Genomic DNA, 70,362 nt, shown 5'->3' on the forward strand with positions numbered 1-70,362 from the left:
TAAAGTAACGATAGAAAAAGAGAGAAATACGAAAAAGGGAATATGAACGAAAGTGGCTTCTAGAAAATTAAAGAGACTCTAGGATTCATTGAGGTTACATTTACATGCATACAATACAAGATATAGTTCAACCCAATAAAGAAATCAGTAAATTACTAATTAGTACTCCCCATTCTTATTATAGGAGACATATTAATAAATTTCTTTTCCATCAATAGTAACCTTAACTAAAATCAATTACTCCCTCCGTCCGCCAAGATTATGTAAAATTACTTGGACACATGATTTAATAAAATTGGTGATAATTTTGATGTAGTAGAGAAATTGTCCCACCACTTTATAAGATGTGTGATTGAGATTGAATTTGGGGTGAGTTTTTTGTAAATAAAGAGTGTTAGTAAGGATAAAATATTAAAGAAGATGGTGGGATCATTGTCTTAAAAAAAAAGTGACATAATCTTGACGAACGCCCTATATAATAATTTTTACATAATCTTGGCTGACCGATGGAATAATTTTTAATAAAGTTCGGTGGGAAACGGAAAGTTAAAGAAAGTATTGATGAGGAGACGAAACCACCTATATACATCATCATCATCATTGTGATCGAAACGGAAGAATTTTAATATATTTAATGATGTGAGTTAGATAAGGATAGTTTTGACATTCTAATTAAAAACTTCATATATATCATACAGGTTTGAGGTTCACTGCCAAAAAAAAGTTTCCACCAACTACATGAGATTTGGAAAATATGACGTGTGTCATAAAAATTAATGATATTTGATGATGTAACTAATTACTAATAGTTACACTTTCAAATGACACTAATTTTTATAATACGAATATTAGTTACCAAACCTCATATCACTAATATATTTTTTTTGTAGTGGTTATTTGCACGTAAATAGATGAATATTTTAGCATTTTTAAATTTTTCCTCACGAAATTTACTAGCATTTTACCATATAAATTTTGATGTTTATTAAATTAAAAATAACTTTACCATAATAAAAATAGGACAGAGTAGTTCGTACGTATGAAAATAAATCATTATATATATATAGAAACTAGGAATCAATATGATTCAGTGATTTTTATAAATATACAAATAGTTATCATGAAAAAAGTTTAGTATTGTTATACATAAACATTATTATAGAAAGAATATTATTATAAAAAAATTATATAATTTTTAAGGTAAATTAAAGGTTTATATACGTGTAAATACATAAATTTGCAGCATTTTTAAATTTTTTTTATGAATTTTATTTATTGAATTTAAATACAAAAAGTTTGTGCACATTTGATCTTTCCATGAAACTTATTTTTTTCCCATATTGATGCTGATGTGTCTGCTGTAGCTGGCAATGTGGAATGACCGACTGATCGACTTAATTATTAGTATTTTTTTTTGAATAATTTACGTATAAATGCATGAACTTTAATTTCAGCATTTTCTAGTTCCCGCGAACTTTATGTTTTTTTTTCCCCACTAAATTCATTTTTTCGCATGAAATGCATTTCCACCATATTTCTTACTCAATTATACAATTTTTGAATCCAAAGATCATATTAAAGCTTTTAAGTTTCTTAATACAATAAAAAAAAATGAATTAATTTTAACCATAACTAAGGACAAACTCGTTGACAAATATCATGATAGGATTTTTTTGATTCAAATAATATCATATAAAAAGTTTCTAATTTCTCGAAACAAAAATTGAATTAACATTTTAATCATAAGCAACAACACAAACTAATGGAGAAATATGAGGGAAATGAATTTTATGGGAAAAATTAGAAAAGTATTAAGTTCATGGGAAAAAACTAGAAAAATGTTGAAAGTTCGTGTATTTATACGCAAATAACTTAAATAAAAAATTGACACGTGTGCTCCAACTGTCGCCATGTAGACAACAATACGTCATATATAAGCCAAGTCAATTACAATTTGATCGGAATTGCTCGCCGTGAAAAAAATCATTTAAAATTTTTTTAATGAAAAAAACAAGAAAATGCTGAAAGTTGTATATTTTCTGACAAATAACCCTAAATTAAAATTAAAATTAAATATAAGAAATGCCAACGTCTTCTCCGGATTAATACTTAGACATCCATCATCCTCTGCCGCTGTCGATGGTTGCAACCATCACGGGAAAAGATCTGGCGGCGGTGCAGAAGGCTGCTGTAAGTGCATATGATATTTCTTCAATTAACAAAAACAAAAAACATAAATGGCCCTCGAAAATCAAACAACAAGAAAATACGTCAGTTTCATAATTATTAACCCTTTTCTTTAAAACCATAATCATTTTTGATTCAAAAAACGCAACGCGATTATCTCAGTTTGTATGTGTCTAAGTTTTGCTTATTTTGTTTCAATAGATGCTCTCTTTGAGTTCATCGCTTTATCTTTTTCAATTGAGTGAATTCAAAAAATCAATTCAGCCTCAAGTAAATTATTGAACTAAAAAGCATTTTCGCTCGAAATATATTGTCATCATAATATATGCTTTGTATATTACGAATATATACAAATAATTATCAGATCAATACACGGTGTTAGTTTTTTAAATTCCTTCAGCGTCGAATGAACATTTAAGTAATTGAAGTTATTAAATAGTTCAACTCATTAACCCAAAATAAAATTTGAATTCTTACCACAATGACATAAATCAGTTATTGATACTGTTCGAGAGGCGTGATCCAAGCTGGGACTATTGCAACAATCCGTATTAAAATAAAATAAAAAAAGTTATACTTACTATTGTCATACACTATAACAAAATAATTATCAAGAGTGATCTCTTTTTTTTAAAAAAAAAAAAAGAATTTTGACATCTATGTCTCTAAGATAACATATATATATATATAGTTGCAAAATTTAGGGTTCAATTCTTATTGATATCCCCTTATTCAAATTAGAGGTGGCAAATGGCCCAGATTAGGCTAGCCCGATCTAGCCCACAAAAATTTATAATTGTATTATAGATTGAGCCGGATTGGCCCAAAATTTGATCGAACTGCAAATTAGCAAACTCAACTCAGCCCCCCTCGGGTTACTGGACGGTCAGGCCAAGTCCGTCCAATATATTTTCTTTTCTTAAATCCTATTCTTTTTCTACTTTTGTTTCCTATTACTATTTTTATTTCAAATGGCTTCCGAAACTCGTCGTAATGACAATGACAAGACTATCGACTTTGACATGTAGATCATAGCTCCAAACTCATAGGGAAAAAAATAGTTCATAGGATTTAGAACTGTGAACCATCAATTCAGAACCGACTCAAAATTATTGGTTCACGGTTCGTGAACTATGAAACCTTTTACACGGGCCGATTTCAATTCCATCTCCATCAAACCGTGAACCAGTAGTTCCATGCCTATTCAAACCTGGACTAAGGCCCTAAAATAGTATTTGGTTCCCAACTAGATAAGTATTTCTCCTGGAGTACTTTTTTATCTTCAATTATTGATTGATTATCTTAACATACATAGTGTGTAGACTGCAGAGTATGTAGTTTTTAACCACGTGGTTGTGTTCGATCCTTACGACAAACAGTTTTGCTATATTTTGTTGGGGGCAATATAGGAGCACATAATTAAATGAAATCAAATATAAGCCCAATCTTTGTAATACTTTGCTACGTTGGGTTCAGTTTTGTCTCAGATTTAATGGCCCAAAATATACGGGCTCAGAACAAAAAAAAAAAAAAAAATCAAATATATGATCTAGTAAACTTAGCACATGGCCCACATTATGTACGGCTTCATCCCATCATTAAAAAAATATTTATTGTCATTTTTGTCCCCAACTGTAAACAATCCCAGTCCCACTATTTTGTGTGTACCACCGTGTATCACTTGTAATTTATTATAATTTTTAATTATATTTTTTTCAATTTTAATTTATTATGCTTTAATATTATAAAAAGATAATTAACAAGGGTTCACTCATCCCATTAGGGTTTATAATTATTTTTTTATATTTATTTGAATTAATAATTGATTATTTGGGTTCATTAATTCAAAGTTAGGGTATATAATTTTTTAGAATTTCAATTTTTAGTTATAAATATTAATTAGAGTTCATAATATAATACTCCCTCCGTCCCACTCCAATAGGCTCATTTTCCTTTTTGGGTAAAAAAGTTGTACTTAATTGGTGTGGATCACATCACTTTATTACCACTTTCCTACTAAAAAGTAAATTTTCTTAATCTCCGAAGTGAGTCTATTGGAGTGGGACGGATGGAGTAATATTTTTTATTTCTATAAAAAACAATTATAAAATAGATAAATTAAGAGTGGTACACACAAAATAGTGGAACAGAGGATCTCATCTGGATAAACAATATACTCATTCCATATTTTCATTTTCATAATATTATCCCTTATACATTTACCAATATTATCATTATTAGATCGACCACTTAACCAAATTAATCAATTTAAACTACACTAAAATAAGACACTTATTCTACTCACAAAACCCAACAAATTTATCATAAATATCTATAGATAAATGTGCTCGAAAGTTGAAACAAAGGTTTGAGCATGTATATATAATGAGCAGCAAGGATGAGTTGGTTTGGCGAAAAACAGGAATGATAGTTTTTGATATGTACAAGAATGAAGCATGCTACAAGCAACTTGTGGGGAAAACCGATCCACTAGTGGATCCACCCGCATGCTCACAGTAAGCAAGCGTCGGCCTCCTCAAAGTGTTGACGTATGTGAGCTTGATGTCTTGCAATTTGATGCCATAGCACGGCTTGCTCGAGCTGCATCGGAACGTCATCGCCGCCTGCGTTGACGATGTCCCCTTTATGTTCTTGTACACAACCTGGCTCACTCTCACCCCAGAACTCTGCACCAATTAACTCACCATCAACATCAATATCAATATCAATATTATTTCATATATAGGGTGAATTACCTCATGGGGGCAGCTGTTGTCTGGGCAGTATTTTTGATCAATGATGATGGGATTGCCCACATTCCTCATTATGAGATTCCTGAAGACGAGATTCCTGGCGTAGCTGCCGTGAGGCCTCGCCCACGACTTCACCCTCACGCCGTTCTGTGTCTTGGTGAACACAGAATTCGTCACCGTCACATTCTGCACTCCTTCTTCGATCGCAAAGTTTCCTAGACTTCCAATACTGCCATTTCAAAAACATTAGATCCACACAAACTACAAAGGTGCTTAAACCGAAAGCTCCCCCCTACCTGATTCCATGTCCAGGGCCGCATCCGATTTGCTCGATCCACAAGTTCATGGATCCGGGGCCAATGGAGATGCAATCGTCGCCCGTCCTAATGGTGCTGCCGGTGACGGTGACGCCCCTCGAGGATTGGATGTGGATGCCGTCGGTGTTGGGGCTGCCGCTCGGCGCCGTGATCTTCACATTTTGTATCTTGATGTTGTTGCTGTGGTTGATTGCAATGTGGATCGTCTGGCTGTTCAGCGAACTCAGACCACGCACCACCACATTGCTGCACCACTGGAACGTTATCGACTGCCAACACACAATCAACTTTTTTAATTTACAAACAAATAATTTACACGGGAGTACATATTATACCATATCCAAATAAAATTGAATGGCAATCCATGTTTAGATGGAATCGAACCAAATAACTTTTAAGAGTTCATCATAAGTATTAAGTAATTAATTAATTAGCGCATTGATTTTAATTGAGCTTACTCTTGCGCCGGCAGGGCAGCGGCCGTTGCGCAGCCGGCACGACCAGAAAGCGTGGCCTTTAGCATCAACTGTGCCTCCGACGACCGTGAGTCGGCTGACTTTGTAAAACAAGATCCAAAACTCGGAGTTTCCGATGATGTTGTAGTTGTCCGGAGCGACAATGGTCCCGCTCATTTCGAAGTTGATTCTGCTTCTGCAAGGCCCAGTGAACCAGATAGATTTGAGCAAGTACTTGCCCCTCGGCACCGACACGGAAGCCGGCGTGGCGGAGCTGCACGCGGCCTTCCACGTGCGGAGGAAGGCCGCGGTCGAGTCGGTTCGGCCGTCGCCTCTAGCGCCGAAGGAGACCACGTTGTAGGCTAGGGAAGGGAAGAGTTGTATGGTGAGGAGGGCAAGTAACAGTGTACATGCTTCCGACTTAGGCATGCTGGGAAATTTAATTTTTTGGAACAGTTAGCTAGGGAAGTGAATTAAGTCGGATTATGTGAAAATATGAGGTGACAAGGCTGGTTTTATAATGGGATTTGTTTGGTGAATTAATTTAATCTCAGCGATGAATGTGGAGAATCCAAGTGACTTAGATCTCGAATTCATGTGGCGTACTGGAACATGTACGGTGACATGGCGATGAATCCTTGGGATCGGAGCTTCATATTAGCTTTAATTGTGCTATAATTATCGATCACAGAATTTAATTCTATCATGGTCAACACCATGTGTAAAAATCTTGACGGACTAATAGCTTTCTTAGTTTTATTATGGATATCTTAAATGATTTCAATTTAGTTGGAAAAGGTGGCAAGTCCAAATAGACAGAGAAAAAAAAATAAGAAAAAAAATTAAAGGAGAGATGTGGCCGAAAAATTCAGAGTGTAATAGATTCAAATTGAAAATTGCCTGAAAATATTAATCGAAATTTTCCGTATGACCTGATTGTCAAGCTTCATTATGTTGTTTTTCAATTTGATAATGCTTATGAACTCTGTTTTCATTTTGTCGAACTCTTACGGGTGTATTCGTTTAGGATTTTAATATATTTCTGCATACTTTTAAAATTTGGGTGTATTCGTTCAAGATTTTTAAAAGTCTATGAAAATTTAGAGGTATTCGTTCAAGACTTTTAAAATTCTATAAAAATTCAGAGGTATTCGTTTCAGACTTTTAAAAATCTATGAAAATCTATAGTTATTTAAAAATTATGGATTTTAAAATTGGATTGATTTTCATTAATTGATTTCATTCAAAAAATACACATGAACAAATCCGACCTCAGACCACGAGATTTCGGAAATCTTCAAATTTCAGCGCCGGTTGGGTTCCTGTGACCGCGGCTCGAAGAAGCCAGCGATCGCTGGCACTCGGTCGTTGAGCCTGGTAGTGAAGAACTGGTTGTGGTGCGATGGAGGATTTTTGGGGAAGAACTGGTTGCGGTGTAATTAGGGCTCTGTGCGTCTACTGGGCTTTATATTGCACGAGGCCAGCGATCGCTGGGAGCTGTCCCAACGCTCAATTAATTCCAACGAGCGCCGGGATGATAGATTTCAAGTCCATAAAAATCACGTCAAATTCTTGTTAAAATCCCTACAAAATCCGTTCAAAATCTATTTAGAATTCCAAAATACATGAATAATCTGTGTGAAATCTGTAGATTTTTAAAATCTCTGGATTTTAAAGATCTATTAAAATCCTGAACGAATACACCTCCCTTAATAAAAAAAAACTTTTGGACGTTAAAATTAATGAAAGATGATTATATATATTAAATGCGTGTCCATTACTCTTATCTCTCACAAAATTAATTACTATTAATTAGTTATATATTATATAAGTTGATATTGAAATAATACTTTGATTAGAGAAATGCAACTTATTTAAAAAAATCATACATATTTATATTTTTTATAATTTTTTTTTGACTCAATAAACTAGCCCGAAAGCAGAAGATTTAGGATTATAGACAAAAAATTTGTAGCATGAAAACAATTCATCCCAAGTTAACCTAAATTGAGAATAGCTCGAATATGAATGAATTGGCCTGAATCCGAGTTGGCTAACCCGACTTACTTCCCTAGGGGCCCGTTTGATATGCTATATAGGATTAATTAGGATTAAAGTTATCCAGAGAAATTAGTGTGGATTATTATGGATTTCTACTATTTGATGGGTGTTTGATATCCTAGTTAATTAATCCTAATTTGTGTTTGATATCCATATGTTTAAGTTGGATTATATTTTCTAGTACCCAAATTATCCTCATATATTTTATAAAATTCCATTGGTATCCTTCATCAAAGCCCATAGAATACAAACAGTCAGGCCTTTCTTCACTCTCATCTACGCAAGGAATACAAAGGGATACTCTCGGCAGCCATATCTCCAAAACCTAAACTCCATTGCTGCAGCCATTTCTCCAGAACCGCTCATCAGTTCCCGGCACCGTTGCAATCGACGAGCAAGGCGAACCAGGCAGCCTCCGTTCCACAGCTTCAACGTCGGTTTCTGTAGCTCGAAGATGAGTCAAGCAACAACAGGTATTCGCACCAATCCATTCCGACGTTTATGTGTTTTTCTTAAAGATTGGCTTCGAAACGAAATCGCTGAAGTTGACTTTTGTTTGAGATAATATTGTTTGCTGTATGTGTTTTTCTTAAAGATTGGCTTCGAAAAGAAATCGCTAAAGTTGGCTTTTGTTTGAGATAATATTGTTTGTTGTATTTCTCGAAATTTTATTGTTCATGCTCAATTTTATTGTTGTATAACAGATGGATATCTCGCGCTAAATAATATGTTTCGAAATTGTAGTGCCTAAATAATATGTTTGGAAATTTTTTTTGGTTCGTTCTCTTATTATGCGACTGCTTTTACGTTATTTGCATAATGAAAACGATCGAGTCAGTGACTATTCATGCTTGTATAATGATATTTTAGGCAGCAACGGCGCAGCCCGTTCCGGCAAGACCAACAAGACGGACCAAAAGCGTCGTTCTTGGTCCATTCACGAAGAACAAGTGTTGCTCGCATCCTTGAAAGAACTTGTTGCAAACGGTTGGAAATCCGACAACGGATTTCGGGGCGGGTATTTGAACAAGCTTGAGGATGCCATGAGGAAGGAGTACCCCAACACTGACTTGAAGGGAATGCCCCACATCAACTCCAAGGTGACAACATGGAAGAAAACATACTATTCACTTTGGAACATTCTCAAAGTTAGCGGGGTTGGCTTCAATGTCAACGGGAAGCATATGATTGACTGCGATGACGAGCAGTGGCAAAACTTTGTGGCTGTAAGAACTGTTTTCCCAATTACATTGAACTCAATATTTTAATTTTTTTGTGCTTGTTTGATCACTATATTTTGCTTGTTACCCAGGCCGATAAGAATGTTACCAATTTTCGTTACAAGAGTTGGCCGTATCTCGAGGATTGGAAGGTTATCTTCGGCAAGGATAGAGCAACGGGCGAAGAGGCGGAGGACCTAATGGAGGCGGCGCATGAGATGTACCGGAAGTTGAGTGGCAGCCCGCTCAATGATGGTGGTGATTACCATGTCTCCCTCGACGACATATTTGAAAATGACATGACGGGGGACAATGTAAGCCAAACCCTCCCTCAAGAAGAAACCATACCGATTGAACGGGAGACTCCAACAACAAGCAAGAAAAGGCGCCGTAGTGGAGGTTTCGAAGAGAAGTTTTTCGAGGCATTGCACGAGGTTGGGCGGGGCGCGGAATCACGACTAGATACTATTTCATGTCGAATGGGGTACGACTTTGATGTATCCAAGGCGCGCAAAGAAGTGAATGCCAAGTTGAGTGGAATACCCGGTCTCTCACAACACGACAAGTTTGTTGTATGCAATATGCTTGCGGAGAAAACGGAGTACCTCGACATCTTTTCAAGCCTCTCCGAGGATGAGAAGGGAGCATATGTCATGTTCCTTCTTGGTACGAAGAATGACAATTGATTCTACTTCGTCTTCTTACATGGAGGCGTCTCTTTTTTGAATGCGGGTACACGCACATTAGTAGCATCATTTGGATCTTATTTCTCAACACCATCGTTTTATCCCGGATATTTGTGTTTTTTATAGACTTGAATGTCATTTTGTTAAATTATGGTTTGCAATATGTTGTCGAATTATGGATTGCCTCTTTTTTATTATTACTCTTCATGCAAACTGTTGTCAATATCATATGCTTTCATGTATTGTTGTTGGGTATATTTTTGTTGGAATATGGTTGGATATATTTTTGTTCGTATTGTCGATAATGTCATGCAGATTATGCATCAAGAAGTTCAACAAGTTCTACATTCTTAAATCAGTTTTTGTTCCACAGTTACAGCTTTGAGAAAATATTGCTAGATAGAATTCATTCCATTTCAAATTTCTCAAAGTACAGTCATCCACCACTATCTTTACAGCTATTGACTTGGTTTGCATCCCATGTTTTAGTTGTCCAGTAATTCATATATGGTTGCAGATGAAACTAGATGGCATCAACTCCTGTAACATGTGCGCCCATGCGAGCTAAAAGCTGAAATATGATAAAATAAAATTGAAGGCCAGAAACGAGTCATCCATTGATAACCAATTCAACAACAATAAATAATAGAAGAACAATAGTCAATAAGCTCCTACTATCCCAGAGATACGATCTCCAAATACCATGATAAACACAATTCAAATCCAAAATATCGCGATGTCTAACACGACTTGCAAAAACGACATACCAATTTGCAAACCTTACATAAGCTTGCCTATTAAAATACCAAGTACGAGAACTAGAAAAGTGAAATAAAGCGCAGCCCTCAAGAACTCGAATATGCCCCGATGCGGGCCAATTCCTAAGAACACTCCCGGCATCTCTAATCCGTTGACCTCGTTGTGTTGAACATGTGGTTGGAAATCACCTTGGTTAAAGAGGTGGCTTTGTGACGAATCGGGCGGGCGATGCGCTTCTTGTGCCCCTAAGCGATGATATTCGTCGTACCAATGGAATCCTCTCCAATGGTTTTTGCCCGTGGGACACTTGTAGTATAAACGGCCCGGGTTCCTTGAGCCATAGCCGGCACACTTGAGATTCATCGTTCCTTTGCCACAACTACATTGAGGAGCGTCGTCCATCCTACATGTAACAACACAAACAAAATCAACAAAATATAGCTCCCAACAAGATTATGTGCTGCCTTGAAAGTCAATTTTTTGATACTGCAGTTTAGGCAAATAATGATAGTCTAAATATTTATAATCCTATACTCGTTCATTTGCAAAAAAACAAGCCAAATGTAGCTGTCAAACTGCCAATACAGCCTATAGTTTCCAAACATACACAGCCACCAAACATAATAACAAAATCAAATCACGAGTTTAGTTTCCAAACATACACAGCCACCAAACATAATAACAAAATCAAATCACGAGTTTAGTTTCCAAACATACACAGCCAACAAACATAATAACAGCCAACTAAAAAGTGAGATGTTCCAACACAATAAAAAGTGAGATGTTTGTTGATACAATATTGAAATAAAGTCAACACTTGTTTGCTTATACATGGTTATTCACGTATTGCAACCACATTGCATCGGCTAAGGCATTCCTCGCCGCGTTCCATTGTGGGGAACTTTCGACTTGTTCAACGAATTCATCGGGTGCCTCTTCTAGTATTTCACCATTCCCTTGGGGCATAGCATCTAATTGTTCTTCAACGGGGTCTATAGGCATTTCCATCCGAATGAAATTGTTGAGTAGAAAGCATGCCATTATAAGTCGATTTTGCACTCGAATCGGATAAAAAGAAGGTGATCTAAGGATACCCCATCTCATCTTCAATATCCCAAAAGCTCTCTCTATGGCATTCCTTGCTTTACTATGTCTCAAGTTAAAAAGTTCTTCTTTATTTTGAGGTCGTGCATTGTTCGGTCCCCATTCTTTTAAATGGTACCTAACGCCTTTGAAGGGCGTTAGGAAACCTTCGCTATTCGCGTATCCATTATCACACAAATAGTACTTCCCTATCAAGCAAATAATGGAATACAAATTTGAAATTAATTATCATGTTATCAAATAAGCATGTCTAATTAGTAAAAAGCTTTATTTACCCTTTGGGACCTTAAGGCCATGAGGTCTACTAATTGCATCCCGCAAGATCCTAGAGTCCGCAGCAGAACCTTCCCAACCGGCCAAAACATAACTGAAATTAAGATACCGATCACAAACACCTAATACATTCGTTGATATTTGTCCCTTCCTTGTTCTATAACGGGGTTTGTCCTCGTTTCCTACCATGACACTCACGTACGTGCCGTCTAATGCACCTAAACAGCCCTATTCACAAGTCACACATCAAATTAGTACACAAGGCTAAGAAAGTATTGATTAAAATAAAATATAGTCACAATATTAATACCTTAAACCAACGCCACCGTGAATCATTGCAATCCGCGGGAACAGCCACTGGCTTGGACAAAAACATGTCATGTAACCTTATAATAGCCCCTAAAACGGTGTGCACGTAGTGCGAAATTGTTTGGCCTGATCGCCAAAAATCGAACCTAACAACACGGTTTTTTTTATGGTGGGCTAAAACTGAAAGAAACATTGCTACTTGTTCATCCACAGTAACGAATCGACCGTCAACCAAACCCCCCCGGTCCCGTAAAATAACACAAAGGCGTGCAAACGTCCTACGATCCATTCGAAGATTGGATATACAGTCAACATCGCTAATACCATATAAACGGGTTAAGTGTCTGGCTTGGTCAGGCATTTTGCGGATTATCTCCCATTTTAGGGATCCTGACTCACGCCGTCTCTTGCCTAACCTAGTCTTATAATAATATGCGAATAACAATGCCACTTGTATGACATGTACACGCAAACTTTCTTGGATCAAAACAAATTGCATATCACGCAACCGAATATCTTCCCTTCCAGGCATTTTGTAAATTCAATGGCAAAAGAGGAATATATTTAAAGTCCCTAGTAGCAAAGAAATATTTGGGAATTAAGATAACATAATAGAAAAAAGTGATATAAACATACTAATGCAGCCAACAAACAGCAACAAATCACCATAAATCCCCAAAATCCAGTTAGTCCTAAATCAATCTTTTCAATAAGATCCTATTAAAACAGTCATAAAGGAATCCTAATGTAATTCAACATTTATATTTTGATACCTATTTACTGTAATTCTGAAAACTCAATATTCTGCATATTGATTAAAATAAAACTCAATATTCTGAAAACTCAATATTCTGCATACTTTGCCACAACAATATTCTCCAAATGATTTCTACTCGTTTGCTATAAAATGAGTATCAAATCTGTTAAGAAGTTCTACTCGTTTGCTATAAAACTCAATATTCTGCATACTTTTCCGATATTCTACTCGTTAAGCTAAAATTCGGAGTAACTCACCTTTGCTGTTCAGCGGGTTGTGAAGAAGTTCTTGGTTTGGTTTCCCCTACGAAACAAGTAATGGAGCAATGAAGATAATATCAGTTAACAATAATGGAATCAAAATGACAGATCATCAATTTCTCTATTTCATAGTAGAAGATGTGTGAACCCAAGGTTAAAGTTCAATTTCGTCAAAAGGTAGATCGAGACGCAGATGAATATCATCCCAGACTGTAATTTCTCAATTTCACATTTCGTCAATTTCTCAATTTCGTCAAAAGGTAATTTCTCAATTTCTCAATATCAATTTCTCCATTTTACATTTACAAAATAACAAAATCAAAATGATAGATCATCAATTTCTCAATTTCATCGTAATTTCCATTGTAATTTCCATTTTACAGTAGAAGATGTGTGAACCCAGACTGTAATTTATGAAATTGCAAACCTAAAATTTTCAAATGGTAGATCGAAATCGAAGATAGTAGACGATTGAAAATGTTTCTGACCTGAAAATAGAAGACGATTCACGAGCCCCCAACGACGAGCCCCCAAAGCACCTTCAAATATCTGACCTCGACGCCGGCGTTGAGCGAAGCCTGCCGCTGTCACCTCAACAAAATGGAAGCGATGGAAATCGGAAAAGGATGTGGAATGGGCTTCACCCAATTTGCAAATAGGACTCGTGGGCGGCAGAGACGAAAATCGCAGGAGGGAGAAAATGGTGTGAGGAACTAGGGTTTGGGCAATTGCATCGATAGTGATGAAGGGTAGCAAAAATTTAATCCAGATTCGCGGTACTATTTTTATCGGAGGGGGGGGGGGTCGGTTTATTAGTGTGGATTATTCCTACAAAATAACACAGACAAGTGGGATTAAGTGGGGTTTGACCATACTAATATCACATGATATCAAACACCACACAAAGCTGTATTAATTTAATTTATCCTGCATATACACCCATATCAAACGGGCCCTAGATATAACATCCCTTAGAAAAAAAGTTAACTTCCCAAAAACTCAGTTTGATTCATATATATACTTAATATTGTGTGTGATGATTAAAAAAAATCAAGTTGCAAGGAGGAAATGGCAAGAATTAAAACTCAAATTTTAATGAAACTAGGACGACCATCCGTGCGATGCACGACGAAATCGAAATTAAATGATATATTTAAATAAATAAATAAATATAAATATTAAACAGAAACAAAATATAATAAATGCAAAATATGGTTTAAAAATAAAATACTAATTACTCAATATAATTCTGAAATTAAAAACGTAATTTTCAATTATGTATAAAGTGTAATGATAATTATAGTCATTAAATAATAATAAATAAATAAATAAATATTTTCATACACAAACATAAATAAAAAGTTGTAAAATTTTAACAAAGAGAAAGAAAATAAAATATTTTAAATTTTTAATAACCTATTCGTTTTAAATTCATTTTAATAATTTTTATATCATATTAAAGATCTTCTGATGAACTTAAACTTAAGATGCACATTGAATATTTTTTTTATAAACTAAATTTGACAATGTTTAGAAAAAAAAATTCTAAAAAGAAGGAGAAAAAATAGTAAAAAAATTGATGGGAGGTGAGAGAGAGAAAATGGAGGGAAAAAATGGTGGGAGAAAACTCCTCTTTTATATATTATATAGATTAAAGAAATGTAATTGAGGCAGTAGGCATGTGCAGAAACCTGCAATTAAAGAAAATGCAGAATAAATACGATATGCGTATTGGCTTATAACGTGAGGAGTACTGCTGCTGCCGAGAACACTGGCGGAGTTGCGCCGTGTTGTACCTCATTTAATATACTTATACAATAATCATATATATATCTAATGATATTTAAATACTAAAGTATCTCTTTTCATTCCGCGGAAAATGAGTATGGAGAGCCAATTAGGTAACAGCTATAGCTAAAATTTCTCTTTTAAATGCTTCGGCGGTTGTAATGATATTCGGACTATAATTATTGGATATTTAAGCAAGTTTTTGCATCTACTCGCCCCAGATGCCTACATGTTATAAACAACTGATGTACTAAATGACGTAATTGAATATTTATTTCACTTTAACTAGTCATAATGATATCAAATTTATCACTTTAGTGAATTACGATGATATTAATTTGTCGAAAACTGACAATCGTGTGAAAAACTAGAATTAATGAAAGTTCATATATTTGAAAACAGAATCTTTAGTTCATATGCACAATTATAATTTGATGAAAAATTCTTATGTTTAAGAGCCATTATTCATTTAATATAATTATATTTTAAGGATACATATATAACGTTATAATGCCCCTGGAATCTCGACAGCCCAAATTAAACTCATTTTATGCACGCTTCTTAAGTGATACCCCAAATTGATTAGCACCAAGATGAATAATTGGTGTGATATAAGGCCTTACCTTGTGCTAGAAGGCCGGGGGATGTGGGCAACATGTATTTTCCGTATCATCTATACCTTGCCTAACTTCATGTACAATATTTCTTTTATATTGAGATATATATGGCGTGTTATTTTATTTTTTGGGAGATACTCTCTTCGTCCCACGAATTTTGACACGTTTGATTTCGACACGAGAATTAAGGAGTTGTAGATTAGTGTTTTAAGTGCGTAGTTAATAAAATATAAAAGTGATAAAGTAAGAGAGAGAAGGTAATAATTATTACCTTATTTGAAAATGTATCAAGATTCGTGGAACGGCCCAAAAAGGAATACGTGTCAAGATTCGTGGGACGAAATGAGTACAAGATATAAATTGAATAAATATTACAATGAAATAATTAAGCTATTCAAATTAACAATCAAATTAGGAGTATAAATTAACTAGACTACATAATTAAACAAATGAAAATACAATTCATAAAATGTTGGTGTGTTATTGAATTGGTTATATTACGGAATATATTCATTTAGGTCAGGTGTATAATATATTTACTAGCATTTGCATCATTGCACAGGAAAATATTTTTTATTTTTATATTTATATAAAATTAATACTAATTCAATTATTACACTTATAAATATAATAAAATACATTAATTCTAATTAAATATATTTGAATTGAATATTGAAAAAATAAAAAAAAATGTAATTAAAGTTTTATACTAATTTGCATCCACTGCAAAAAAAATTCCACTAGTGACGTAAGATCTTGGTAGATATTATGTGTGTCATAAAAATTAGTGACATTTGATGATGTAGTTAATCACTAATAGTTAATGCCATTAATTTTTATGACACGAATATTAACTACCAAATCTCGTGTCTCCAATAGAAACTTTTTTTTGTAGTGGTACCTATAAAAAAACCATTCAAATTATCAACCTATCCAATGTCCCAATCCCAAATATATGTGATTTTAATTTCCGAACTTGTATCAAACAAAACTTAAAATGTTGGTAGGTATTATATACGTGCAATTAAGGCCAGTTGAACATAGCTGAACCAACCGATCAGTACAAACAGCTGGACGGTTCGATCCGACCGGCGGCCGTGCCGGCAGCGTTGGAGCACAACGCTCGAGCCCGTTGGTCTCTGTAACTCAAATTGACGTTTTTGAGCTTGATTCTCCGGCACGGATTAGCCTTACTACAATCAAATTTCACCGCAACTTCAGTTGCTGATGTGCCTCGAATGTCTTGGTAAATGACATCACTAATTTTCACCCCGGATACCTGTGCCACAAGCAAAACAAATATAGATGGAATAGTATAAAAAAAAATATTAGAGTGATGATTGAAAAACATATAGGATATTGTTAATTAAGAAATTTGGACCTGTCCGGGGCAATTTTGGTTATTTGGGCAGTAATTTTGGTCAATGATAATGGGATTTTGGACATTGTTCATGAGGACATGTCCAAACAAAACATTTCTCACAAACCCTTTGCTTGGTCTTCCCCACGTCTTTATTCTCACACCATTTTGTGTGTTCTCAAACTTTACACTTCTAACCGTCACATTTTGTACACCGGCTTCTTCTAGTCCCTTGCCCAAGCTTCCGATACTGTGTCGCAAAATAAAATATACAATTGAAATATGATTAAAAAAATATACAAATAAAGAAATAAAAATAGACCTGATGCCGTGGCCGGGGCCGCAGGCGACATTTTGGATCCACAAATTGGCGGTGCCCGGCCCGATGGAGATGCAGTCATCTCCGGTGCGGATTACCGAATTGAGAATGGTGACGGCCGTCGAGAGCTGAACGTGGATTCCGTCGGTGTTGGGGCTATTTTCCGGCGCCCTTACTTTGGCTCCTTGTAATTTCACATTTTGGCATCCGTTTATCACAATGTGGAACATTTGGCTATTTAGGGATGTCAATCCACTTATTTCGATGTTCTTGGATTTGGTAATGCCTAATGTCTGCACATCATCACATCGGATCCGATCAACTTACAAAATTTTCAATTTAATCGTATCAAGATTTCATATTAAATCAATCTAAATTACTTTCGTGTCTGTACATACATGATCAGCTTGGAAGTTGAAAGTAGCTAGTTTAGAGAGAGAGAGAGAGTTCCAATAACCGTGACCCTCCACTACCTCACTAACCTGGCATTAGTTATCAACAATTACTATGGCAGTTAATTTCTACTATTCTTATCAGACCTTTAAGCTACTTTAATCGTAATTCGAAATAAATTCAAGAAAAATAAAATAAAAAATAGATTTTTTTTGAACAAATAATTTAAAAGATGACGTACCGTAGCACCACGAGGGCAGTTTCTGCCGGATTTCTTGCAGGCCCACAAGCTGCCTCCCTGGGCGTCGAGGGTGCCGCCGCGGATGGAAACGCCGTCGACGCCCTCGAAGAGCAGCCAGTTGGCGGCGGCAATGTAGGCGGACGGGGCGAGGAGGGTGCCGGCGATGGTGATGGCGATGTCTGGGTTGTTGCATGGACCCCTAAAGTGTAGAGTCCTGAGCAAGAATGTGCCTTGTGGAATGTAGATGGTGGAGGGTTTTGTAGAGGCACAAGCTTGGTTCCATGCTTTGGACATGGCGGATGTGGAGTCGGTTTTGCCATCACCCTTTGCTCCTAAATCCACTACATTGTACGAGGTCGGGGAAGCCCATGATTGGTGGAGAAGCACCAACTGAATTAATAGAATGGGGCTTGCCATTTGCATACTTGAGTTGAGACCAATCTTTGTGGATGTGGATGGAGTTGAAGAATTTTTGCCTTTGAGGCCCTTTGAGGTCTGGTTTTTATACTACTAAGAATCGATTGCTAAAAGTGGAAGTGAGATTTTAGGAACAGAAATGGATCGAAAAAAATAAGGCAAACTTTTTGAGAATAAAATAAGGCAAACTTTTAAAACTGAAATGTCTCCATTTAAAAAAAACTGAAATGTCTCAAGATACTCCCTCTCCCATTACAAATGTCTCACTACTAAAAAAAGAAATAGGGATAACGGTTCATACATAACGGTTTTGGTCAAAAACCGTTATGTATGAGCGCACTTTTAATGATACATAACAGTTTTACAAAATTCTGTTATGTATGTGGTGTTGTCTTAATGTATTTATAACAGTAGTAAGTTAAGTGTTACGTATTAGCGTTATCTATTAGTGATATATATAACGGTATTATTGAACCGTTAAGCCGTACGTTATCTATAAACGTCTATTTTATAACGGTTGTTTCCGTGTTAAGAAAACCGTTATATATAAGCGTCATTTATAACGGTAGTTCCAATCGTTATTCCTACTGTTATGTATGAGTGTAATTTTTTTTTTTTTTTTTTAACTTTTCAAAGTGTTTTTATTAATTAATTTTTAGTTTTTAAATGTAATCTAATCTAATTTCCCCAAACCACCAATCCCTAGCTCTCTCTCCCGTCTGATTTCCCCCAAATCCCATTCCGCTGCTCCTTCTCCAATCACCAAACCCTATCGAAGCCGCTGCTATGGTAGACGGTGGCGGCAGGCGGATGAGTGAGAGGAAGAGGCAGAGGGTAGTTTTCTAATTGGGGTCTTGAGAGAGAGATTTTGGGTTTCTATCTGGGGGTTTGATCAATTGGGGGATGGGGATGGAGAAAGAGTCGGCGAAGAGGTGGAGAAGGGGGCGGCGACGCGGCAGCCGTGGAAGAGCGGCTGCGGCTGCAGCTGTTCATGGCGAGAGAGGAGATGGAGACAGAGAGAGTCGGGCGAGATGTTGAGAGGGAGAGTCGGCAGATGCAGATGATGGTGGGGGTGAAGAACCGCTGGCGAAGCGCCGCCGGTCATGCTGGAGGTGGTCGGCGGCTTGGGAGAGAGAAGAGAGATTTCTGAGAGAGAGAGAGAGAGAGAGAGACGCTGGATGTGGTCAGCCCTAGCTCGAGTTCGATTCAGTTCCTCTTAGCACTCATGCTCCTTCGGATTCAGCATGCTGCTCCACTCTGACTTCAGCTCGTCGTCTCTCCGCAATTCTAATTATTCACTTCCGAGGTATTATTTCATCCTACTCAATTTGTAATTGTTGTTGATTCCTGTTGTTTTTCGTGATTCATTAATTCATTGCTCATCCTTGTTTTGATTTAGCTTGAAGAAGAAAGATTTTGCTTTTTGTTTGGAATTTATATTCAGTGGATGGTTGAATGACTTCCTCCTTTGGTATCTGATGTTTGTTGTTTCAGGTTTTTGCATTTTAAATTGTGCAAAAAACTTCATGTTAAAAATTGAATCATTTTGCCATTCCGTATATTATTTTTCGGTTTTCTCCTTAATTGATTTTCTGCCATTTAACGATTTATCAAAGACTAGGATGCGTAACGTAGTTAACCAAATACTCATTAGTGTGGTTGTGAATATTGAAATTGTGAGCATTGATGGGTTAAGATTATCTGGTAATAGTAAGAGATTATCTTGAACATACTTATGTCAGATAAGCCATCATTTATTCTTTTGTTTTGTGGTTTAAGTTGGCCTTAGAGGTGTTATATCGATTGACTAAGACTCGAAAACCTTTTGATTTTATGCAGATTTAACTATAATTATTGGAGCAGGTTTGGGACTTGGAGATTTGATAATTTATAATTGTTTTTTGCTTATTAATGTTTCATATCCAACTGGCACTAGAAACCCAGTAACACCATATCTGAATATGCAGAGAAAGTTGCCAAGAATGTTCTTGGAGAGTTACTTTATTGCTACTTTAACTTAGTTATGAATGAAGAGACATGTTTCATATGGCCCAATGAAGATTTTGTGTTCGTATATTTAGGCTTCACCTCTTCAGATACGCTTTCTTATTAGCGTCCTATATACTATATGTTCTTCGCTTTTCCTATACTCTTCTGTTGCAGTGTGCTAGACAAGGGTTTGCACTTGGTCTTACAATGTTAGTTGGCATGATTCATAGCATTAAATTAGAGTCCTTGTTAAAGCTAATTACAACTTTGCTGGAGGTCTCTTCTTCCATGAAGGGGGTCAGGTGAGTATTGGTCCCTTCTCATGAAGTCAATAATTGAGATTTATATTTTATTTATGTGGAGCCTTTTATTTATAGGAGGTAAAATAATGCTTACTGGGCCGTTTATTTGCATATGGAGCTCTTGCAAGATCGGGAATGCTTACTGAAGAATGGTTCTCAGATAATAGTAGTGCACTCATCAAAGAATTTAACAAATGTCTTATTGATCTTGCAGCTAAGAAACAGTACTTACAAGAGCCTGCTGTTGCTGTTTTATTGGAGATAGTGGGAAAGGTAATCCGTCGTATTACTTACAGCACACAGTTAATGTTATCAAGATGAACTACATGATTTGAGCTGTTTGATCGTCTGCGTAAAATTGGTGTGATTGGGAGTTGCCTATCCCGGAAAAAACCGGTATCAAACCAATTGGCTTTGCTTGTTAGAAAATGAATGGATTATTCATCTTGTCGAAGGTGTTCAATGAGTTGCATCTTTTGGATCTGAAGAGAAGGGCACCCTTTAGTTGACTTGGTTTTATGTGACTTTGATTTTCTGGTGGTTTGTTAATGATTCACAGCTGAAATAGCTTAATAATTTTTTTTTCTGTGACAGATAAGCTCAATTGCAACACAAGAGTAGCTCTATACAAATCATGTTTTTCCGCAAGAGCAATTCCTCTCATGATGGTGAGAGTGTCGAGCAGCAGCATGAGCGCAAGGTAATAATAATAAGTTGTTTGCCTTTTCAAATTCAAATAATGCTTGTGAATCTAGTGAATATAATTTTTCTGTTGAAGTAAGTAAAGGTAGCTTTGGTTATTATATGCAGTTTGAAGTCTCCTGCTAGCTAGCTCTATTTCTTTTATTTTTTTTAATCATTTGTTATTTTGTAATTTGAGAACATAGTAGCAGTGAATATGCGGTATATTTTACACCTTAATTGAGTATGAAAACCCATCGCAAAATGGATTGCTCATTCCTGCTTATGCACTGATGAAATGCTTGAAGATTATCTGACTGATTTTTCTTTTATTTTATCATCATCCTGTGGAGTGGAATATTTTTAGCATACAGTTAACTTGATATGCATTGGATATGCATTCTGGTGATCATGAGGATTAAGCCAAAGACTTTCAGGTCTTTTTTTTTTTCTTTTTTTTCTTTTTTCCCTTTTTAAGTTATCCTTAAGATTTATTCTTCTGTAATTACTCTATTAGTCTATTAGATCATGCTGGGACATAACTCGCATATTCTTCACAAATTTACATGTAACCAGTTTATGTATTAGTTATAAGCTTTCCTGTGTATCATATCTCCGTATGATTGTTCAATTATTGGTTTCCTACCTTGACTAGATATTGCCCTATATTTTTGTCATGGTTTAGTTGCCTGAAGGTACTACTCGTATTTGTTCTCTTATTATTTTTTTTTTATCACTGATTAAGTGATATTATTTCAAGTCTTTGCTGATCTGCATGTCTTGAATATTGCAGGAGTCTACCTTCTGTCAGCCACGAGTACATAGTGTATGACCTGTTTTGGTTAGCCATGCAAGATGTTGATTCAGCATCAAGTCTAATTTCGAGCAAGAAGCACAAAAGAAGCCGTAAGAGTACCCATTCAAGTCAAAGTATCACGAGGTAGCTCAGCTTTACAAGGACAAAGACTTGAGTTTTTTTTGGTTTGTGGTAGTTTTTTTGTCATTTTTATTTTCTTTTGACTTTATATAGAACTATTGTACTTAGCATTTTGATTATCTTCGGATGATAATTTTAATACAATGTTTGGATGATTAATTATTTATATAATATATGTTTCGAATTGTAGTATTTGAGGATATTGTATAATTTATATTTGGAAAATTACAAAAATAGGGGAAAAAAGCAATTGCTATGTTTCATAACAAAAGATAACAGAAATTACTGTTGTGTAAAATTTAGAAAAACGTTATGTATAACAAGTGCACAATATGTAACAAATACATTTTATAACGGAAAAAATAAGTTTTATAACGGTGAAAAACTGTTATGTTTGTCATCATAAGAAAACGGTAATTAATCGTTATGTATAATATAAAAACCGTTATGTATAGTTATAATACATAACGGAAAAAATAAATTTTATAACAGATTTTACTGTTATGTATTACATTAATACAAAACGGTAATCAATGTGTTATGTATACCTCATTTACCGTTATGTATACATAGTATATATAACGGTATATTACCGTTATGTATGAGCGCCCTCATACATAACACCACTATATACAACGCTTTTTTTTTTACATAGATAACGGAAATTTACCGTTATGGAAATTTTCCATAATGGGATATTCCATTACAAACGTCACATTCTTTTTTTGACAATATCCTTAATATTTAAATAATTTTCATCAACCCACTTTATCTACTTTCTACATATTTCTTAATCTCTGTATCCAAAAATAATGAAATATTTGTAATGAGACGAATGGAGTATATAACTAGAATTAAAAATATTGATATTTTAACTAAATTAAAGTATTTCGAGTTATACATAATTATGATTAATACTTGAATGATCACAAAACTACAAAACATGTGCCATAATTCAGTTTTGTGGTCATAAATAGTTAGGCGTGGCTCGTTAGAACTTATATTTTTAAAATCTCAGGCAGCGAATGACGTTACTTTGATGCCATCTTTTTTATGTTAAATTCTTATATATTATATTAATGTCTTTTTTTTATGATAATTGTTAATCATACAAAGATGAAAGAGTAGTAGGATCCACTGTTGATCATACCATTTCCTTTTTTGTCTGTCCAACAAAAGAAAATGCCATGCCCATTTTTAGTGGTAGAGTCCACTCTTGACCATATTGATTTTTAACACATCAAAAAAATAATAATTTGATAACTCCCATGTATGTATATATGATATACTGTATAAAACAAATTGATGTTTTCCTAGTGGATGCGCATGCTCAAAAATCCCGATGACGTATATCTTCAGCATTTATAGGCCACTTTTGGGGGTCAAAATGTGGCCCAAAATAGTCTGATTGGGTACACATGTGGCCTAAAAATACCAAAAACTAAAATAATTGGTCTATTTTTGCAAGTCTGAAAAATAGTGGTCTATTTTTGCAAATAGCCCTAAGATAATGGCCATAAATAATTTTAAACTCTAATAAATTTGTTCATCATCAATATTCATCAACCAGAAAAAAGGAAAAATAAGAGATGCGTTCAATGAATGAGGTGATTAACTTGTGTGAGCAATTAGATTATGGTTTAATTTGTTTAATTAATCTGAGAGCGAAGAATGAGCAATCATCCATTCATTCTTGATGTTCCCCCAAAGGGCAAGCAAAGAAGGTAATTTAATCCTATAGCCCATAAAATTTGTTGATCTTGTTTAAAATAGTTTTGATTCACTTTGACAATCAATCGTGTTGTGTCAGTTTCATTTTTTGTTTAAGAAAGGAAATTCTTATACAATATTGTAGTTGACCCTGCAGAAAATTCGAAATTAGTTTATTAGAAGACTGTCACGTTCTGAGTTTACTTGTTCTTGGGCCTTTAAGCTTAAATAATTTTATTAGTCCTCTAATTATGTCAGGATCTGCTTTCTGGTTGCTCTCATGGGTTTAGTCACCTCTCTTCTTTTATCTATTGGTTTGGGATTGGGACTACCATCACAGATCTAGCTAGAATTAATTAAATCTCCAAAAACAAAAATGGAAATTTTGAGAAGGAATGTCAATTGAGGCAAATCATAAATTCGATTTTGGGCTAGCTAGTCTTATTGAACTTTTGGATTATTAGGTTTAATTAATACAACTAGACTAGATTTTCTTTCGTCGGATTGAATTTCTTTGGCTCTAAGCCTAGACCTTACGTTGTCGGGCTATAGCTTGTGGGCTAACAAATTTATAGTTCTAATGTATACATGACTATACATTATCTATTGATGATCCGGTAAATGGCGCCCTTGTTGTAATTTATTCCTTAATTAAACAAATACAGAAATAACATTTTGTATGCTAAGAAATATCAACTTTAGGACACAATTATAGCAACACTAATACACCAGATCCCATCAAAAGAATCACAATTTTCGTTAAGAATTACTATTAGAAAATGCGGCTTTAACGATTAAATATGAAAAACGGTCGTTAAAACGATTAACGATTAAATGATCAATTTGATCGATCGTTATTTGCATAATCATTATAAATACCGATATATATTAGTCATAAATTTTTACCTTTTTTATTATTAATGATCAAATTATTTTTAACGACTGAAAATTCGATAGTTTTATTGAAAAACTTTTTAAAAAATCATTTTCAATTGTATCAACTTAGCTTTTTGCTCCAGTGGTACTAATAACCTATCTTGAATACAATCGCATATGATTTGATAAACTTTACAGTGGGTCACCCATCCTAAAATTAATTGCCTGATTTGGAAAGCCAACAAACTATATTATTATTATCATTATTAATTATTATTATTATTATTATTATTATTATTATTATTATTATTATTATTATTAAAGTGTGTTTCACATCCTTTATTATTGCTAATTTTGATATAGGATAAGAATCTCTTATATTTAAAGTTTATTAAAATCATGATATTGATATGTTTTGAAATATAACTTAGAAATCATTTTCAAATCTTAAATCATGAAGATCAATGATGGATTCATGACTTAGTTGATGATCAAGAGTTGGAATCTCATGAAATTAGGTGAAAATTCAACCTTTTTTTAATCTTTCATAGATAATTCATTATATTTTTATAATTCGTAGTTACTCCCTTCGTCCCACGAATCTTGATGCATATTCCTTTTTGGGTCGTCCCACAAATCTTGATGCATTTATAAATATAGTAACAATTAGCTAAAAAATAAGGGTTCTTAATTATACTTAATTATCATTTTTCTACTTTATTACTTACACACTTCTACTTTATCACTTTTATACTTTATTACATATACACTTAAAACAATAATCTACAACTCCTTAATTCACGTACCAAAAATAAATGCATCAAGATTCGTGGGACGGAGGGAGTACTATTTTAAATGAATTTGTAACCTAATACTTCATCCGTCCACGAATTAAAGTCCTACTTGCACTTAAATTTTTGTCCACCAATTAAAGTCTTATTGTGCTTTTTGTATTTTTTTTACTCTTCTTCTTTTCCTATATTTTCTACCATTTGCCACTAATGGACCCACCTTACAACAACTTTATTATTTTTATATTCTATATTTACTATATTTTACCACTAGTGGACCCACCACACAACAGCTTTAACACTTTAGTCAGCTACCTTTATTACTTTAGTCAATCACTCTTATATTTCACTCACAACACATTTTTCAGCTTTTTTAATCTCCGTGCCGAACATGAAATGAGACTTTAATTTGTGGACGGAGGGAGTACTAGCTACCCAGTGATAATTCATCCATGTAAATGAATTCACCATGGATGAAAGGTGAACTTGAAAATTTTTAATTTTTTTTATAATAACACGTACGTGGTCAACATAAAATCTCACAGAGATTAATATTACCGGCCGATTTACTTGCCATAGATGAAAGGAATTGCAGTTGCGGAATTATATGTGACATGATCTTCCCGATCACAATTGACCTTCTATTTTTATTGTAGAAGTTCAGCATAGTTTAAAAGTTGTATAAGAATTAGAAATAATTCGATCTAAATATTATGTTCTTAATTACATCATATCTTTCCTAAAATTCCAATATATGAGTCCATAGAGTGGGGTAATTTGGCGATGATTTTATAGTTGATTTTGCATGTTACATTTTTTAAGTCACTCACTAACAGCGATTGCAGATTCCCTTTGATAGGACGAAAGAAAAAAAAATAAAACTTATGCCAGTATAATATTTGCATTTTGTAATACTGAAATATGATATTTACTAAAAAAAATAAATAAATTGAAATACGATATATATGAACAAAGTTGAAAAATGTGGTTGAGATTCAAGTATATATTAGCAATCCAGTGAGACATAAAAAGCTCTCTCCAAAAATGATAAAAATAGGGGTTGGGTAATTAAGATAAGAAGACGATTACAAAGTATGGCGAGAAATGAGTCGTATGATATATTCACGCACGTGAGCAGTTCAAGGGCTTGACTACCCCAGCCACGTTTTCAACGACGTTATCACAGGAAGCCGTAGATGACTCATCCTTATACCGCAGCACAACTTCATCTAACGTTATTCCCCTGCATGCCTGCGTTTTACTGCACTCCAACTTCACTCCAACTTCCGTCGCTGACGTTCCGTGTATATCTTCATACGTCACATCGCTAATTTTCACGCCCGATGACTGTAAACATCACCCAAAAAATAATTGATTAATTTATATCCAAAAATTTGAAAATAGCCACTGCGAATAAATATACCTGATTGGGGCATGAATTTCCGTCGTGGGGGCAGTAATTTTGGTCGATAATTATGGGGTTTTCCGCATTAAGCATAGTTAGATGCTGATAATGAATATTTCTAACAAATCCATGGCTAGGCCTCGCCCATGTCTTTACTCTAACACCATTTTGGGTTCCGGTGAACATACACGATTTTACCGTCACATTTTCCACTCCTGCCTCATTCAATTCCCACCCTAGACTTCCAATACTGCGTAAAATATAAAATACTTTACATTAATTCTTGGTAATTCAAGAGTTAATGGGTTTATTGTTGCGTACCTTATACCGTGGCCGGGGCCGCAGGTGATGTTTTCGACCCACAAGTCGAAGGTCCCGGGGCCAACGGAGACGCAGTCGTCGCCAGTGGCAATGCGGGAGTTGGTGATGGAAACTCGCGACGACTCCTCCACGTGGATTCCGTCGGTGTTGGGGCTGTTTTCCGGCGCAGATATTTTTATGTTTTGGAGGCTAACATCGCGGCACCCATCAATGCCGATGTGGAACATTTGACTGTTTAGGGAAGCCATTCCATTGATCTTCACGTTGTTCGAATTGAGAAATGCCACTGACTGCTCATTAAAAAAATCGTCTCTTTCAATCAAATGAAGCCCAAAATTATATTATACTATACTATATGCATAAAGAAAAGCACGCAAGATAGTAACGGACTCGACACATATTCGTAAACCCGTCGCCATTTATAAATACAGACGAATTTCGCTTATTCATTCATGCACATGAAAGGAATCGGTGACGGGCATTCAAAATTCCGTCACTAATTCGTCGCTATATTATATACGTAGCAATGAATTTCTTATGTCATGCATGGAGATTTACCGTTGCTCCAGTTGGACAATTCTTGCCGGAATTTTTGCATTCCCACAAATTGGCGCCTTGACCATCTAAGGTTCCGCCGCGGATAGAAACTCCGGTGACCTTTTCGAATTTGAGCCAATGCCCAGTATTACCAATGGCATTGTAATTGGATGGGGCTACAAGAGTCCCATCAATCTGTATGGTTATGTCAGTATTTTTGCAGGAGCTGCCGTCAAAATATGCATTTCCCAAAAGGTACCTCCCCGATGGCACGTACACGGTGGCCGGGGAAGCATAGGCGCAGGCGGCACCCCAAGCAGTTAGAAATGCCTTGGTGCAGTCGGATTTTCCGTCGGATTTTGCCCCGTAGGAAAGCACATTGTAGGTGGAATTGGCTGCAAGAATTGATGCTGATGAAGAGTAGTGTAAAAATGTGAGAATGAGAATTTGGAACATTCTTGAGGTGGCCATTTTTTTATTGTGGTACGTAGTGTGTGTTTTGGGTTGTGATTTGAACTGGATCAGTAGCTGGTATTTATAGGACTTCGACCTTCGAGTTAACGATAATTTACTAAAACATCTTATTATCGTAGTCAATTAACTAAAATATATTTTGACATTTGCCTTGACCGAATTTTATGGAAAGAAATTTAAATATTAAATTTCAAAATAAATCTTGTTCCTTAATAGTCAAAGATTATTTCCTTATATAGATTAAATTAATTATACTATATATTTGACTAATTAACTATACTAATATGCATTGATTTATTTTTGAATATATATATTGACTTTATTTTATTTAAATAGTGAAATGTATTGACTTGATTACCTACTACTACTACTAATAATAATAATAATAATAATAATAATAATAATAATAATAATAATAATAATAATAATAATAATAATAATAATAATAATAATAATAATAATAATAATAATAATAATTAATCTAAGGTGGGGAATGAACGATAGGGGAGTATCATATACCTTTGGTCAAGATAAGGTGACCGAATTTCTTCAAAAGTACGATCTCTGACCTTAAAATAAATGCATTAAAATGTCCGTAAAATCTATACTATATTAAAAAGGAAATTCTCAATTTCAAATTAATTTCAAATCAATTTCAAATTGATTTTCAATGGCAATTTTGAAAATATTTTTAATATGAAGGTTAGAAATTAAATGATCCATTCACAACCCCATTATCTCTCACTCACAATCTCACATATCTAATTAAAGTATTTAAGTCCACTAATTTACGAAAGGTTAATTTATTTACAATTCTATAATCTATAAAAAGGTTTATTTTCTTTTTCTTTAACTTTTTATTTCTTTCTAAAATTATGGAATTCACTTAATTATAATATATTTAATATGCATATCAAATTAAAGATCACGATAAGAGCTTTAATTTGATATAATTTATGTAACTATTTTATTTGAAATATAAAAGTTATATTTATTTTAAGATTAAAATTTTAAAAAATCTCTCTTCTCTCTCATCTTTTCTTGAATAAATCTATTTTTTAATTATTTTTTATTTTTAACGTATTTTTTTGTCTTTACATAATATCAATTTTTATTACTATGAATTCTTTTTTATTTTTTCACTTTTCAGTATTCAAATAAAATATATCTAATTAATTAAAGTTAATTTTTTATTATATTTATAAATATGATATTGAGTTGATATCAATTTTATATAAATTTAAAAATATAAAATAGTATGTGTGAATAGCTAGCACTACTCTAATAATTAATACTAGTAACAAATTATCCGGATTATTTTCTTATATATGGGATATATGCAGCAATAACTGAATTTGCGGGAGTCAAATTTTATGTTACTGCAATGGAAATGAAATAAATAAAACATCCTATATATATGCAATGGAAATGAAAAGAAATAAATAATCTTTAATGAAAGAGGACAATGATAGTTTTCCCTTGATTTCGAATTCGGGACTCAGGAGTCGAGAGTCCGCATGCAAAACACATAATGTATACTTGCCATAGAATGAAAGGCAATGCTAAAATTCCCTATTATTTTACGTGTTATTTTAATTTCGTTCAGATTTTATTAGTTACAAAAACTATTTAATTCCAAATGAATAAATTAATTTGGGTGTTAGAAAGGTTTCTATTTCCTTTTAACTGTATTACATAGTAGTAGTTTTTATTAACCATCGGTGTACAATTGGAAATGATACTTCAAATTTAGGACGGACGGAGTAGAGTAAAATCCAAATTCGAGCCAGATTCGTATTTCCATTGATATCATAGCAAAGCTTGTTAACGCCTTAACCATGCATCGTCTAGAACAAAATAAGGTTCGAATTATGACTTTTGAAATTTGGGAAAACCTTAAACAAACGTGTATGATTTGATTTCATTCATTCACTCACCTAAATACATCAAATTAATTAATGAAAAGGAATATATAGAATTGACCTCAAAAAAAGAAAGAAAGGGCATAAAATTCTTGAATTGCCAAATGGCGGCTGTTACTTGTATTTCAGTAAAAAATATATATATATATAGAGTAGACCCATTACTCTTGAAGAAATAAATTACTGCGAAAGTTTAGAGAAATAGGGCAAAGTTCATTTATATAAAGATAGGAATCCAAGCAATTTAGGATTTTATGATCGCTCCCTAAAATTTGGGCTTGGCCCAATTATTGGGTTTAGATATGTAACGGATTTATATTAAAGATCGCACAGTTTCAGCCTTGATTGATCTCAATTAAATTAGTGTAATTGGTTCCTAATCTAATTAACTCAACTCACATGTTTTTGTTTTTTGTTTTTTTTTTATTAAGAACTCACATGCTTATAAGAATTGTAGGTGTGCATACTATACTATTCCTCTAAAACAATTTTGTAAGCAATTAGGATTGGATTCGTTCATCATGAGACAATTAAATTAAGGCCGTAAAGTTAATTGGTTTAAAATTAAAGGCAATTAGGATTTAGTTTTGCAAATGACTTTTAAATCTTATTTTCAAATACACGGACTTTATATTATTAGTAATTTTCTCCTAAATTCACATTTTGGCAAAATTGAAGTGACTTGGAAAATTATTGCGCAGTTTGAAAAACGTAAAACGACATAGAAAATTATTGCGCAATTTGAAAAACGTAAAACGACATAGTTGCACATATAAAACAAAGATGGGTCGAGATAAATAAAAATGGAACTGATTAAAAGTGTCTAAGAGTGATACAGAAATTGTCTAACTAAATAGTACACGTTAAAAAAAGTTAACACATTGCAAAGCAAAACCACTAAATATATATAGTACATAAATGCGAACATTTCACAACACTCCAAATCCAATGATTAAATCGAACAACAGCAGCCGGGCTACGTATCATCAGCCACATGCATAAAATTCTTTCTATATTATTACGTACTTTGAGACAGTAAAAGTATATATGCCTATAATCTAAGCCACGTGCAAATAAAACATAACCCTAGATTTTCTCCGACGCCCCTCTTATAAGCAGCTGCTCGGCTTGACAACTCCGTCGGCCGTGCCTCCGGCGTTGGCGCACGACGCCGTGGCCGGCTTGTCTCTGAAGGTCAGGTTCACTTCATCCAACATAATGCCACTGCACGGCCTCGTTTTACTGCAGTCGAATTTTACTGCAACTTGTGTTGCCGATGTTCCGTGTATATCTTCATATCTCACGTTGCTAATTTTTACACCTGAACCCTACAAATTGCCAAAAACATATTTAATTTTGAATTTCAAATTCCAAAAGTTTCTTTATTGATCATAGGGAATTAATTAGTCGTACCTGATGGGGGCAATTTTCGTGGTCGGGGCAGTAATTTTGGTCAATGATAACAGGATTTTGGACATTAACCATTACTAGATGCTGGAAAAGAACATCTTTCACAAATCCGTTGCTAGGCCTTGCCCATGTCTTCACTCTCACACCGTTTTCGGTTCCACTAAATGTAGCAGTTTTAACTGTCACGTTTTGAACGCCGGCTTCGTTCATATCCCAACCTAGACTCCCAATGCTGCATAAATTAAAAGGTTTTTAATTCTTTATATATTATTAAATTAATTGAGGAAAATGAGGCAATGATGCAGGAGATCACCCACGTGACTAGCTTGAACCATGCATGTGCCCTTTTGAATTTAATATATCATCAAAAGTCAATATGTAACCAATTCTGTTTTCGTCCCTAATCGAATCAAACCAAATCTTGATGATTGGAATCAGAACGGCTTTCTAAAGTTTTTTCTCATGTATAATTAAATTTTAATATGGATTAGTGAACCCTAATTTTGGATTACTTAAATTAAGAAATTTAATTAATTGATTAATGAAAGATGATTTGCAGACATGACAAGCTTTGTTGTATTTGTACGTACCTAATGCCGTGGCCGGGGCCGCAGGCGAGGTTCTCAATCCACAAGTTGGAGGCGCCGGGGCCGATGGAGACGCAGTCGTCGCCGGTGGCCACGTGTGAATTCATGATGGTAACGCCGGACGACTGCTGCACGTGAATGCCGTCGGTGTTGGGGCTGTTCCCCGGTGCCGACACTCTCACGTTCACCAGATTCGCATTCCGACATCCATCAATCAGAATGTGAAACATTTGACTGTTTACGGACACTAATCCGTTGATCCGTATGTTGTTCGAATTATAGAAGGCTAGTGACTGCAACCAACAAAGTTTAAATTTGAAGAAAATTAATTAGTTACAAATACAAACTAAATATTACGGCGATTGAAAATAGTTACTCACGGTAGCTCCTTTAGGGCAGCTCTTGCCGGAGTTCTTGCAAGCCCACAAATTGGCGCCTTGGCCGTCGAGGGTTCCGCCGTAGATAGAAACTCCGGTGATCCTTTCGAACTTCAACCAGTTCCCACTATTCCCAATCGCATTGTAATCCGAGGGAGCTACAAGGGTCCCATCAATGCGTATAGTTATGGCAGTGTTTTTACACAAACTGCCACTAAAATATGCGTTTCGCAAGAGGTACCTCCCCGGCGGGACATATATGGTGGCCGGGGCCGTGGTGGCGCACGCCGCCCCCCAAGCGCTCAGAAATGCCTTGGTGCAATCGGATTTTCCATCGGATTTCGCGCCGTAGGACTGCACATTGTAGGTGGGATTATTGGCTGCAAGTACGGATATTGATGAAGAGTGGTAGTAATAAAGTGACAAAATGAGAATTTGGATCATTCTTGAGGTGGCCATTTGTTGTGGTAGTGTGTGTGTTTTTGTGGGTGATTTGAAACTCTGATAAGGAACTGGTATTTATAGGCTTCAACTTTGAGTAATGATCAGAAAAAGGAGCTCTATACCTAAATTGGTCAAATCTACAGTTAATGCCCTATAACTAACAAAAACTGTTTTGTGTTGGGCTAGAATTTTTAGTTGGTATTAAACAACTATTAGAAAAATTCTGTTACGGGATTTACGCAGGAAATTACTGGATTAGTGAGTCAAACAAGAATAATCGCACAGAAGAGTGTGAAACCAAGAATGGATTAGTGTACTCGGAAATGCAAATACGTCCAAATTTCACAGTTAGGGGGTTTTATGGCTAAGTTTACTGGAAAGAGCTTATAAGTTTCAATAGGTTACAATATGTTTCAAGAGCTTATAAAATATAGTACTATTATCTAAAAAACTTATAAGTTGTCAAAGTGATTGGATAATTGAGCATATAAGCTACATAGAGAATTTTGAGTTAGCTAGAGAGAGAATCCTAGTTAGAGCAAAAAAATTGAAGAGATGAAATTAGAAGAATATATAATGAAAATAACAAATCACAATAGAGTTATTTTTGGGCGCTTATAAACCGTTGGGGCTTCTTTTACATCTTATTAGCTATTTTATGAGAGCCTAACACTTTTCAAAAGCTTATAAGTACCTAAACAAATTATAAACTATTTTAAGGAGTGTATAAGCTCATCCGAGTCAAGGGATTTTTTAGGACAATAACTTATGTTGATTTGAAAATTAGGACAAAAACTTTTGGACTTGTAAAAATAGGACACTAGTTTTTTTTTTCAGAGTAAAATAGGACACTAATTAATAAGCGTCGTAAAAATAGGACATTTCTCGGCCGATAATTGGCCAAAAAATGTCCTGCGGATGCAACACTTATTAATTAGTGTCCTATTTTACTCTAAAAAAAAATTAGTGTCCTATTTTTACAAGTTCGAAAGTTATTGTCCTAATTTCCAAATCAATCTAAGTTACTGTCCTAAAAAACTCTCGAACTCAAGCTCATCCTAATGCCCTCTTAGTCATTTGATAGTTAGTCACCAATCTATCACATGATTGATTAATTAATAATATGTACACAAAATTCTCCCTAGCTATCGTACTTAGTTTTATAATTTTAATTAACATATTTTGTGATACAAATATTATTTAGTAATAAGCCAAGAATTAATCTACGTTGCTTGTAAAGGAAATCATGGCATGAATTTAGGTTGTCCATGCTCTTGCTTTTGGAAAAGTAAGCAAAGTTGGAATGGGCTAAAAGATTGAGGTTTTCCTTGAATCTACTCTTCATTTGGAGGCCAAACACAAATATGGTTGCAACAGTTGTAAAATTTTCAAAGTTGTAAAATTTTCATTTATGGTGCTGCTTGTACGTTTCCTCAATGCCTAGTCTGTACCTTATTCAAAGTTGTAAAATTTTCATTTACGTACATAAAGTTAATTTGGACATAATTCCTATTGTTGTATCAATCGGCCGAATTCTTTCTTACTATTAATTTGTATTTTCCGTATATTATATATGTATGCTACGATAAATATGTTACTATTATTATAAAAGATTGCTTACGTATCTTTGTGTGTGTATATATATTTGTGTGAACGGATATATACGATAAGATTTGCATGAATGGAAATGACTTCTAACAAAATCCTGATTATCATTCATTGAATCGCAAAAGTACACGTGTTAATGAATGAATGGTACGATGAATAACAATTTATACATTAAGCCCATGTTTGGTTTGGGTTATCCTTAATTGAGGGTAATCCAATCACCCAATTTGTTACCCCTTAAAATAGAGGGGAATCAAAAGAAAGAGAATTTCTTACTGATTATTTTTTTACATTGTTAAACCAAACACTCAATAAAAATCATGGTTATTGTTACAATTCAACTCCTTTATTTGATTCCATTCCATTTCCATTCTTCTACTTGAACCAAACGAGCACTAATACGTATTGACAATCTCGTTTAATTATCAGGAAATGAATTTTAAAATGGTCAAATAAATAAAATGTTTTTCACCATATCATGTTTTTTATATGTCTGTGTTTTCGTGCATCCGTGTATTTGTGATTTCATGATATCTTTAATTATTGATTTTATATTATGTTGTAGGCTTTTATTAGTGTTTTCAAGACATAAATCATTTTTTCATGTGATGCATATCGTGATTTCAAGACATAAAACTATATTTTCTGAAAAAAAATTATTTTGGTTTAGAAACGTCGCCGGAACTTCCTCCAAGAGAAAGGTAATAATAGAATAAAAAAGGTCACTTAATATATTCAGTTGTAAAATGATTGATCATTGATCCATGTAATCTCGCGATCTGTCTCTGTCTACCAAAATATTGAAAAGAGGAAGATGCATGGGAGAATGCCAATTTCATCACAACTAGTACTTGTCACGTCACCATATGAAATGCAAGTTATAAATTTTAACAAGTTAAAATCATATATGTAACAGAACGTGTATATATGTTTACGTGGGTTGGGATAAAGAGAGAGAATACCTTAATTAGCACAGCACGTGGGTTTGGAAGGACATGGACGAGTGATATTATTTATATATATAATGCTTGAAATATCAGTCGATCATGATCAATGATTGAAATTGCTTCTCTATTCTTTGAAAATATTTGCTTCACTATAGAACTTTCTCACATATATATATGGTTAGGTTCCATTGAGAAATCTAATATTTTACGAAATTGTGAAATGTTAAACAAATCAATAATTGCGATGAACATATTAATAATTTTGATGAACATAAGATTTGCATCCTGAAGTGAATCTATTGAACAAAATATGTCGCGTTCATCAAAATTTTCAATTACAAAATTAGCATGAAATCAGCGAAATTGGTAGCCATTAGATTACATAAAATAGATGGCTATGATTACTTCTCAATTCTATAAGGGGGGGGGGGGAGAGAGAGAGAGAGAGAGAGAGAGAGAGAGAGAGAGAGAGAGGGAGCTAAATGTGTTGACATTTTTTTAAGACATAAATGTGTTGAGAATTGAGAATGTGTAAGAACACGATGGGTTCGAATCATGGAATGTGCGAGATTTCACCATATTAACTGGATATGGCTATTCGTGAGTTATATTGATTTGTTTGTAAATTTTATTGATTTATTAATAGTTATTCTCATTTCTCACAAAAAATATAAATCTCATTGAAACCACATCCTATATTATATGAAGAGTGGTGAAATGAGAAACCAACACCTAAACTAAAAAGCAGTAAACGACACCGGATTTACGTGGTTCGGTCGAGAAGACCTACGTCCACGGGGTGTTTGGGGTTTTTCCACTATACTCGAGAGAATGCTTTACCGTTTACAAGTTGTGAATGAATAATAAATGAGATGATCCCCACTCTAACCTACTACTAAGTCTCTATTTATAAGCATGTAAATAAAGCCTTAGGGCCTCAAGCCCATTCCCTAAGATAATTGGGCTTAAGCCCCTTTAATACATTGAAGGGTAAGATAGTAATTTCAGTTTTACGCGGGAGACCTCCCCGCGCCTTTAGTGACTCCTCTGGTGAAAATGTCTTCTCTGGCGAGGATGACCTCTCTGGCAGATACACCTCCTCTGGCGAAGATGACTTCTCTGGTAAGCACGACTCCTCTGGCGAGGATGACCTCTCTGGCAGATACACCTCCTCTGGCGAGGATGACTTCTCTGGTAAGCACGACTCCTCTGGCGAGGATGACCTCTCTGGCAGATACACCTCCTCTGGCGAGGATGACTTCTCTGGTTTACACCATTTCCCTACTATGCACATATCACTCCTCATCAACCACTCCCCCCTCTGGTCTGGTTGAACCGGGTATTCTTCGTGTTCAACCAGTGGGGTACTGTGAAAGCCAAAACTATGCTGTTTTCCTTAATCCCTGCAAATCATGAAGACATAAGAGTTTTAATATTATAAGAAAGCAAAGATAAGCATTTTTCCCTTGACTTTGGAATTGTAGTTCCAAGTTAGATTTCCTTCTCGTTTGTTGAATGTTGACAAAGATAAATAATTTCCATTTCTTTGGGCGCATAAGAAAACTAGCGTTGAGAATACCCCATATTGAATACTTTGCATAGATAAGCAATATGAATGCTTTGTGTTAGATAAATCAGAAGACCGTTGCAAGAATACCCGAATAACATAGGAAAACCCATGTTGAAGTGAGCAATATGATACTCTGATCATGTGAGAAAACCCATCATAAATATTTATCGAGTCTGAACAATATACCCTGTTGTTGAGCGCGTAAGAAATCCAGCGCGTGAGAAGACCAATAGATAACAGTGGCACGCCCAAGAGGCGGCTTATTCCTCGCTGAGCAGCGATTAGAATAGATCAAAACAGCCCATAGAGCAGAGACGCAAAATAGTGTAGCCCGTAGAGTAGAACAGAGAAATACCCAGCACGATCAGAGCAGAGAAATGTTTATCAGATCAGAGAACTGCCCGTCAGAACAGAGAAATACATATCAGATCAGAGAAATTCCCATCAGAACAGCCCGGTCAGAGCAGAGAAATACACCAGCCCGGTCGGAGCAGAGAAGTACCCCAGCCCGATTAGAGCAGAGAAATACCCTTTCAGAGCAGAGGAATACCTTCAGAGCAGCCCGATCAGAGCAGAGAAATACATATCAGATCAGAGAAATCCCCATCAGAACAACCCGGTCAGAGCATAGACGTGCCCTTTCAGAGCAGAACATTAAAGTCATGGCGGAGCAATGAAATCCCGACAGAGGATTGAAATCCCGGAAGAGCATTGAAATCCCGACAGAGGATTGAGATCCCGGTAGAGCATTGAAATCCCGACAGAGGATTGAAATCCCGGAAGAGCATTGAAATCCCGACAAAGGATTGAGATCCCGGTAGAGCATTGAAATCCCGAACGGTGGCTGAGCATTGAGATCACGGACGGTGGCTGAGCATTGGGATCACGGACGGTGGCTGAGCATTGGGATCACGGACGGTGGCTGAGCATTGAGATCACGGACGGTGGCTGAGCATTGAGATCACGGACGGTGGCTGAGCATTGGGATCACTGCAGAGCAGTGAAATCACAGTAGGGCAGTGAAATCACGGCAAAGCAGTGAAATCATGGTAGAGCAGTGAAATCACGGCCGAGCGGTGAAATCACAGTAGAGCAGTGAAATCACGGCAGAGCAGTGAAATCACGGTGGAGTATTCCTCAGCTGCTTCCCTCCTTTGTATGCATTCCTTTGCTGCTTCCCTCCTTTGCTGCTTCCCATCCAAGCTTGAACACTCTGCGCGAAGCATGGAAGACCCGGGGGGGTGCAACCAACTTTCGCGGCTTACGATTGAAAGAACACCCTGCACGGAGCATGGAAAACCCGGGGGGTGTGACCAACTTTCGTGGCTTACGGTTAAAGCAACCTCTGCGCGGAGCATGGAAAACCTGGGGGGTGCAACCAACTTTCGCGGCTTATGATTAAGTGCTATCTCTGCGCGGAGCATGGAGGGCCCGGGTGGCGCAACCAACTTTCGCGGCTTACGATTGACAGGAACACCCTGCACGGAGCATGGAGGACCCGGGGGGTGCCACCAACTTTCGTGGCTTACGGTTAAAGCAACCTCTGCGCGGAGCATGGAAAACCCGGGGGGTGCAACCAACTTTCGCGGCTTATGATTAAGTGCTATCTCTGCGCGGAGCATGGAGGGCCCGGGTGGCACAACCAACTTTCGCGGCTTACGATTGTCAGCAACCTCTGCGCGGAGCATGGAGGGCCCGGGGCACAACCAACTTTCGCGGCTTACGATTGTCAGCAACCTCTGCGCGGAGCATGGAGGGCCCGGGTGGCACAACCAACTTTCGCGGCTTACGATTGTCAGCAACCTCTGCGCGGAGCATGGAGGGCCCGGGTGGCACAACCAACTTTCGCGGCTTACGATTGTCAGGAACCCCCTGCACGGAGCATGGAGGACCCGGGGGGTGCCACCAACTTTCGTGGCTTACGGTTAAAGCAACCTCTGCGCGGAGCATGGAAAACCCGGGGGGTGCAACCAACTTTCGCGGCTTATGATTAAGTGCTATCTCTGCGCGGAGCATGGAGGGCCCGGGTGGCGCAACCAACTTTCGCGGCTTACGATTGACAGGAACACCCTGCACGGAGCATGGAGGACCCGGGGGGTGCCACCAACTTTCGTGGCTTACGGTTAAAGCAACCTCTGCGCGGAGCATGGAAAACCCGGGGGGTGCAACCAACTTTCGCGGCTTATGATTAAGTGCTATCTCTGCGCGGAGCATGGAGGGCCCGGGTGGCACAACCAACTTTCGCGGCTTACGATTGTCAGCAACCTCTGCGCGGAGCATGGAGGGCCCGGGGCACAACCAACTTTCGCGGCTTACGATTGTCAGCAACCTCTGCGCGGAGCATGGAGGGCCCGGGTGGCACAACCAACTTTCGCGGCTTACGATTGTCAGCAACCTCTGCGCGGAGCATGGAGGGCCCGGGTGGCACAACCAACTTTCGCGGCTTACGATTGTCAGGAACCCCTCTGTTCTGGTTGAGCGTGTCACGACCGGTCCTAATTAAGGATAATTAAGCCGGGGAAACCGTGACTAATGGAGGGAGATTAGAAGCGGGGTAGAAAGGGGAATAATCAAACAAGAAAGGATCGTATTTCATCAATGTTAACACCATGGATATTTATAATATAACGGAGTTTTAGTCGTATAGACTCAAATAACTAGTAAATTCGGATAACTCCGACTTATCCAAAATAACATAAAACTTCTGAGTACGCAGCGGAATAAGGTTCTGATTACATGTATGAAGACATGTAACCCTAGAGTTCATTAATACATAACAAAACAAAAGAGTCCCACTCGTCACTTCATCACCATCGGCAGCTGCTCAACCTGCACATTTAGAAATATATGCAGGGCTTGAGTACAAAAGTACTCAGTGGGCACGTATGCCTAAGTATAAAAACACATGCTTCAAAACTGTAAATTGTCATGCCATCATAAACAGTACAGCAAGGGAGTTTTTCGCTAAAAGGCCCAAGCTTACTAAATTCATTTGTGATTCTTAAAGTTCGACTGCAGTCTAAGTTCTCTTGTAATCTATCATATCTGGAACTGTGTGCCGGAGAGGTGGCCACCTCTCACGGTCACTTAGTTCCAGATATGATAGATTACAAGAGAACTTAGACTGCAGTCGAACTTTAAGAATCACAAATGAATTTAGTAAGCTTGGGCCTTTTAGCGAAAAACTCCCTTGCTGTACTGTTTATGATGGCATGACAATTTACAGTTTTGAAGCATGTGTTTTTATACTTAGGCATACGTGCCCACTGAGTACTTTTGTACTCAAGCCCTGCATATATTTCTAAATGTGCAGGTTGAGCAGCTGCCGATGGTGATGAAGTGACGAGTGGGACTCTTTTGTTTTGTTATGTATTAATGAACTCTAGGGTTACATGTCTTCATACATGTAATCAGAACCTTATTCCGCTGCGTACTCAGAAGTTTTATGTTATTTTGGATAAGTCGGAGTTATCCGAATTTACTAGTTATTTGAGTCTATACGACTAAAACTCCGTTATATTATAAATATCCATGGTGTTAACATTGATGAAATACGATCCTTTCTTGTTTGATTATTCCCCTTTCTACCCCGCTTCTAATCTCCCTCCATTAGTCACGGTTTCCCCGGCTTAATTATCCTTAATTAGGACCGGTCGTGACAGAGATATAACGGGGTTGTAACTTGCCCCTCTGTCCGAAACGTATAACTCCCTTTGAGGGAGGAACTTTGAGGAAAAATCGATCCCCAACATTGAATTCTAAATTTAGCTCGAGGAAACGGGGTATTACATTCCTCCCTCCTTAAAAAAAATTCCGTCCTCGGAATTGCATATCTGGTATTCTAGCTTGTGATACTAGTCATTCGTTTCATTCATCTCTTTTGTGGCCTTTTCCATCCTGTGATGGTTCCACTACATGACGAGAACAATATTATTGCCTCGTAAAACTTGAACCTTGCGATCAAGTATCTGGACTGATTTGTCTTCATAACTTAGGTCCTGGCTAGGACTCCTTTATCGTGCTTAATCACATGCTTTGGATTAAACACATACTTTCTTAACTGAGAGACATGAAACACATTGTGCACGTCTCCAATACTGGGTGGCAATGCCAACCTTTAGGCTACAGGGCAGTCGAACTTTAAGAATCACAAATGAATTTAGTAAGCTTGGGCCTTTTAGCGAAAAACTCCCTTGCTGTACTGTTTATGATGGCATGACAATTTACAGTTTTGAAGCATGTGTTTTTATACTTAGGCATACGTGCCCACTGAGTACTTTTGTACTCAAGCCCTGCATATATTTCTAAATGTGCAGGTTGAGCAGCTGCCGATGGTGATGAAGTGACGAGTGGGACTCTTTTGTTTTGTTATGTATTAATGAACTCTAGGGTTACATGTCTTCATACATGTAATCAGAACCTTATTCCGCTGCGTACTCAGAAGTTTTATGTTATTTTGGATAAGTCGGAGTTATCCGAATTTACTAGTTATTTGAGTCTATACGACTAAAACTCCGTTATATTATAAATATCCATGGTGTTAACATTGATGAAATACGATCCTTTCTTGTTTGATTATTCCCCTTTCTACCCCGCTTCTAATCTCCCTCCATTAGTCACGGTTTCCCCGGCTTAATTATCCTTAATTAGGACCGGTCGTGACAGAGATATAACGGGGTTGTAACTTGCCCCTCTGTCCGAAACGTATAACTCCCTTTGAGGGAGGAACTTTGAGGAAAAATCGATCCCCAACATTGAATTCTAAATTTAGCTCGAGGAAACGGGGTATTACAGAGCGTGACCCCTCTGCTCTGGTGGAGCGTAATTCCTCTGGTTTGCCCTAGTCTTGCTGAGAAGCAATTTTGAATTTGAAAATTGGGGACTACGGGTATACACCCTACTCCCCCCTCTGGTGACATGTGCAATACTCTGTTATGAACATGTTAAGTGTGTGTGTGTTTGGTGCTCATGCTTGTGATGATTGTGAGAGAGTTAGCATAACTACAGTTCCCAAGTAACATAATTCAAGTTGCAGTTCAAGCCCTAGCACATATGCAGAAGGTGTGCAGCTTCGTGTATTTAGTCAATTCATAATCCAGCCCTAGGCACATATGCAGAAGGTGTGCAGCTTCCAAGACATAATTATTATTGCATAAATCCCAGCATAGATCATATAAGTCATGGTTTTGCCCAAGTAAAGAAGTAGAATATTTCCCAAATCCCTATCATGCTTACATGTTCCCATAAAGTACCCTAAGATCATAATTTTACCTAGTGATAAAGCATAATACTCCCCCAACATGCTCACATGCTTCCACGAGATAAAGTTCCGCGAAGTACCTGAATTACCACTTACAAATGGTTTACCGTTTTCATGCTATGGCGGTTCCCATGTTTTGTTCAAAGCTTTCCCAAATTTAATTTCCCTGTGCTACAAGATCTCTTAGGCACAGACATTAATATAAATATGAAAGCCCCTTTAAGACAGGGCTGCAAAGAGAATTCGAACCCTAGATTATATAATCCATTGCCACAACTTGGTTCCCATATTCATATCCCGCTGAATTCATTCAAATTTTCAAATCCCATCAAAGATCATATATTATGCCCGATTGTTAAAGTATAACATATCCCAATCATACTCTTCCCGTTGATAGAGTTCAGCGAAATACCTGAATTACCACTTACTAGTGGGCTACCCTGTTTTACATTATGGTATTTACCATAATTGTTCAAATCGTTCCCCAAATTTGTTTATCCTGTGCTACAAAAATTCTTAAGCACATATATATTAGTAAAATATGAGAGCCCCTTAGAGATAGGGCTGTAAATCAATTAACAAGTAAAGAAGTGTACGCTTTGCTTTTCCCAAGCAACCGTGCCGCCCTAAACATTTATTCCATCGAATAAAAGTTGTGAGAATCCCAAAAAATGACACATAAATTAGAATATTGGTATCCCAATGGCTGAAATTCACAATCCTGAAATCACGATTCTCAAAGAGAAAATATAATGGATAAACAAATAATTATTTGTCAGTGCATATGATCTGAAACCACGAATTTAATAATGTCTTTAACCCAAAAACCCATATCACGATTAGTCTTTTTTTTTGTGAGTATGTTCAGCAGCCCTGTTTTAAGGCTATAACATGCCCCAAAAATTGAGCTTAGGACCCGAGCAAGTAACTAGCTGGGCTGTCATTTGTCCCCTTTTGTCAAGAGCTCCCATGAATAAACCATATTTGGCTCAGCTAGGCAATCGTAGTGTTCTCAACAGCGAGCAAATGTTGAAATACCCGTCTTGGCGGTCCTGAACTCACCATGCGAAATCAGGGCTAAATTAGTCCAACAAAATGACAGAATTAATCCCCAAAATCAGAGCAAAAATCATAGCTAAATCACTCCCAAGTTCAGAGTTATATCACAGTAATATCAAGTCCCAAAACCCATAATAGCATCATAGCTTACCAATAAAGTAAAATCACAACAATAACAAGCTCAAAAATCCCAAGAATCAGCAAACGGCAGATGATAAACTTAAAAAGGTCAATCGCTACATGATTAATGTATAACACATTTTGTCAAACCCATCATATTTGGCATCTTGGTGCCCATACACCTGTATATATATGCAAACATAAACCTTGCGCAGACACCACAGAGTAAACATCAAGGTTGATACGTAAACTGCAAATTCAGATCTCACATAAAATTAAGTATAATGAAGACTTTCCAGAGATGCATTTCGTTCCATGTTTTGCCCTCACATTACTCGATTCAAACCAGCCAAGGTAGAACAACTCTCCCATTTTTTTTTTCAGCAAAGCATCAAGAGACAAAAATCATAAAACAAGCAATCACTTACCCCAATATGCACTCAAAAATAAATCCATATACACACAGATTCATGCATATATCGGTGCCTATGATTTTTCCACAAAAAGTAGGCCCAATATCCAAGGGAAAGATTAGAGACACATGAATTCAGTGGATTAGAGCTGACCCTAAGAATTACTTGATACTCGAACAACCTTGCTCTGACTCCCTATTTCTTTAAGCTCTAATAAAGTAATCATAAGCGTAAATAACCAGACCATATGTCCGTAAATCCATCCCACAATTAGATATGCAAAATTCCTTGAGTTTGAGCAATTTAAGCAACACACAAAATTCCCCAGAGATCATAAATATTCCTCATATACACGCAAATATCAATGATTAACATCATAAATTAAAATCGACGCTCCAGAGCCTATTCTTCAAATCAAGAAAACGTAAACCTATATACCCACATACAACATTTTTCAAAACTAGTTCATCTTTTCCCTAATTAGTTCAAAGAGAGATCAAGTTGAAAGAGATGTAGACCCGAAATCATAGCCAAATTAACTCCAAAATCACAGCAATATCAGCTTCAATTAAACCTCGCAAAATCAGATATAATTCAGCCCACTTTTCCCTAATCAATCCCAAATCAGATTCAATATGGAGAGAAAAGTTAAAATAACTTAGCTTCGATAACTTAGTTGATCCCAGTCCTTGCTGCTCTGTCGTAAGAGACATCAGGGTGGTGCTGCGACGAACAGAGCCGGCGATAGCTACGGCGGAAAATGATTTCGTCGGACGAGCGCTAGCTAAAGCCAGAAATATACAGCGATTGGTGTTGTCGGATCTTCCAGAGCTCGATGATTTGTGGGTGAAGCTGCTTTGCCATGGAGATTGATGAGCCGCGTCGGGCTCCGGTGCCACCTCCACCGCCCCGATCTGTGGCTTCAGGGTCGCCCCGGAGAGCGGCGGCGAGCAAACGTGTGCAGCGGCGAACGCGACGGCGACTGCATCGATGATGGGCGGAGTAGGGTCTTGCGGCCCTTGATTTTTGTGGGGTTGTCCAGATTGGTGGAGGATAAACTCCCCCCCTCCCGTCGAAATCTGGAAGCTCAATGTTTAATGACAGCAGCAGAAGGCTCTCCGGTCGAGAATCCAGCGGCTGTACTCGTGAATGCTGTTTTCATTTAAGTGGCGGAAGCCTTTGATTTGGATCTGTGAAGGCGATTTAGATGAAGAATTTGGTGGGGATCCTCGATTGGCTTTGAACCTAGTCGTTATTGAGAATGACCAAAAACGGTGAAGAGCCTCGCTGCCGGAAACTCTCCCCCTAAAATCTGGAAATTGGGACCAATTTTTCCCCCTGCTTCTCCTTTCGAATTTTTTTTTTTTGACATATTGGATCGGATCCCGACTTCGATGAACAGTAACCCAAAAACAGATGAACAGTGATCTCACCTCCATGAACAATACTCGATGAACAGTAATCACGCCTCCATGAACAGTTACCTCGATGAACAGTATCCCGCCTTCATGAACAGTAACTTCGATGAACAGCGAATCTCACGCCTTAGCTCGATTTTCCCACAGACGGCGCCAGTTGGTGAAATGAGAAACCAACACCTAAACTAAAAAGCAGTAAACGACACCGGATTTACGTGGTTCGGTCGAGAAGACCTACGTCCACGGGGTGTTTGGGGTTTTTCCACTATACTCGAGAGAATGCTTTACCGTTTACAAGTTGTGAATGAATAATAAATGAGATGATCCCCACTCTAACCTACTACTAAGTCTCTATTTATAAGCATGTAAATAAAGCCTTAGGGCCTCAAGCCCATTCCCTAAGATAATTGGGCTTAAGCCCCTTTAATACATTGAAGGGTAAGATAGTAATTTCAGTTTTACGCGGGAGACCTCCCCGCGCCTTTAGTGACTCCTCTGGTGAAAATGTCTTCTCTGGCGAGGATGACCTCTCTGGCAGATACACCTCCTCTGGCGAAGATGACTTCTCTGGTAAGCACGACTCCTCTGGCGAGGATGACCTCTCTGGCAGATACACCTCCTCTGGCGAGGATGACTTCTCTGGTAAGCACGACTCCTCTGGCGAGGATGACCTCTCTGGCAGATACACCTCCTCTGGCGAGGATGACTTCTCTGGTTTACACCATTTCCCTACTATGCACATATCACTCCTCATCAAAGAGGAAGATGTTCAAACTAGCTAGAACCCTTATTTAAAATGAGAATAAAGAACCATTCTAAGCCCTTTGATCTTGAAGATTTATGATGGATGCATGATTTTGGTAGATGAATTGTAGCACTTAGATCCGAAATCTGGAAGCGGCAAAAATTTTCTTTTTCACATATCTAATAAATTTAACAATAAATACATTAATTTTATAAGAAAATATATTAATCTCATAAAAAGTTATAATTCTTACAATAACCACCTCCCATATATATATAATTGCTTCAGCACTGCACCACACGCGTAGAATGCCTAAATGATGCATGTAATGTTGCCTAAACAAATTGGCAATCTATATGAGTTTGTTGCCCAATTATAGTCCCACAAAAATATACTAAAAGTTTATGGAAATCGATGTTGTATGACCTCACCTCAAGTAATTAAACGGATTTTTCATGATGGTGTATATCCACAAATGCACGTTCTCTTGTTTCACGGATCCCTGCTTTCTCACACTAACTCAATTTTATTCAATGCATGTGCTACGTCTTGGCCTTTAATTACACATTGCTTTTCTAGAAACTAATTCATTTCATTTCTCCTAGTTCGCGGGTTTTAGAATTTTACGCATTCGTCCCCACCAAACGGTGCGATCTCCTGTGTGTGAACAGTGAGGTCCCGAATTCGAACTCCATTGCTCCCCCTCCCCAACCCCCGAATCAAAACAAAAAAAAAAAAAAAAGAATTTTACGCATTCCACTTAATGCAATTATAAGGCGTGGAGATGAATTATATCAGATCAAAAAAAGCGTCTTCAATTTATTACTCGGCGAATGTTAAGAACGTTAATCTATGAGTATATACGTTGTCATGCATATTGATTTTCAATTACATTTTGACGTATATATTAATTAAATATGTTATGTAAATAATTATTGTAGTGTTATTAATTGTTACGGATGACATGCATGTTTCATGTCTGCATTCACATTATCTGAATATATATATATATATAGGGTATATATATATATATATATATATATATATATGTTAAAAGTTAATAGAGAAATGTATATGTTAAAAGAAAAGAGAAATAATCTCATTTATTAAATACTCCCCTCGTTCCATTACAAATGTCTCATAATTTTTGGACACGGAGATTAAGAAATATGTAGAAAGTGGATAAAGTGGGTTGGTGGAAATTATTTAAATATTAGGTATATAGAGAGAGAATATATTGCCAAGAAAAGAATGTGACATTGTAATGGGACATCCCATTATAAAAAATGGGATATTTATAATGAGACGAAGATAGTATATAACGGTAACATATATACATATCATGGGACATCTCTCTATACGGTATAACGAACTACTTTTTGACTTTGAGTGATGTCCAATTTATTAATCAAGCTGTAAATCTACTCCATGATACAATGTATTTTACCTTATTTTCCAATAATTGCTCACTTTATGTTTGTGTACAATTCAAATCACAAATTTGCGGGTACACAAAATCTAACTTCCTTGCTTTCTTCATGAAATTCGTTGGATATATTCCGTTCCAGTCACAACTTTTATATTAACGATTAAAAAAAAAAAAGACTTGTACAACGTATACGTACGTTCTATCTACTAGTTTTAGAGATGAGTAAAGTTTTTTTCAGGGAAAAAAAGAAGAAGCTTGATAACCGATCAACTCTATAATATTGACGAGGTGCATATATGCATGTGTGCGTTACAATGATTAACCCTTGTTTATTAATTTATATAAAATTATTTGTAGTGGATTCCTATGTATTGATCACAGCCATATATATATGTAATTAAAAAACTCCTCTAAGTTCGTGCTATCAATGATTAGGTCACATGATTATGGGTTAACACCAAATCATGTCGATGGTTGAATTAAGTCGTTCTCAAATAAGAGATCCACGTGGCTGTAGTACTACCATGGAGCCAATAAACGAGCAAATTAAGCTTCCACGATCTTCCGACTTCATATGCCTAGTTTAAGATAAATTTTAGAATATCTAATCAACTTACTTTTTTTAACTGGCAAATGTAATTAATTGGCTACTATTCCTATATATAGAGTACAATGTTGGCTACACCCCACGACGTTCTCCTAAGTCACTCGATTATTATATACTTGTTCAGATTAAAAGAGTTGGTATATCAATATTCTATTTTGGTACAAACCACAATTAAGGTGAGTTATGTTTTATAATTATATTAATATATCAGATTACAATCCTCGTGGAATTGAACAGGCAAAGATCAAAATATTAAGGATAGATATATATATGCTTGAACCTTGAAAATGTTCATGAATTGATGAGTTCGAAATAAAACTTATAGTATTTTTTATATATTAGGAATATAATTAAAGACAAGTTATATCCGTCTAGCTCCTCTAACATTAACATCTACAAGTGCACTTTGAATCAGAAATGAAGACTAATTAAAATAGTTAGAAATGGTGTAATTAATTTTTATAAAAAATTTAGTATAGAGCAGATTATAGTTGAAAAATAAGTAGAGCAGATGATGACAACACTGCGCCATAAATCAAATGCGCCGCCAACTAGAAGCCGCGAAACTATCAGCCACAGGCTTCATATCTTACAACGAAAGTTTAGTTTCTAGTCGCGCGCATATAATTTTTTTTTCTAATATATTATATTCAATGTTCGTGTATAACCTAAGCCTTGTACTAATAAAACATAACAGATTTTCTTGGCCACTTATAAGCAGCTGCTCGGCTTGACAACTCCGTCTGCCGTGCCTCCGGCGTTGGCGCACGACGCCGTGGCCGGCTTATCTCTGAAGGTCAGGTTCACTTCATCCAATCTTATCCCACTGCACGGCCTCATTTCACTGCAATCGAATTTTACTGCAACTTGTGTCGCCGAGGTTCCATGTATATCTTCATATCTTACGTTGCTAATTTTTACACCCGAACCCTACAAATAGTCCCAAAAAAATGGTCTAAATGAAATTAACGCTAAAAATAGCTTTAAAAAAATGAAGAATTTTAGGTTAAAATTAATGTGAATATACCTGGTGAGGACAATTTTGGTGGTTGGGGCAGTAATTTTGGTCGATAATAACGGGGTTTTGGACATTAACCATTACGAGATGCTGAAATAGAACGTCTCTCACGAATCCGTTGCTAGGCCTTGCCCATGTCTTCACTCTCACACCGTTTTCGGTTCCACTAAATGTAGCAGTTTTCACCGTCACATTTTGCACTCCGGCTTCCTTCATATCCCAACCTAGACTCCCAATGCTGCCAAAATAAAACAAATTTTGTCACTAATCGAATCAAGCTGCAGCGTCGAAGGCCTAATATTTACCCATGATCGTAAACATATGGATTTCTAGTTATACAAAAAGTAGATCAATATTAGAATGTACCTAATGCCGTGGCCGGGGCCGCAGGCGAGGTTCTCAATCCACAAGTTGGAGGCGCCGGGGCCGATGGAGACGCAGTCGTCGCCAGTGGCCACGTGTGAATTCATGATGGTAACGCCGGACGACTGCTGCACGTGAATGCCGTCGGTGTTGGGGCTGTTCCCCGGTGCCGACACTCTCACGTTCACCAGATTCGCATTCCGACATCCATCAACCAGTATGTGAAACATTTGGCTGTTTACCGAAACTAATCCGTTGATTCGTATGTTGTTCGAATTATAGAAGGCGAGTGACTGCAACCAACAAATTTTAAATTTGAAGAAAATTAGTTACAAAAAAAAATTACGATAAATGAAAAGGGTTTCAACGTAAATAAACTCACGGTAGCTCCTTTAGGGCAATTCTTGCCGGAGTTCTTGCAAGCCCACAAATTGGCGCCTTGGCCGTCGAGGGTTCCGCCGTAGATAGAAACTCCGGTGACCCTTTCGAACTTCAACCAGCTCCCATTTTTCCCAATCGCATTGTAATCAGAGGGAGCTACAAGGGTCCCATCAATGCGTATAGTTATGGCAGTGTTTTTACACAAACTGCCACTAAAATATGCGTTTCTTAAGAGGTACCTCCCCGGCGGCACGTATATGGTTGCCGGGGCCGTGGAGGCGCACGCCGCCCCCCAAGCACTTAGAAAGGCATTGGTGCAATCGGATTTTCCATTTGATTTCGCGCCGTAGGACTGCACGTTGTAGGTGGGATTATTGGCTGCAAGTACTGATATGTATGAAGAGTAGTAGTAAAAAAGTGACAAAATGAGAATTTGGAACATTCTTGATATGGCCATTTGTTGTGGTAGTGTGTGTGTTTTTGTGGGTGATTTGAACTCGGATAAGGAACGTGGTATTTATAGGCTTCAACTTTGAGTAATCATAAGAAAAAAGGGGCTAGCTCCATACCTAAATTGGTCAAATCTACTTTTAATATTGTCCTATAACTAACAAAAATTGTTTTGTACGTGTTGGCCATATTGTATTGGGTAAAACAAATCACAAATGTAATAAAACTTCTCTAGCTTACTGGAGTTGCACAAGGAAATTAAGGAGCATTTATTTTGTATGATTGATACATGGTTAAATATTTTTATATTTAAGAGTATGATTTCTCCAATTTCACACTTTCAATGAGATAAAAGTTAAGTAAAACTGAAGCACCAAAAGACTCTATCTTGAAAGAGGTCATTGGTTCAAGTCCCACCGAAAGCATATGGATTATATTTTATTAATTTGGTTTATTGGGTTGTATATTATTTACTTATAATAGCATGATTGTTGTTTGATTACTTTATCGATGTACATTTTACAACATAATATGTATTTTATATCTAAAAAAATCAAACAAAATAAACTAACTTAAATAATAGAATAATCAAGGGCATTAGGATATTTCAAAGTTTCAATCTATATACCAATATAAAATTTATTTTGGGTACAAAATATAGATTACCTATTATATCCCTATTACATATTTAATTTTAAAGATAATTATGTAAATTATATTTGTATGTTTAGAAGAACATATAAAATCATTAAACTACTATGAAAATCTATTATAATTACATTACCTTATCTAGAATCTAATTTATATAAATATATATATATAGAACTCTTTTTAGAATCTTAAAAAGATAAAAATATCCTATAAAATCTAACTACTTAATTAGGTAGATAAATGGGAAAAAAAAATCGGACATAAGGATTTTATTAATTTAGAGATATAATATATCGATAAATTAATAATATTTTATTTATTGAGTGTTTCTTAATTTTAAAAATTATAATTTTAAATCAAGTTATAATGTGTAAAAATAAATTAGAGATAATATTTAAATTAAATAAATACATGTATCTATCAATTTATTGTGGCTGATATTACTGAATATCGTAATTATGATCAAGCTAAAGATTATTCAACAATAGGTTCATATTTTAACAACTTACCATAATATTCATAAATTTTATATTCTAATAATTATTAATTAAATTAACACCCCAAGATCTATATATTTAAAAAGGGGTATTATAAAAAAATTAATATTTTATTATTATATGACCTAAGTCAGGACCAAAGAAATTTATTAGTTTATAGAATTTATTAATTTGTTTGAATATTATTTTAAAGAGGTTTTACTATAATTATAGAACCAAATAGATAAAATTGCTAATTCAAAATTTAAATATAATAATATAATATATATATAGGGGGCCGCTCCAATGAGACTCCCTAATTTTAGTGAGATCTAGGGCACGATCTGGTGCGTTTATTTTATCAATCCTATGGCTGATATTGTATCTGGAGGGTGATTTTTTTTCGCAGGGTTCGAATCCTGGAGGGAACAGAATATTTTAAATTTTGTTATTCATCGGTATATACTGCATTGTTCATCAGTATATACGGCCCTGTTCATCAGTATATATGTCTTATTCATTACGAATTTTTTAAATTTTATTTTTCATCAGTATATACATCTTGTCATTAGATATACGTTTTGTTCATTAGTATTATATGTCTTATTCATTGTCCTAGTGTTTCACGAAAAATATGGGGTCTCACTGGAGCGCGCCCCTATATATATATATATATAGTGGAAGGATCAAGTGTAAACTCTATCTTACGGTGAAAACTAGATCCTGTGAACAAACACATAAAATACGTGAACAAAAGATAGTCAAGTCGTGAACAATTGTAATACATAAAATACATGAACAAAGATGGTTGAATCTTGTATACACGTGAACATTTAGTTGTTCGCGATTTGACTATCTCTTGTTCACGTATTTTATATGTTTGTTCATAGGATCTAGTTTTAACCGTAAGATAGAGTTTACACTTGAACCAAACCCTATATATATATATATATATATATATATATATATATATATATATTTATACTTTTATCTATTAAAATACATTGGTTATGTGTACAATATATGTTCTTTCTATAAGTTCACAATCTTACTATTTGTATCTATTAAGACTGATCATTTAAAGTTAACTCCTTAGTGAATTAGCAAACTTTTGGTTTTATATTATTTTAATCGGCATTCCTTTATATTTTCTAGGATTTATTTTAAAAGTTTTTTGTTTCTTTAATTTTTTTTTATCAAATTAAGATCGAAGACAAGAATAACCTTAATTTTCTCCCTACAATGAAAGAATTGATTTTAGTTTTTTACATTCTTACAATGGATGGGTTTTGTGGTTAACTTTATTAGATTGCGTCGATTCCGTCGAACGTGACGCTAATTTAGGTAGTGTAAAATGAAATGTACAAGTAATATATGTAATATGTAATCGGTTTGCTATTTCAGTATATATGCATTTGACATCACGATTCACGATATACAAAATGGCTTGTTTAAATTGATAAAATGAGATGCTGTAGCATACGAAGTGATCGAAAGAAAAAATAGTTATGGTGGGGGGAGAAAGTGTGAAATTGAAGGTAGCTAAGAAAATCATGGCACGAATTAAGGTTTTCATGGCCATTCTCTTGCTTTTAGACATGTGCGTTAAAGTGAGGGTGAAGCAAGAGCATGAGGAGCATGGATTTATCCATGCACATACTATATAGAAAAATTATATAAAAGAGATAGGAGTATATATGCCAATATATATGAAAGAGAATATTGATAACAACTGCGCTAGCTATCACAATATTATACATGAAAGCTAACTTACAAGAATTTTTTTGTAGACGGGGCAGACAAGTCGCTTAATTAATTTTTGTACGCATTAATTAGCAATTGAATGAGGCTAAAATATTACTCTCTTCATCCATGAAAAAGTTGTCGTCGCAATTTCTTTTTTGATCGTGTCAACAAAAAATTTATCATTTTTATTTATAATAGTACCCATGCAACTTCACTCATATTTAAAGTGAAACTTTTAAGTGATTGGTACAAAATTCATCTGCATCGATCCCTAATCAATGCATTCAAGTGAAAGGTACAAACTGCCCAACGTTATGCATCACATAGCTAGCTTTATAGAAAAGCAACGAATTTGTGAATGTCAACATATATCACATGCATCCAATCAAATAATAAGGAAAAAATTACTACTGCGAGAAACAAGGAATCCCTGAAACAGGGCAACGTGCATTTGTGGATGTATATATTGTTTTGAATTAGCTAGATTATTTCATGCAATTTTTAGGCATCTCTGTTCTCAGCCAATCACGTCGGATATGTGGCGGGGCTTTAAAATAATTTAAGAGTCAAATTAACGTTCCCATATATAATGCCAATATATATTATTCAAATATAATGCTATTTAAATAAGAAATTAATTCTGTTTAAGGATGAACATAATAAAATATCATACTCCCTCCGTCCACAAAGAGTGTGTGGTGGAGTGGAGGGCACGAATTTTAATAAAAATGTTGGAAGATGTGATTTTAGTGTTAAAGGGTAGTATTGAGTCCACCAAATTGTAAAAGTAAATGGTGAGTATTTTGTAAATATTGAGTGTGAATGTGATTTAAAGTATAAAAAAAATTACTAAAAAGAGAAAACATACAATCTTTGTGAACAGACGAAAATAGTAATAAACATACAATCTTTGTGAACGGAGGAATTATTAGAAATGTAATGTTAGTATTACAAAATATTAATACCAATAATTAATTTAAAACACGCACTTATATTGTTATTTCCATGTATTTTTCTATCTATCTATCTAAAGATGATTCACAAAGGGTTCGATCGGTGATTTTGAAAATTGAGGAAAAAGAAGAGATTAATTAGGTTTGGTGATTTTGATAAATTAATTAAGGAAAAGGACTAGATAAGAGATGAAGAGTGGCCGTAAAGACAATAAGAAGAGGAAAGAAAGATTGTTTTATTGTTTAATTTAGTGATTTGAAATAAAGTGTACGTACTATTATGTGAAGTTTTGTTTATGCTTTACATTCTATGAATTGTATATATGTCGATCAGTCAGTGTTAACATATTTATTAAATTCTTTCCGTTATAGCTTATTAACAAAGCTAAATCACAAATTATGTTCGATGCATGTGGCATTTTTACCGTTTAACCTAATCATAACATGACACTAAATATATGCATGCATGTTTCTGCAAAAAATAGTAAATTATGGGATGTCTCTTTACAGTTTAACTAACTACTTTTTGACTTTCAATGATATCCACTAATTTTATTTTATTTTTGAAAAGAAAATGATATCCACTAATTAATCAAGCTATAAATTTATTACACCATTTACGTACACAAACAATATTGTACTTTAACCTTCTTTTCTAATTATTCACTATATCTTAGTGCTGCAAGCAGTATTTGTCTACTTAATTTCCATTTAAGAGCAGATAATTTTCAAATCAGAAATTTTCGATCGGGTAAACAATCTCTTTCTTGCTAGTGTTTAAGAAAACGTAAAAATCAAGAAATTTTATCCAAAATATGCTTGTTTAAGTTATTATTACACGTTTTGTGTAACCTTTTTTTTCCTGTGAAATTAACGTTTTGTGTAAAAATAGCTATTTGGATATAAAAAAAGTTATTATTAGCTACTAGTGTGTAACCCGTCGAACTTCGACGGGTATCACTTTAATTGTGTTTATAGTTATAGTAAATGAAACCATATTATACCGGAGCCATGTATTTGAATTTGATATACTCCCTCCGTCTCACAAAAACATGAACAAAGAGAAATGCACGGGTTTTAAGAAATATTAGTTGAGAGTTAAAGTAAGTGGAAAATGAGTCCCACTTTAAAAGGTGTTGTTAGGGGTGAGCAAAAACCGAACCGAACCGAACGGTTTTGGTGCGGTTCGGTTCCGATTCTATTGGTTCGGTTTTCGGTTCGATTTCAAAAATTAAAAACCGAAAATTTTCGGTTCGATTTCGGTTTTCAGTTTTTGGTTCGGTTTTAAACCGAACCGAACCGATAGATAAATTTATATATATATATATATAAATTTAAATTACTAATTTCCTCAAAACCCTAAAGTAAACTCTAGTCCAAATTTTGAAAACAAAAACAACGCCGCTCTCGGCTCTGTACAATTCAAATTGTATTCTTCTTGTAATCTTCTCCAACTTTGCCACATCTCTTCCATTTCCTCCGTTCATCACCTGTCGGTGTCTGCCCCCCGTTCGCCCGGCGTCGCCCCGCCGTCTCCCTTCCGGCGCGATGCGCGACTACAACAGTCTTTTGCAGCCCCCTTCGGGCTTCCATCCACGACACGCCGACAAGTCGATAACCCAGGTTCTTCTCGGCTTCCCCCCTTCCGGCGCAGCCCGTCCCCGGTCCCCCCTTTCGGCGACAAGAGCTTCTTCGGCCCCTCTCACTCTTCCCATAAGTTTCACTGTTTCAGCTTGCCTTCAATTCAATTAGACTTAGATTTACAATTTTACACTATTATACTATATGTGAATGTGATTATGTGAGTTTTGTAGTATTATATATATTTCGAATTAGATTTAATATGGTTTTTTTCGATGCAAAAAAAAAAGTTGTATTGGTTCGGTGGACCGAACCGAAACCGACGGTTTTATCGGTTCGGTTTCGGTTCGGTTTGACACCTCCTATCGGTGCGGTGCGGTTTCCATTTTCAGCATCGGTTCGGTTTTCGGTTTTCAGGATTTGGTGCGGTTTTGCACCGAACCGAACCGATGCTCACCCCTAGGTGTTGTGAGAGTAATGAATTAATTAAGGAAAAGTAGTGGTGGGTCATGATGTACTAAAATGAAAAGGTTCATGTTTTTGTGAGACACCCCAAAATGAAAAAACGTTCATGTTTTTATGAGACGGAGGGAGTATAAAAAATAATTTTACTCCTTGTTCTTATCGTAAAAATATATGGTGATACGTGTTCACTACCCACACACGTAATTTACCCGTTTTAATAAAAACTCGAACAATTACAAAATAAATATTAATATACAAAAATAAGATATTAAAAAATTAGGAAAAAAAATTATTTAGACATATATTGATAAATGTCTATACCCGACAAGAATGTATACAACTCATATCCAATTAGTTTAACTAACAAAACATTTAAAATTGGAGAAAATTCCACGTTGACATGTTGATAAATGCTTGTACCCGTCTAAAATGCATATACTTGTACCCGTCCCAAATTTAATTAATTACTCGAACCCGCAAGTAACACGTGACAAATACAGACTAATTGCAACATATTTATCCTTTTCAAGAAAACTTATAAGATAAAAAGCTTACAATTGCTGAAAAAGACTTACTCCATCGGTCCCACTATAAATGTGACTCTTTCTATTTTGGGTGTTCTACCATAAGTAGGACTCTTTCCTTTTTGGGTAAAGGTTTTACCCTTTAAACACCTTTTTCACTTTTTATCCACGAGAAACATTCTGATCATCTTCTCATTTTTTAAAGGTAAAAGATTAGTAATAAGAAAAACTACTTCTCAAAAAAAAAAAAAGACTTCCATATTACATAGTATAATACAAACTGTGTGAAACTTTTTTTATATATGATCAGATCAGGATGAACTCCCTGAGCCTCCATATCACCAAAGAGCTTCCAGCGCTCTGCAAATCTACCCACACACAACAACCCCTTTATCATGGTGTCATAGCATATTCACCAATACATTAAAAGAGATCACGTTTAAAGATATCATCTTCCTATCAATCATTTCGTGTACCAGTTCTCGCATATCTTCCCATCTGCCCACATGGCACAGCCCATGTATGATCCAGGTGTAAGTGACAGTATCCGGTGAGATGCTCCAATCGGTCATCTTGTGCAACAACTGCAGCATGTTTCCAATCATCCCGCCCTTGCAGAAACTTTTAATAATTGCGCTATAAGCATAAGCGTTAGCAGCACAGCCCTTTTTAGCCAATAGCTCAATACAACAACCACATGCTGTCAAAGTGTACCCTACTTTGCACAGCCCATTAATTAGACAACTAATCATAACTTCACCAGGCTAGCTCATAAAGATTATAATCTAACACTGCGAATTCAACAAACTTGAGCAAAAAAAAAAAATCCAATCTGCAACACGGAGAATAAAGGAAATTGCGAAAATAGCCCAATTTATCACAGCAAGAACGCAAATTCAAATATCAAAGCAGAGAATTGATATCACTACACACCGCGAATTCAACAAACTTGCCAAAAAAAAATCCAATCTGCAACACGGAGAAAAAGGAAAATTGCAGCGAGCTCAAAACACATTTGGGGAAAAATAATGAATATTTCATATTAATGAAATAAATAATAAAATTAAGCTTACTCTGTTGGTTGTAAATATCGATGAGGCAATATATTTATCATTTAAACTGCGTCCATGTTCGATTTCTGAATGTGACACATAACTTATCACAACTACATAGATAGCAGCATAAGAGAGGTTAAATAAAGAGGAAATGTGTACCTGCAAGTTTTCGCGTTTGAATATGTCACCAACAGCTAGATTCTGCTTGATAATATTTGTTATATTTTCTCTCTGGTTTCACTGCCTTAGGACTTGATAGGAATGACAATTGTTGTTCATTGAGTTTCATATTGGCCTGATAAAGTATTTTTATCAATGAAAAATTAATTACTGATGTTCTAACAATATTCAGTAAGATTTTTGAGCAATTTTTTTTTTTTTTAAAAACACTTACCTCATCAGGAAAAATGTTTGAAAATTGTTCCCGATTGTCAGACCTCGTTCCCACCTCGACTTTAAAGGACTTTGTCTATCTAGCATGATGGTGGGTACATCACGGGTCTCATTCCTGTCTCCAATCTGCTCACAAAATTTAAAACAACATTTATGTTTATAACTTCTAAATAATTAATTCATCTAAAAGAACTATTACTCCCATTACATGAAATTAAACCTTGAATATGCGAATTAGAGTGATGCCGTAGTTCCTGTTGATTTAATAAAGTGATGCACTATGAAGCAAACCAAGTCTAAAACATAAGTTAAGAATATGTGATTATACATCATGTATTGCAGATCATAGTTATGAACTCACAAAACCATAAATTAAGAAAATTAAAAAAAGACAATGAAATGATTAACAAAATGCAGCACTGAGAAATTGAAAAACTTATCACATATGAAGTGATCAGTCCTGGAATAGATCATGACAAAGTGGAAGATAGAAATAAATGCCAGCACTAAACCCTATAATTTCTTTACATAAACAAATGTAGTGCTAACTGCATTTCAGATAGTGATCTTGGTTGTTATAGTAATGACATTTGGATTTGGACTTCTAAAACTTAATATTCAATATCAGAGTGTCAAATTACGCACCCTTCTAGAGAGGCTTAGAACGCGTCACGATCTGAGACCTTTCGGAATCTCTTCGTTCCCCGGCTAGTAGTTTCTCAAAGCTACTATTCCCGGAAAAGGAAGACTCCAAAGAAAAACAAATGATTGTGAAGGAAATAACATTACAGCAATATGATATCCCATTGAAACATACATTCAAGAAATCTTAGTGTATATAATTAGCAAAATAATCAGTTGGTTCTGAAATAAGATGTTACATTAAATCTTGTACTAAAACAATCATATATCCTATGTGGCTTATTTAATTAAAATTAAGGATATTCCAATCATATAAAGCATCTTTCTAATCGTCAAAATCTGAGAAACTTTTACAATAGCCGTAAATATCAATCTATTCTATTTCTGCAGAAAGAAATCGAGTAACTAATAAAACCAAAACAATACTTTATGCAGCAAGCAACGAAGGTTCTTCAGTCAGCTAATCAAATAACAACAAAAAAACAGCTAATCCCCTTCGATAAAATTGAGAATGATTAGAAATAGAATAGAAGGAAGAATTGAGTTTATACCAGATCAACAGTCTCATTCTTAATCTCTTCAAGACTTATTGCTTTATCACCACCCATGGTTCCTTCAAAGCACTGGCAGGGATTTCTCCCCCGCTAGAACTGAGAGATGTGAAGAGCGAGAGAGGAAGAGTTCTTCAGTCAGTAAAACTACAATGAAACAGAAAAAAAAAAATCATAGGGCATTTTTCAAAAATAAAAAAATCGACGGGTAACCTCACCAAGCCGGCAAGCCCGGCCTCTCCCTCCTCTTTCATATCCAGACTCAGTGAGGCCGAAGAAGAATAAGATGGGAATGGGCGGCGGATTAGGGTTAGGATTGGGGGCGGGATTGTTGGGAGGATTGATGGTGGGAGATATGGAGTCGGATATTGGGGAATCGGCGGCCTATGCTGATGGCTATGGTGATGCCATGGGCGACATGGGCGGCTGGAGAAGGCGGAGGACGGCACGGCTGGATTCGCGCAGAAGGCGGTGACGGCGTCTGAATCATGGGGTGGAGAACGGCGTCTGAATCGCGGCGGCAAGACGGCGGCTGGCGGTGGTTGGCTGGGAGGTAGGCGACAGTGTGCGTGAGGCGGTCCAAAGATCAGTGAATTAGGTTTAACCTAAACAGTAATAAAATAACTTAATTAAAGTGAGAATAATATAAATAAAACTTATGTGGAATTATTTTGCCACGTAAGATATATATTTTAAACCTAGAAGCTCTAGAATTGCAGGAATTTCAAATACTGAATTCTTAGACACGCCACGTGGGACCTTGAATTAAGGAGAGCACAGGAATCTATGATCGTATTATATATTGAGATTTCAAATACTGAATTCTTAAACACGCCACGTGAGACCTTGAATTAAGGGGAGCGCATGAATCTATGATCGTATTATATATTGATTTAGCTGCAGTAAAAGGACTTCTTCCAAAACTCTTGAATGGAAAGGGGATGTGACTCCACTAGTATAAATTTCATAAAATTTCCGACTCATTATTATTATTATTCCACGACACACATGCATTATAATTGCCTCATTGTCATTCACCAATGCAAATTTATGCGGAGGTCAGATTTACATAAAGGCCCGATAAATCGAAAATTATTTAATAATATTTTCTAATAATATACATTATTTTCATAAAATGGGTCCAATGACTCCAATTTGACATATATTGATATATTTTCTTAAAACAATACTACTTTTTTTGAGGCGTTCTTAAAAGTTAAAACAATACTTGAATGGTCTATATATTGGTGCATGTATTGGGGCCCCCCACTTCTGACAATGGGCTCAGCTGTAGCCCAAAATTATGATTCGCTGCCATAATGCCTTTGCAACAAAAAAATTAGGTGCCATTACCATATGCATATATTCCCATAAAACTCAAAAAAACAATTGATGGCAAAAGTTCCGTCACCAAGATTAGACCATCTCCACCATGCCTCTCTAATTTCAAGTTCTTGTTCATACCACCGTAAATACATCATCTTATTATGTTTCTCCTATTTTCACCCCTAATAATATCTCCTTAAACTCAATTTTTTTCTGACAACATTATGGATTCACTTTTCACACTCATTTTAAATTATTCAATACTTTATTTGCATTTAATTTTAAGCTTTACATTTATCTTAAAACTTAATATAAATTAATTTGATAATTATTTTGTAAAAAATAATATAATAAAATTAACACCCCAATTAATAAAAAATAAGATAATGAAAAAAGTAAAAGAATGAAAATGATCGAAAAATAATCGGAAAAATAAACATGGAGGTTAAATGCAAAACAAATGAAAAGGAACGAAAAATGAGAAATGTAATGAATGTAAAAGAAATAATTAAAAGAAAAATATAAAAAGAAAAAAATGTTAAAAAAAAAGATTCAACCCCCAATGTCAGAGGAGGTAAAAGCGGTTGAGTCTATGCTACACACTCCGCAGGTGCGCATGCCCTTGAGATTCGAACACGTGGCAAATTTAAAAAATGTTCCAGACCCAGCTTTATGTTGGGTGGACCGGTCTGGTTCATGGCAAAACCGACGAGTTACTGTAGCACCTTTTATGTTCCAGGTCTATATGTCTTCGTTTGTTTGACAAAGGCACGACTACCAAAGCAGAATTCAAAAAATAAATAAAAGGTGCTACAGTAACTCGTCGGGTTTGCCATGAACCAGACCGGTCCACCCAACATAAAGTTGGTTCTGGAACATTTTTTAAGTTTGCCACGTGTTCGAATCTCATGGGCATGCGCACCTGCGAAGTGTGTAGCATAGACTCAACCGGTAAAAGCACACCTCATCTCTCATGTCACCTCAAACTTAGGGATGGCTGTGGATCTTGGATCCGATACAAATCCGTAGATTTAGATCCGTTTTTTAGGGTCTGGATCTCAATTTTTTAAACCCGACGGATCTGGATCTGGATCTGGATCTGGATCCAGATCTGAATCTCAATTTTTAAAATGGATTTGGATCTGGATCTTGAAATTTTAGATCCAGATCCTACTCGTGGATCCATTTTATTTTATATATATATTTTTTATATTTTATATTTATTTTATTATTAATATTAAATATATTAAAAATTAAAAACAATACACTATGGAGACCATTTTTTCTTAGGAAATATAATTTGGAAGACTTATTATCATTGATTTGAGCATTGAAATTTGTTTATTTTGAATTTTTAGTAACTTATCTTTATATGTTGAGACTTTGTATTGCATGAATATGTTTTGTACAATATTTTTTATGATGGAAACTAGATGTTATTGATTTTGTGACTTTTTTTTAATTTAATTTAAAAACAGTAGATCCATGGATCTGGACCCGTGGACTCGCGGATCTGACGGATCTGGATCCAAAATTTTCAGATCCGTTGGATCTAAGGTAGATCTGGGTCCTATAAATTAAAACGGATATGGATCTGGTATTGATGAGATTATATCCGATCCAGATCCGACCCATTGCCATCCCTACTCAAACTACCACGCCCTGACACCTCCAATATAGTTGATTGTGGGGATGCATCTCCCCATTAAAGATGCTCTTAGGTGACTCGAAATTCTGACGATTGTTGGCAAATATTCTCTAGGTTGTCGTGATAGGTACCGCTGAAAACTTTTGCGACCCAATTATCATCCTAATATTTACTCGAAGACAATTTTCTAGAAATGAGTCTAGTTGTTCTAATTGTCAAGTGACTCTGCGTAAAATAATAATAATAAATAATTATGAACAAAAAATAATTACTATTTTATTTAGTAGTAATATTTATATAAGAGCATCCACAGTCGTGAACTAAGCTTTTGGATTCGCAGGTGAACTCCATCCATCCGAGCCACCGAATCTGCAGCACCGAGCTTGTCCAGAGTTTTAAAGATTTTATTATTGTTATTAACATTTGCCATCATTTTCTTATTGGCCGTGTGAGGGCGCACTCTCCACTCTCTCTTTCTGCGCCCATCTCACACCGCTTGGGCTCGAAGGTCCTCGCGCGTCCGCTCCGCGAGCACCCAATATGGATGCTAGCTCTAAGATTATTGTTAAACTATTTTGCCTTTTTATTTTGTAAATTTATATCCCATGATAGTAATTTTTATTATTTTCCTTCTAGGAAGGGGACCTTGAAAGTGCACTGCTTGCACTGTTTAGTCACTTCTTCGGCTGCAACGTCGGGAAGCAACTTGTGCGTCTTTATTCTATGTAGCACATTATTATATACTATATCTTCTACTTCCTCTATATATATACTAGAAAATTCACACTGCGTGAGACGCCGTGTTGCCATATATAATTGCTCCGCAAATTATGGAATCAATTATAATCAAATTTGTTGTCTTATCTATTTACAATTTTCAAAGTCATAATGTTTAATTTGGTCTAAATAATCTTTATTAAGTGCATCCATATCAATATTGAGCTAAAGACATATACAAGATAATCATTGCTAATTATTTTTTACCATCTCGTGTAAACGTAAATTGAAATCAATCAACAGATTACTGCTATTATTTCTCATAGTGGTGAACATAAGAAGCCTTATATGAAAATTACAAAGCACAATATATAATTAAATATTAGCAACATCACTAAAAAATCACAATATATGAAAATTACAAAGCACAATATATATAATTAAATATTAGCAACATCACTAAAAATTAGGACCCGTCATTCCAATAATAATCCATTATTTTTAAGGTTTTAGTTTAATTTTACAATAATTAATTAGGACCCTTCATTCCAATAATACTCCATTGTTTAATTTCGAAATCATTAATACTCCATTATTTTTTAGGTAGGCCCCTTTGGAAAAAGTCCATATAAGACAGAGAGGCAGATGAGTTTTCCTCACATAGTGTAGGGGCTTGGCAGGGCAGGTGAGAAGAAAAAGAAAAAAATGGTGGAGGAAGTGAGCAACAAACAGGTGATATTCAAGGGCTACATTAATGGATATCCCAAAGAATCTGATATGATTCTCAAAACCTCCACAATCAAACTGAAGGTGCCGGAAGGCTGCAGCGACGCCGTTTTGGTGAAGAATCTCTACTTATCCTGCGATCCTTACATGCGCAGCCGCATGACCAAAACCGACCACAACTATGTTCCCATCTTTACCCCTGCCCAGGTCACTCTTTCCTCTTCTCTTTTCCTACTTTTCTTCTTCACTTCCTTCGTTTCTCATATTTATCACTAAGAGGGTGTTTGGCTAAGCTTAGCTTAAAGAGCTTATAAACTCTTTTTTTTTTTTGATAAATTAATAATATTAAATAAAAAAATTTAAAGACCGCGTCACAGAGAACTCGAACCCAAGATCTTTGTCCTTACTACTTGGCCAACACACGCACACCAGAGCTTATAAACCTTTGAAACTTATAAGATGTAGTTTCTTAAGAGCTTATAAATTCTCAAATTGTTTGGATAATTGAACTAATAAGTTAGAGAGAGAAAATCTTTATTCGAGAAAGAAAAACTAAGAGAGATAAAATTAGAATGATATAAGATGAAAATAAAAAAAAATCATAGTTGAATTATTTTTACAAAATAAATGTTATTTATAAGATAATGAGAAAATAAGTTGGATAGATGAACTTATTTTTAGGAGTTTATAAGTTATTAGAGCTTATTTTTACAATTTATAAGATTTTGAGGAGCTTATTTTGTCAAACGCTTTGAAAGAGATTATAAGCTCAGCCAAACACCCTCTAAAAAGTGAAGCATCTGTTTTTTTTTTTATAGAAAGAAATTAAATTAGAAAATAATATAGAAAGTGTTCGGATGAGCTTATAAGCTCCTCAAAATAGTTTATAAGTTGTTCGAAAGTTTATATATAAGCTATTAAATAGTTTATAAGTTGTAAAAATAAGCTTCAATAACTTATAAGTCATCGAAAAAAATAAATTTTTTTATCTCAATTTATTGTTTCATAATGCAGCAATTTTATAAATATTTATTATTTTATAATTTGATAATTTCATTATATACCCTTTAAATTCATCTTTCTTTGAATTTTTCTATCTGACAAAGATTTTTTCTCTCAATTATCCAAATATTTATCAACTTAAACGTTTTTTAGAAGCTACTACATGTTTAAATTAAGTTTAGCCAAACATCGCTCAATCAATGCCTATGTCAAACAAAAGCGACTAAAAAAAGACTAAAGTTTAAAGTAGAACTTAAACTAGAAATAAAGTTCTCGCTTCATCCACAAAAACTCTTCTTCAATGAATTGGACACGGATTTAAGAAAAAATAATTGTTTATTTTGTGAGTGAAGAAGATCCGACAAATTAAAAAAAAATGTGATAATTAGTTATTTTATAGTATAATTTATTAATGGCATGTGTTTATTTGTGAGAATTTGAAGAGTGATAATTGGAGTAGTATGCAAGAATTTTTGTGAAATAAAAAAAGTAAAAGTTATCCTGGAAAAAGTGGTTACCTGTGACAGCCGATGAGTGGAGAAGGAGTGGGAAAAGTGGTGGATTCTTCTCATCCCGATTTCAGAAAGGGAGATTTGGTTGCGGGCATAACTGAATGGGAGGAATACAGTCTTATTAAATCTACAGCCTTTATTCGCAAAATTGATGAGCAGGCTGGTGTGCCTCTCTCCTACCATCTCGGAATCCTTGGTAACACTAATTAATTTAATTATGAATTAAAATTGGATAATTGATTAATTAGATTACATAAATGAAGGGATGCCTGGGTTGACTGCGTACGTGGGTTTCTACGAGATATCATCTCCAAAAGAGGGCGAAACAGTGTTTGTTTCGGCTGCATCAGGAGCTGTTGGGCAGCTTGTTGGCCAGTTCGCTAAGCTCTCCGGCTGCTACGTCGTTGGAAGTGCAGGCACCAAACACAAGGTTAATTAATTCGCTATATATATATCTACAAATTAAGCCCATTATTAACTTATATTAATTAGGTCGATCTCCTCAAGACCAAATTCGGGTTCGATGATGCATTTAACTATAAAGAAGAAGCTGATCTAGATGCAGCTTTGAAAAGGTTAGCACGAATTACGTAATGTTGCTGTTTGTAATGAAAAATTAATGTAGCTTTCTGAATATAGTATATTGAATTGTGTGGGATGCATAGGCATTTCCGAGGAGGGATAGACATATACTTTGATAACGTGGGAGGGAAGATGCTGGACGCGGTGCTTCCCAACATGAATTTTAATGGTCGGATCGCGACGTGCGGCATGATCTCGCAGTACAACCTGACAGAGGCCGAAGGTGTCACAAACTTGTTTTACATTATGGCCAAACAGATCCGGATGCAGGGCTTTCTGTGTTATTATTACCGCCATCTCTATCCAAAGCTTTTCGATTTAGTTGTGCCGCTTCTCAAACAAGGCAACATTGCATACGTCGAGGACGTCGCCCAAGGCCTTGAAACTGCGCCCGCTGCGCTGCTCGGCCTCTTCTCCGGCCGCAACGTCGGCAAGCAGCTCGTGCGTCTTGCCTCCGTCTAGCATCACTATTCTATATCACACCGCGCGTGAGACGCGCTGTTGCAATAATTGTGATGTCTTATCTATTTACAATTTTCAAACTCATAATGTTTAATTTGTTTCAAATAATCTTTAATTAATATCAATACTGAGTTAAACATACAACATAATTTTTTTTTTTTTGATAAGGAAAGTAAATATTATAGAACGAAAAGGCACCAGTAGTACCAAGAAGATTACAAAATCATCGGGGATTCATCATTCGACATCCACCTATGAAACCCAACTCCATCATTAACAAAACCAAAAATTCTACCCCAACTCCACACTCTAGCTTTGATTTCTCCAAACAAGTTTGCACTTTCCCATCTTTTGTTCTCAAATCTACTCTCATTCCGCATTTTCCAAATAAGCCAAGTAGTACAACACCAAAGAGCCATCAAGAGCTTCTTATTTCTTTTCCGGCCACTCAAACTAGTAAAGAACTGAAAGTGCGAGGGCACGTCATATGGCTGCGCCATGCTAACTCCGAGCCATTGAAAGATTGCTTCCCATACCTTTGAGGTCTTTGGACAGTGGATCAACACGTGGTTCGTAGATTCCTGCCGATGAAAACAGGCGTTACATCCCACCTCGACTTCACACAACATCACATTTCTTCTCAAGAGGTTGTCACACGTCGGAATTCTGTTCTTCAAAATTCTCCATGCGGTAAGCTTGACTTTGTTTGGAATAGGGATCTTCCACACCTTCGTACTCGTATCAGTTTCCTCCACCGCCTCCGTAGTCTCGTTTGCTTGATCTTTAATAGCTTCATAAGCGGACTTGGTTGTAAAGCCTCTCCCAGTGTCGCCATTCCATGTCCATCCGTCCTTGTTACCTGCACACAGATTAGTACCAGAAACAAGGCTAAGCAGCTCCGAAACTCCTCCCCTCTCTCTCTCAAACAGCTCTCTTCTCCACCTTAAATCCCAACACCATCCAGTATCAGTCCATTCCCCAACTTCACAGATTGCAGCTTCTTTATTCGCACTCAACTGAAAAAGTCTAGGAAAAGTAAACTTCAACGGCTTTTGACCAACCCACCACTGAGTCCAGAATTTAAAGGTCTTCCCATCCCCCACCTTTGGCTTCAAATTTTGAAGAAACCAAAAATTGCTCGCCCCTCCCGCTGCAGAAACGATCTTCGGCCACCACCCATCTCTAAATCTACCTTTCCCCGCGTTTTCCATACCTGTCTCTCCCCACTCAACCTCACCATAAATGGACCTAACAATTTTTGCCCAAAGCATGTCCCTTCCAGTAAGGTACTGCCACAACCATTTAACGACTAGTGCCTGATTAAACCACTCAATATTTTTAAGCCCCAAGCCTCCTTCATCTTTTGAAGCACAAAGCACCTTCCACTTCACCCAAGCAATCGCACTTTTACTAGCACCCCCTCCCCACAGAAAATTACCAAGTAAAGCATTTAGAGAACTCACAATTGATTTTGGTAAACAGGTAAAAGAGAGCTGATAAATCGGTATGGATTGAAGCACAGCCTTCACCAAGGTCACACGGCCCGCGAGAGAAAACTTCCCATTTTTCCACGAATCGATTTTCTTTCTCACCTTCTCAACCAAGTATTTCCAATCAGCAACCTTTTTGCCCTTGCTGCCCACTTTAATACCGAGGTAATTGAAAGGTAAGGAGCCCACATCACAACCCAAAACAGCCGCCATCCTCTCGATCGTATCCTCCTCGACCCCAACTCCGAAGAGACAGCATTTTTTGAAATTGACGGCAAGCCCTGATAGTAGCTGGAACACTCTGAGAATCATTTTAACTGCCACTGCATTTCTTTCATCATCCTCCATCAAGAAGACCGTGTCATCAGCGTATTGGAGGTGCGGAATTGAAATGTCATCATTTCCTACCTTTACCGGCTTAATCAGCTCCTTGTCAACAGCTCTCGTAATCAAAGAGTGGAGCCCCTCCGCTGCAACAAGAAAGAGAAACGGGGAAAGCGGATCCCCCTGCCGTAATCCTCTTTCTAAACACACCTCACCAGATGGAGATCCATTTACCAAAATATTCGTCGTCGCCGAGGAGATACAACCTCGGATCCATTTCCTCCATGATGGCTCAAAATCCATTCTTTCAAGCATTAAATCCAAGAAATCCCACTCAACGGAGACATACAACATAATTTACTTACAAGCAATATCCCAAAAATAAAAGATTTTGCTAATTACTACTCCCTCCGTCCACAAAGAGTGTGTGGTGGAGTGGATGAGCACGAGTTTTAATAAAAAAAAATTGAAAGATTTGATTTTAGTGTTAAAGGGTAGTATTCACCAAAATGTAAAAGTAACGAGTGAATGTTTTATAAATATTGAGTGTGAATTGAGTTTAAAGTACAAATGAGATTTCTAAAAAAATGAAAACACACAATTTTTATGGACAGAAGAAGTACTTTTTTACGTCTTACGTAAAAGTAGATTGAAATCAATCGGCGGAGTACCACTATTATTATTCCTCATAAACCAAGGTTGAGTTATTAAAAAAAAAAAATCATCCGTAACAAATAAATACTACTCCTGCCTTCTAAATGGTCGTGACTACAAGAAGCCTTAGATGAACATTTAGACCATAAAACATCCCAATCATTTGACAGACACCGGCGTCGCACAAGAACTTGATTGTTGCAATCAACATGCAAAATCAACGACAAAATCAAGATAAGTAATAAAATGATAACACTAATATACTGCTGCTAAATTAAAATTTTATTAAGAGATAAAAGAAAAGAAAAAAAGAACAACCTATTAATAGCATATAAACACTAATTAAGGACCAAGCTTCGTCAAAACTATAATAACACTAATATAACTGTAACAATAACTATCGTAAATATGAAGCATAGGCCAACAACATTTAGCCGGGCGAAACTTGGCCCCACCTAGCTAATGAAAACAAAATGGTTGTTAATAGACAAATCACTTGAGCATATATACGCACTAAATCCTTACAATTTTTAAAGAGATTTAATTAAAATGAATAAAACAAGTGAGATCATAACTTATTTAGGAACTGGTCTCAACACGTCTCTTTCTTTTCTTCGGAGACGTATATGAAAATTACAAAGCACAATATATAAATAAATATTAGCAACATCACTAAAAATTATAATAATCCCACGTAATGTTAACATATTACCAAATCTCGAAGGTGGATCTATAGGTTTTATCACCACAGAACTCACATTAGCATCCACAAAAGTAGAATGGTATCAATTGCTTACACACAACCTTTATGTTAAATTAAATTGTGCAAATTTAAACTCAACCTAACCGACATAAATAAATATACACCTATATATCAAATGCCTTGACCGAGTAGGAAGACCAAGTAGACGTGACCCCTAAATTATTGGCGCGACAAATAGAAATGATAAATTCCAAAAAGTAATTAAGCATGCATCTTTTGAAATTGCCGCAATAATGAGAAAAAGCATTCGTGATCAATATACAATTCTAGGGTTAATAAAAAAAATTACTGATAAAAGAAGGTTTAAGAAGATGCCAAAAGCTCGTTTCAAAAAAAAAAAAAAAAAAGATGTCAAAAGCTCACCTTTTGTTTTGTTATTGTAATGGCTTTCTCAAGTGTGATTTTTGATTGATTTTGATATGACGTTGCACCGTGGATTTAAAGTAGATTTTTATAGTATAAGCTTAAAAGAGAAAGAAACCATAGCATAAAAAAAAGGGATAATTGCGTGAAAATACACAAACTTTGCCAAAAATCCATATTTGACGCGAAGTTAGGATTTTACATTTTAATACACCAACTTTCGTTGTTGTCCAAATTTGACACGACTTAATTCTTAAAAATTCAAAAAACAACCCCTTTTGTAAATAATTATACAAAGACCCACTTATGTTATAATTTGGGACATTTAA

At 35.8% G+C, this 70,362-nt stretch overlaps 8 protein-coding genes and 2 long non-coding RNA genes across 19 annotated transcripts; 3 read left to right on the forward strand and 7 right to left on the reverse strand.

The window, feature by feature from the left end:
- Positions 1-4,485: 4,485 nt before the first annotated feature.
- LOC130996318 (polygalacturonase-like) lies at positions 4,486-6,201 on the reverse strand. The gene is made up of 4 exons (XM_057921808.1): positions 5,716-6,201; positions 5,237-5,526; positions 4,944-5,169; positions 4,486-4,874 (listed from the first exon to the last, which is right to left on the reverse strand). The coding sequence occupies exons 1-4, from the start codon at positions 6,139-6,141 to the stop codon at positions 4,647-4,649; spliced, it is 1,170 nt and encodes a 389-aa protein (XP_057777791.1). The 5' UTR covers positions 6,142-6,201; the 3' UTR covers positions 4,486-4,646.
- Positions 6,202-8,152: 1,951 nt separating this feature from the next.
- Positions 8,153-9,679, forward strand: LOC131010378 (uncharacterized). Its single transcript, XM_057937883.1, has 3 exons — positions 8,153-8,246; positions 8,644-8,999; positions 9,086-9,679. Exons 1-3 carry the CDS (start codon positions 8,228-8,230, stop codon positions 9,677-9,679), a joined length of 969 nt encoding a protein of 322 aa, XP_057793866.1. The 5' UTR covers positions 8,153-8,227.
- A 592-nt stretch (positions 9,680-10,271) lies between these two features.
- LOC130996497 (uncharacterized) lies at positions 10,272-14,104 on the reverse strand. Of its 2 annotated transcripts, none has more exons than XM_057921823.1 (5): positions 13,630-14,099; positions 13,139-13,184; positions 12,126-12,697; positions 11,818-12,043; positions 10,272-10,841 (listed from the first exon to the last, which is right to left on the reverse strand). In XM_057921823.1, exons 3-5 carry the CDS (start codon positions 12,654-12,656, stop codon positions 10,798-10,800), a joined length of 801 nt encoding a protein of 266 aa, XP_057777806.1. In that variant the 5' UTR covers positions 12,657-12,697; positions 13,139-13,184; positions 13,630-14,099; the 3' UTR covers positions 10,272-10,797. The 2 variants fall into 2 exon arrangements, with proteins under 2 accessions (XP_057777806.1, XP_057777805.1); XM_057921822.1 differs by lacking the exon at positions 10,272-10,841 and adding an exon at positions 11,123-11,730 and having other exon boundaries at positions 13,630-14,104.
- Positions 14,105-16,492: 2,388 nt separating this feature from the next.
- On the reverse strand, positions 16,493-18,328 carry LOC130996334 (polygalacturonase-like). The gene is made up of 4 exons (XM_057921809.1): positions 17,860-18,328; positions 17,229-17,518; positions 16,928-17,156; positions 16,493-16,825 (listed from the first exon to the last, which is right to left on the reverse strand). Exons 1-4 carry the CDS (start codon positions 18,280-18,282, stop codon positions 16,604-16,606), a joined length of 1,164 nt encoding a protein of 387 aa, XP_057777792.1. The 5' UTR covers positions 18,283-18,328; the 3' UTR covers positions 16,493-16,603.
- Positions 18,329-18,957: 629 nt separating this feature from the next.
- On the forward strand, positions 18,958-22,377 carry LOC130997092 (uncharacterized). Of its 4 annotated transcripts, none has more exons than XR_009092963.1 (5): positions 18,958-19,582; positions 19,676-20,567; positions 20,643-20,840; positions 21,162-21,267; positions 22,042-22,377. It is a non-coding gene; the product is annotated as an uncharacterized LOC130997092 (long non-coding RNA). The 4 variants fall into 4 exon arrangements; XR_009092961.1 differs by having other exon boundaries at positions 18,959-19,582; positions 20,116-20,567; XR_009092965.1 differs by having other exon boundaries at positions 18,959-19,582; positions 20,244-20,567.
- Positions 22,378-26,684: 4,307 nt separating this feature from the next.
- On the reverse strand, positions 26,685-28,296 carry LOC131010387 (polygalacturonase-like). Its single transcript, XM_057937891.1, has 4 exons — positions 27,847-28,296; positions 27,289-27,578; positions 26,986-27,217; positions 26,685-26,909 (listed from the first exon to the last, which is right to left on the reverse strand). Exons 1-4 carry the CDS (start codon positions 28,294-28,296, stop codon positions 26,685-26,687), a joined length of 1,197 nt encoding a protein of 398 aa, XP_057793874.1.
- A 2,806-nt stretch (positions 28,297-31,102) lies between these two features.
- LOC130996237 (polygalacturonase-like) lies at positions 31,103-33,096 on the reverse strand. The gene is made up of 4 exons (XM_057921747.1): positions 32,599-33,096; positions 32,222-32,511; positions 31,635-31,863; positions 31,103-31,549 (listed from the first exon to the last, which is right to left on the reverse strand). Exons 1-4 carry the CDS (start codon positions 33,052-33,054, stop codon positions 31,331-31,333), a joined length of 1,194 nt encoding a protein of 397 aa, XP_057777730.1. The 5' UTR covers positions 33,055-33,096; the 3' UTR covers positions 31,103-31,330.
- A 15,553-nt stretch (positions 33,097-48,649) lies between these two features.
- On the reverse strand, positions 48,650-50,460 carry LOC130996244 (polygalacturonase-like). Its single transcript, XM_057921756.1, has 4 exons — positions 49,979-50,460; positions 49,600-49,889; positions 49,243-49,471; positions 48,650-49,145 (listed from the first exon to the last, which is right to left on the reverse strand). The coding sequence occupies exons 1-4, from the start codon at positions 50,432-50,434 to the stop codon at positions 48,927-48,929; spliced, it is 1,194 nt and encodes a 397-aa protein (XP_057777739.1). The 5' UTR covers positions 50,435-50,460; the 3' UTR covers positions 48,650-48,926.
- A 6,609-nt stretch (positions 50,461-57,069) lies between these two features.
- Positions 57,070-60,128, reverse strand: LOC130997110 (uncharacterized). 6 transcript variants are annotated; one of them, XR_009092979.1, is made up of 5 exons: positions 59,683-60,128; positions 58,917-59,536; positions 58,273-58,397; positions 58,038-58,173; positions 57,070-57,538 (listed from the first exon to the last, which is right to left on the reverse strand). It is a non-coding gene; the product is annotated as an uncharacterized LOC130997110 (long non-coding RNA). The 6 variants fall into 6 exon arrangements; XR_009092975.1 differs by having other exon boundaries at positions 58,917-59,563; positions 59,683-60,127; XR_009092974.1 differs by having other exon boundaries at positions 58,917-59,563; positions 59,678-60,127.
- A 3,615-nt stretch (positions 60,129-63,743) lies between these two features.
- LOC130996555 (2-alkenal reductase (NADP(+)-dependent)-like) lies at positions 63,744-66,564 on the forward strand. The gene is made up of 5 exons (XM_057921841.1): positions 63,744-64,088; positions 65,411-65,591; positions 65,659-65,825; positions 65,888-65,970; positions 66,061-66,564. The coding sequence occupies exons 1-5, from the start codon at positions 63,861-63,863 to the stop codon at positions 66,437-66,439; spliced, it is 1,038 nt and encodes a 345-aa protein (XP_057777824.1). The 5' UTR covers positions 63,744-63,860; the 3' UTR covers positions 66,440-66,564.
- The last annotated feature ends 3,798 nt before the right edge of the window (positions 66,565-70,362 follow it).

Source organism: Salvia miltiorrhiza, chromosome 1 (assembly GCF_028751815.1).
Source record: "Salvia miltiorrhiza cultivar Shanhuang (shh) chromosome 1, IMPLAD_Smil_shh, whole genome shotgun sequence".
Taxonomy (NCBI): Eukaryota; Viridiplantae; Streptophyta; class Magnoliopsida; order Lamiales; family Lamiaceae; genus Salvia; species Salvia miltiorrhiza.

Excerpts from the sequence above, each read along its gene's own strand:
- LOC130996318 (XM_057921808.1), bottom strand. The coding sequence starts at position 6,141 with ATGCCTAAGTCGGAAGCATGTACACTGTTACTTGCCCTCCTCACCATA. Across the intron at positions 5,170-5,236 it reads GGCCCTGGACATGGAATCAG|TATTGGAAGTCTAGGAAACT; the intron begins GTAGGGGGGAGC and ends TTGAAATGGCAG. Across the intron at positions 4,875-4,943 it reads ACAACAGCTGCCCCCATGAG|AGTTCTGGGGTGAGAGTGAG; the intron begins GTAATTCACCCT and ends TAATTGGTGCAG.
- LOC131010378 (XM_057937883.1), top strand. Across the intron at positions 9,000-9,085 it reads AGTGGCAAAACTTTGTGGCT|GCCGATAAGAATGTTACCAA; the intron begins GTAAGAACTGTT and ends CTTGTTACCCAG.
- LOC130996497 (XM_057921822.1), bottom strand. The coding sequence starts at position 12,656 with ATGCCTGGAAGGGAAGATATTCGGTTGCGTGATATGCAATTTGTTTTG. Across the intron at positions 12,044-12,125 it reads CACGGTGGCGTTGGTTTAAG|GGCTGTTTAGGTGCATTAGA; the intron begins GTATTAATATTG and ends ACTTGTGAATAG. Across the intron at positions 11,731-11,817 it reads TGGCCTTAAGGTCCCAAAGG|GGAAGTACTATTTGTGTGAT; the intron begins GTAAATAAAGCT and ends TTTGCTTGATAG.
- LOC130996334 (XM_057921809.1), bottom strand. The coding sequence starts at position 18,282 with ATGCAAATGGCAAGCCCCATTCTATTAATTCAGTTGGTGCTTCTCCAC. Across the intron at positions 17,519-17,859 it reads ACTGCCCTCGTGGTGCTACG|ACATTAGGCATTACCAAATC; the intron begins GTACGTCATCTT and ends GATGATGTGCAG. Across the intron at positions 16,826-16,927 it reads ACCAAAATTGCCCCGGACAG|GTATCCGGGGTGAAAATTAG; the intron begins GTCCAAATTTCT and ends CTTGTGGCACAG.
- LOC131010387 (XM_057937891.1), bottom strand. The coding sequence starts at position 28,296 with ATGGCCACCTCAAGAATGTTCCAAATTCTCATTCTCACATTTTTACAC. Across the intron at positions 27,579-27,846 it reads ATTGTCCAACTGGAGCAACG|TCAGTGGCATTTCTCAATTC; the intron begins GTAAATCTCCAT and ends TTTAATGAGCAG. Across the intron at positions 26,910-26,985 it reads GAAATTCATGCCCCAATCAG|TCATCGGGCGTGAAAATTAG; the intron begins GTATATTTATTC and ends TGATGTTTACAG.
- LOC130996237 (XM_057921747.1), bottom strand. The coding sequence starts at position 33,054 with ATGGCCACCTCAAGAATGATCCAAATTCTCATTTTGTCACTTTATTAC. Across the intron at positions 31,864-32,221 it reads GGCCCCGGCCACGGCATTAG|CATTGGGAGTCTAGGTTGGG; the intron begins GTACGTACAAAT and ends TAATTTATGCAG. Across the intron at positions 31,550-31,634 it reads ACGAAAATTGCCCCCATCAG|GGTTCAGGTGTAAAAATTAG; the intron begins GTACGACTAATT and ends GGCAATTTGTAG.
- LOC130996244 (XM_057921756.1), bottom strand. The coding sequence starts at position 50,434 with ATGGCCATATCAAGAATGTTCCAAATTCTCATTTTGTCACTTTTTTAC. Across the intron at positions 49,472-49,599 it reads GGCCCCGGCCACGGCATTAG|CATTGGGAGTCTAGGTTGGG; the intron begins GTACATTCTAAT and ends TTATTTTGGCAG. Across the intron at positions 49,146-49,242 it reads ACCAAAATTGTCCTCACCAG|GGTTCGGGTGTAAAAATTAG; the intron begins GTATATTCACAT and ends GACTATTTGTAG.
- LOC130996555 (XM_057921841.1), top strand. The coding sequence starts at position 63,861 with ATGGTGGAGGAAGTGAGCAACAAACAGGTGATATTCAAGGGCTACATT. Across the intron at positions 65,592-65,658 it reads CTACCATCTCGGAATCCTTG|GGATGCCTGGGTTGACTGCG; the intron begins GTAACACTAATT and ends ACATAAATGAAG. Across the intron at positions 65,826-65,887 it reads GTGCAGGCACCAAACACAAG|GTCGATCTCCTCAAGACCAA; the intron begins GTTAATTAATTC and ends TATATTAATTAG.